Source organism: Aquila chrysaetos (assembly GCF_900496995.4).
Source record: "Aquila chrysaetos chrysaetos chromosome W unlocalized genomic scaffold, bAquChr1.4 W_unloc_1, whole genome shotgun sequence".
Taxonomy (NCBI): Eukaryota; Metazoa; Chordata; class Aves; order Accipitriformes; family Accipitridae; genus Aquila; species Aquila chrysaetos.
In genome coordinates, this window is record NW_024470321.1 from 192,285 (window position 1) to 251,523 (window position 59,239).

General features: G+C 43.9%; 1 protein-coding gene, 1 long non-coding RNA gene and 2 other non-coding genes across 4 annotated transcripts; 3 read left to right on the plus strand and 1 right to left on the minus strand.

The window, feature by feature from the left end:
* Positions 1 to 543: 543 nt before the first annotated feature.
* On the minus strand, positions 544 to 22,293 carry LOC121232884. Its single transcript, XR_005931740.1, has 2 exons — positions 22,244 to 22,293; positions 544 to 600 (listed from the first exon to the last, which is right to left on the minus strand). It is a non-coding gene; the product is annotated as an uncharacterized LOC121232884 (long non-coding RNA).
* On the plus strand, positions 19,474 to 19,557 carry LOC121232917. The gene has a single exon (XR_005931765.1). It is a non-coding gene; the product is annotated as a small nucleolar RNA SNORD121A (small nucleolar RNA).
* LOC121232872 (ubiquitin-associated protein 2-like) lies at positions 21,834 to 58,874 on the plus strand. The gene is given in 18 exon segments (XM_041121362.1): positions 21,834 to 21,872; positions 23,614 to 23,792; positions 24,890 to 25,097; positions 26,284 to 26,323; positions 29,095 to 29,278; positions 31,792 to 31,858; positions 33,193 to 33,388; positions 34,656 to 34,747; positions 35,646 to 35,693; positions 49,670 to 49,748; positions 51,226 to 51,440; positions 53,374 to 53,473; positions 53,554 to 53,661; positions 55,165 to 55,232; positions 55,997 to 56,092; positions 56,094 to 56,188; positions 57,736 to 57,757; positions 57,759 to 58,874. Coding segments are annotated over 17 exon segments (1,938 nt in total). The 5' UTR covers positions 21,834 to 21,872; positions 23,614 to 23,634; the 3' UTR covers positions 57,921 to 58,874.
* Positions 23,214 to 23,298, plus strand: LOC121232915. Its single transcript, XR_005931763.1, has one exon. It is a non-coding gene; the product is annotated as a small nucleolar RNA SNORD121A (small nucleolar RNA).
* Positions 58,875 to 59,239: the final 365 nt, after the last annotated feature.

The following is a 59,239-nucleotide window of genomic DNA, read 5'->3' on the forward strand; positions in this document are numbered from 1 at the left end:
TGATTGAGAGCTATCCTTACGTTCTATATTGGTGTTTTAATACCCATAGTTTCTCCAGGTGGTTTAATTGATTAGAGGCACTGTTGGCATCAAATGTGCAGTCATCCACTGCAAATTCTGTAAATATTAAGCAGTGGGCTCTGTGGCTTTTTGGAGTTGTCGAAATTTAATTGTTGAGGCACAGTATGACATCTTGTCAAAATCTAGTGACATCGAGTGTGAATGTTTTCTTTTACTCAAGAGGTAGGGTTGAACAGCAGTATCCAAGTGGCAGCCAGTAGGTGCATGCTGACAGGTTTTGGAGGTGCTCATAGTGGATATCTTTGCGTATGCATCTGGCAACAAATGCAGGTGAGCTGCAGGAGGGAGAGTGTATGAATTTTCTTCCTTACCTGGAATGGACTTGTGGTTTAAAAAAACCCTACCGCCAGCACCTAGCCCCGGGGCATCCGCTCACTTAAATCACCTTGGATCCCCACAACACTCGCTCCCCCTCCCACCCGTGGTATTGGGGAGACAATCGGGAAGAAGCAAAACGCCAGCGGTTGAGATAAGAACGTTTTAAATATAACAGAAAAGAAGAACTACTAATGATAATGACTAACACTAATAACAGGCTACAACATCTCATGTGAAAGTATTGAATGTTACAAATGAATGCGGGGCTGCATGGGGGGGGGGGGGAGAAACACCCACGACCACACCCATTTTATTCCCCTAGGACTATCCCCCGCCCCCACTAGCCCATTCCTATACAGATTGGGGACGTCACATGGTATGGAATCTCCGTTGGCCACTTTGGTTCATCATCGCCCTGGCTGTTGTCCTGTGCCAACTTCTTTGCCCCTCCTCTTTCTAATCCTCGCTGCTGGGCATGAGAACTGAAAAAAAATCCTTGACATTGTCTAAACACTACTTAGTCAACCACTGAAAATCATCCATTGTTATCACATCTTCACATACTGAACTCAAAACATATCACTCCCGTACCAGCTACTAGGAATACATTTAACTCTATCCCAGCTGAACTAGGACAATATCCACCCGCTTATTCATACTCATTGAACGTCACTGCTCATGTCCTAACCTTTAGTTACATCCTGGTCATCATCATCACGCTTTTCCCATCCCTTTGGACATATGACAATGATATGTAAGATATATGTATACACACACAGAAGATATCATTCCTTTAGTTTATGGGTTATGTCCATTAAATGATTGTTGATTCAAATGTTTTGAAATGAATTTGTTTCATCTTAGTTTCCCGACTCTGGGCTCCATCGTCATACCACAGCTTTTCTGGCAGGAGGAGGGTGCAAGTACCTCTCATTCTGGCAGAGCGAGGGGGGGTGATGGGCGTCATTGGGCGGTGTGACGATCAGGTGGACTTGGAAGCATGCAGGAGTCATGGTGTGCACCGTTGGACTGTTTGCAATGGTGGAGTCAGTTCTGGTTCCATCCACTACTGACTGCCTTCGCTCAGTTTTATCACAGTTCTTTCTTGCTTATCTAAGTGGTTCTTTGTAGTACCATGGATATGCATATAACAATTAGAGTAATGGAATACATCCGTAGGCAGGGTTACATAGCCACTAATATCATACAGTTTATTCTGGCTATTCTCACCTCAAATCAATCCCCTTGGGCACGCACTCGTACTTCCCTCCCCATCTTTTCGCATCACCCACCAAGTGGCCGAAAGCCCACGGCTCTTGAGCAAAAGCAATCCCTACAATGGGTTTATCCTTTGCCTAGTTCCGGAGTAACCCAGACTGTCTTCCCTAACATATTTTTTTAATGTGCGCTAGGCACAGGGACTTATTCCCCTTCTACGAGTACGTAAAAATTCTGACTGGCAGGGCCACCCCGATTGGGCAATCCTCTGGTGTTGACGAACCAGGTGCTTTGGGGCTAATGTTTATCCCAATGGTTGAAGGTTCCACCCCCCATGCTCTCATGTATCTTTACAGTCCATTGTATCGCTCATTTTCCGGTCAGAGGCTGGTGCATGATAGGGGATTTTGATACACTCCCCTCATGCCCTGCTCTTTGGCCCAGGTGTCTAATGTGAGGTTGTTTCGGAATGAGTCCCTTGTCTGACTCATTTGCTTTCTGGGGTGCCATGTTGAGGCCACACACGACCTGCTTTTCACAGGCCCAGATAGTGTTCCGGGCGGGGGCATGGGGTACAGAATATGTTTCCTGGGGGAGCCAGCCACCCGGTGTTGCTTCCCCCACTCATTGTAAAGCACATAGTGATTGCCTTGGCGAGTTTGTGGGGAGTGGGATATAGTCAATCATGGGGCAGGTCCTCCCCCTGTTTATATTTCAGTCCATTGTCCCTTCTCGTACGACAGGGGTTTTAGCCGCTTGGCTTGCTTAATTTGTCACGTTCCTTTCATATTCCATGGATAACCTGCGCGATAGTGCTCCATGTCAGTCGGCACCCCTCGGTCCACGACCCATCTATATGTTGCCATCGCTTCCATGATGGCCTGGAAAAGCATCATGGGCCCACAGAGGACCATAACTACTTCACCCTTATGTGCCAGTCCTGGTTCACCTGGAGCCGTCTTCATCTTGCACCGGATTCCAAACTGTTGGTTATTTTGAGTTCTTGCATTGGCCCAACTCTGTACGTGAACATCTACGTGACGTACTTTTATCAACCAGATTCTCTAGGCCGGGACGGCCTATGCTGCTGCCATCACACTGGTGCAGCCAGGTGGGTTTACCTCTGGCGCTGCCAGTTGCTCTGTCTTCCATTGCTGTACCACCCCCACACAGGGCATTTGTCCACCGCCTCTTAAAATTGTGATCATATTCTCCTGGTTAAAGAAAATAAGTTTAACTACAGAAACTATCAGAAGGGAGAAATAGAATACATACAATTGCTGGAAAGTGGATGAAGGCAAACATTTTCTGTACAATATTGGAAGTCTTAGTTTTTATTTGAAACAACAGCAACACTTAAAAGGAAAAAATGTATTTTAGGGGATGTTTCCTTTATCAGAAGCATCAGAGAACTTGTTTTAATTTCTTTAACTTCAGTCATCATATCAAAACTAATATTTGTTATTTCTGATTTGTTGATGTTGAGTTTTATGAGGATGCTGGAGTATATTTTCCTGTTCTCCTCACCTATCAACTGGCCATAGGAGCGTAGTTAGTTGTTAAATATATTGTCTCTTTGGTGATTGGAGAATGATTTTTATCATAGGAACAGGAGCTGAAAAGCACAGGCATTTCACTGCAGATGGAGGAAATCACTTGTGAGGTCGATGCTTGCAAATGGTTCACGACCGTTCATTCAGTTCTGGGAAAATGCCAGAGCCTCAGTGAAAGATTTGCAAGTGTAGTGTACAGTGAGCATAAATAACTTTGTTAGGAGCCGATAATACTACTTCTAAGAAATACTAAATACATCTGTGTAATAAAACTTTTCAGCTGCTGCTGCACGAAGTACGTGTTTTGACGAATGCCGTAATCCCAGCAGACTTCTGAATTAGGTGCTTGATTGGAGCTTGTGGCAGTGAGTTTGCCACAGGGTGTAGTGTAAATTCAATGTAGCTGAGCTGGTAGCTGGAGACTTGTGTTTTGCATGCTGGCTCACCTGAAGAGCATTTCGTCTCTTATATGTCAAGCATGCTTTTGTGTTGTCGCAAACATCCTCAGCCTCCTCAATTTGCTTAGTTTTCAGGGCTCATCAGTGTTTTGGCCACGGTTAGTCTTATTCTGGGTTATGTGAGCATAAGAAACTGTTGACATTACAAAGAATTTAATAGTTAACCAAGGGACTGCAGACCATAGGCTGCTGCTCGTGCCATTAGCTGGCCTCCTTTTGCCATATAATGCAGGAGTCTCATAACACTACAAAAAGTACAGTACACATTGTTCTAAAATGTATGGTGGGGAAAGGGCTGAACAGTAGAGAAACAGTCTTTTCAATTGCAAATATGCTTGAGCTGAATCTTCTTTCTTCGTTTTGGTCAGTGCATAGAGTTGTGGGCTGGCAGCATTATGCACAGGACAGAGTTGTGTTCCAGAAAGATGGAATTAAAATACGTTGTATTGTACCGAAAAAGCCGGTCAAAGAAACTCTCTAAGACTCGATTTTGGAGTTTTAGAAAGCAGGCATTCTTTATTGCAGCGCTGGGTGCACGGGGGATCGCTCCACCTATCGTGCACACCGTTACCTACAGCAAGCAAAATTTATATTGTTCTAGTCATATGCATATTCATATTATCATTTACATAGTGTCCACCCTTTGGTCACGCGCAGTGTGGGTCATCTCTTTTTCCTAGTTAGCTGGCCTTGGCAAGTTTTAATTACAAAAACTCAGCAGAACTCAAAGCTTATCATCAGGGCCCAAGGCACATCAGGCCCGAGGCCTCCTGTCTGTTGGTGCCTCCAGCAGCGCATACCATTGACAAAGCTCAAGGTTTTTCTTATCTAATTAGTACATACCAAAATTTCGAAGTTTTCAAGCAAGCAAAAGTTCGTTAGTACCGCATGACTGTGCCCAACTGTGCCCGTGAGCAAGGCTTTTGGCATCGACAAGGCATCGATTCCAAGAGATATAAAATACCCCTGGCCCAACCTAGTTCTACAATTGATTCTAGGTGCTGGCCAAGGCGGGGTTTTGAGTCAAAGCTACTCCCGCCCTTAATACGTATTTTGAGTTCCCTTCTTATGACTTAGGAAGTCATAGATATCTCTGCCATTTTTCCTTCTCATGCCTTTGTTCAAGGCATCAACCCCCCCCTTTTATTGAGACTTTGGACTTACAAATCCAAAGCCTCAATACCCAAACTTAATTTTCATGTACATTCGACTACAACAGCTACAGCATTGAATCATTACACAGGCTGAGATGCATACACAGATTACAATTATTGCAATAATGAATAGATTTTTTCAACCAAGTCCAATTAGGTAGCCATGAGGTAAGTTTGTGCCATAACTCCTCAAATCCCCAGGACGTATTGTCCTTCGTAACTTGATGTAAGATTTTTGTTTGTTTCCAAATCTCTGCTAGATCAGTAGAAATTCTGCCACTTTGATCTACATATGTACAGCAGCTCGTATTAACAATTGTACAAACACCTCCTCGTGAAGCTGGTAGTAAGTCAAGAGCCATTCGATTTTGCATCACTACATGAGACAAACTAGATATTTCAATTTGTAATGCCTGTATGGCATCAGTGGTTCTGTTTTCAATGTCCTCTGTTACAGCTGATATATTTACTATTGCCTTTTCCAATTCACTAACTCCAAGCCAAGGGATAAACCATCTGGCAAAACTGTGGAATGCTGTGGGACGATCTATAAGGGGGTTATGAACCCTCCTGGTTCATTTGAGAAAAGTTTTTACCCATCCGCTCTGTTCATGTAGCTTGTCAATTATTGTTATATTGGGGACTACGGCTCCTAATGTGCATGCTCCTTGCCAATTGGGAGGTAGTACTTTTTGAGCATGTATTCCGCATAACCAATACCAACTGCTTCCTTCTGGGACTTGGAGGCCAAAGTAATTTGATGTCTCTATATGACTTAGTGTGGGCCTCCAATATGATCCAGTCCTGTTACATCCTTGGAAACATCCTGCAAAAGTTTTGTCATTTCGTTTAGCAGTGTAATCTCACACCCATCATCTCCAGACTTAAGGGTGTAGAAGCTTAGAGAGTCATTACCTGGCCCATATAAGCATACAGTGGAATTTAGATTATCTTTTATCATGGTAACTTGTAACTTTCCTTCTTGTCTTTTTCCAGAGAGGCTTGGCCACCATGCATTGTCTGGATGTCCCTTACCATTTGTGGATTGTTAAATAATGATACATTTATTGGCAGTGGCACTCCTATCAAGGGTAGGACTCGGCTTTGTCCGGAGGTTGGCATTTGGGTACAAATCCAACAATCACTTTTGCAGAGTATTCGAGTTATATTTTGTGTTAAGATTAAGTGGAGGTTCAGATCCCAAGATGATATCTGGCACACTTGACTCATTGCTACCATAATTGTTACAGACAAAACATGAAAATCAGTCATAACTTTTTCAATTTCAGTTTAAGGGGAGACTTTTGTTCAACTGTCCATGAGGTTGGAGCCCTTTTAATCCTGGAATAATGAATCCATGGGCCTTTCCCTCGGACCTTGACAGCTGTATAAGTAGTCAGGAGTACCTGGAATGGTCCCTTCCACTTCTCAGTCAGCGGCTCCGAATTCCACGACTTGATGTAGACCCAGTCTCCAGGTTGAAATGGATGGGCTGGTGTATCCAGTTCTAAGGGCCTGCTTGTTGTCACGTACTTCTGCAATTCCTGTAAAGTCTTTCCCAAGGACATTAAGTAATTATTCAAGTCCGTTTGCCCTTTAATGTGGATTGTTCCTGGTATATGTGGGGCCTGGTAAGGCCTTCCATAAAGTAACTCGTAAGGGCTCAAACTGTTTTTACCACGAGGTTGTATTCTGATTCTTAACAGCGCTAAAGGTAGTGCTTGTATCCAAGTCATTGATGTTTCCTGACATATTTTTCCAATCTGCAATTTAAGTGTATAGTTTATTCTTTCTACCTTTCCACTTGACTGTGGCCTATAAGGAGTATGGAGATCCCATGTTATGGCTGAGTTTTTACTCAGTTGTTTTATAACTTCAGCAACAAAATGTGGTCCTCTGTCTGAGGACATTCCTAAAGGAACACCGAACCTTGGGATAATTTCTTTTAACAAGATCTTAGTTACTTCTCTGGCTTTATTGGTGTGACAGGGAAAAGCTTCTGGCCATCCAGTAAAAGTATCAACTAGAACAAGGATGTATCTATATCCCCCTTTTCTAGGTAGTTCTGTAAAATCAATTTGCCAATAGTCTCCTGGGGAATTTCCTCCTTTTGTAACCCCCAAAATCAATTTATTGCTAGTACTTGGGTTGTTTTTACAACAAATTTCACATTTTCCCATGATGGATCGGATAATTTCTGTCATTGCTCGGCTTATAACTATCTTTTGAAGATGTTTTACTAAATTTTCAGTTCCCCAATGTACTTTATTATGTTCTTGTTTAGCAATTTCTCTCATTAATGAGGGTGGGATCACTATTTGTCCTGTGGGTGTAACAGCCCACCCATCTGTTTGTTCCTGTGCCTGTAAGGCTTTTATTAATTTAACATCTTTACTATCATATTTAGGTGGTGTTTCTGGTAAAGTTATTTCTTTTTCTGGTAATAATGCCATGATGCCTGTTTCTGCAGCCTCTTTGGCAGCTTTATCTGCCAATCGATTACCTATTTCTGGTGGGGTTTTTCCTGTTTGGTGGGCTTTGCAATGCATTATTGCTACCGCCGTCGTTTTTGAATACTCTCTAATAGTTCTTGTATTTGTGCAGCATGCTTGATTTCAGTTCCTTGTGCTGATAGTAGTCCTCTTTCTTTCCAGATGGCTCCATGGGCGTGTACAACTCCAAAAGCATACTTAGAATCTGTCCAAATATTAACCTTTTTCCCTTCACTCAGTTCCAATGCTCGGGTTAAGGCTATTAGTTCTGCCTTCTGGGCTGATGTTTTGGGAGATAAGGCTCGTGCCTCTATTATGCCATCTAAGGTTGTCACAACGTATCCTGACAGTCTCTTCCCATCACGAACAAAACTGCTGCCATCAGTATATAACTCCCAGTCTGGATTTTCTAATGGAACATCTTTAAGATCTGGACGGCTAGCATATATTTCTCTACAGTTTGTAAGCAATCATGTTCTGGTGAACTCTCCACTCGATCAGTGGAGAGGAATACTGCAGGATTTACAACTGAAGTGGTCTTGAGATCGATGTCATCTTGTACTAGTAGTACCATTTGGTATTTCAGCATACGGCTGGGGGACAACCAATGCCCCCCTTTTTGTTCTAAAACTGTGGCTACCATATGTGGTACATGCACAGTAATTTCCCGAGTTTCTGTTGCAATTAAGATGTCATCTACATATTGTAATACAGTTCCTTGTCCATTTTCTTTTCTCCAAATCTCTAATTCCTTCGCCAGCTGATTTCCAAAAATAGTTGGGCTATTCTTGAAGCCTTGTGGTAGAACTGTCCAAGTATATTGTGTCTTTTGCCCTGTTTCAGGATTTTCCCACTCAAAAGCAAAAAGCTCCTGACTTTTAGAGTCCAAAGGGATGCAGAAAAAGGCATCTTTCAGATCTAAAACCATAAACCAGCTTTGTTCACTGGTGAGGGTAGTTAGTAATGTATACGGGTTTGCAACTACTGGATGTATATCTTGTACTATCTGATTTATTGCTCTAAGATTCTGGACTAAACAGTAATCTTTTCCATTAGCTTTCTTTACTGGTAAGATAGGTGTATTGTATTTTGGCTCACATTCTACCAGCAACTTACATTTGAAGAATTTTTGAACTATTGGTACCAAGCCAGTTCTCGCTTCTAATTTTAAAGGGTATTGTTTAATTCTTACCGGTGACGATCCTGGTTTTAGATCAATTCTTACTGGTTCTGCTCTCTTAGACCTTCCTGGAACTTCTCCTGCCCAAACGATGGGAATCACTGCATCTTCTGTTTCTCGAGGTATCTTGTCCCTTTTGGGATTTGTATCCTGTAACAACAAGGCTATGGCTTCGACATATTTAGATTCTGGGATTAAAATTTCAACTTCCCCATTCTTGAATCTGATTTCAGCTTCTACCTTTTCAAGTAAATCTCTACCCAATAAAGTTTTCGGAGAATTTGGCAAATAGAAAAACTGGTGAGTAACCCATTGTTTCCCCAATTTTAATTTTAAGGGTTTAAAGAAGGGTCTTGTTTCATGGGTGCCTGTTGCACCAATGACATTTACATTTTTATTACTCAATTCTCTCTCTAAAGTATTTAAAACAGAATAGGTGGCTCCAGTGTCTACCAAAAATTCAATTTCCTCATATCCCAGCTTAGCTATAACCAGAGGTTCCGCTGGGAGAGGTTCCTCCAGTCCCTATCAGTCCTCTCTCACTGCTTACTTCAAACGCTTCTCTCAGCACAGCCACAAACACACTTGATTCCTTTTTCTTTTAACATTCCTAATCCTTATCTCACTTGTAAATTCCTTGTAAAAGCGGCTGCCTAAATCAGCCTCTTGTTGCTTTGCTCCTCTTTTTTTTTTCTCTGCTCAGTTTTCTGCTTTTCTTCATGCTCATCGTATACAAACACAGCAACACTCAAATTATTTCTCTAAATCAGGGGCCGTTTGACCCACAAGGACACTAATTGTGAGTGCATCATTAAAATTTTGTTAGCAGAGCTTGTCTGAGTCCCCCAGAATCACTGGGACGCTCGTCAGGTCTCTGCCTGCATTCTTGCACTTTTAATCCAATTTACCAATTTACCCCTAGTTCTCCACATGCCCTAATGGTTTCTATTAAATTTCAGAGCCCTGTCTGACAAACGGCTCAGTCTCCTACATTGTTTTAGTCCCAGTTTTGATCTTTTTTTTTTCTTTTTTTTTTTTTTTTCTTTCCCTAGCCTGTTCTGCTAGTTCTGCTCAGGGAAATTTAACACTCACCCTTCTCCTTTTCTAAAGCTAAAACGAGGGGATCACTAGGTGCAAGATTTATACCGCATTCCTTTTGCCACTCCAGATGTCTCCTCAAAGTAAAGAACATATCCGCATACAACACTTCATCCCACTTTCCTTCTCTCCTCAAGAATAACATTAATTATAATAAGGTGTTATAATTTAACGTACCATTCATAGGCCACTTTCCCCATCATCCAATTTATACAGTGGCCAGCATTGATTACAATACTTAATCAAATTTTCCCTTGTCGGGACCCCACCCATATTAAATATGAATAACAGAACAATTAAATGATCCAAGCAAACAAAACAAATCTGTATTTCCAATAACCAAGTTCCAATAACCAGGCACAATTATATCATTCACAACCACAGCAGTACCGGTCCAACCGGCCGGGGACTCTAACCCTGTACAATCACAACAGTATTACTGGTTGGGGGGACTCTAACCCCAAGCAAGCTCATTACTGGTCCAGCCGGCCGGCCAGGGACTCTAACCCCATAGATACTCTAGAGCCGGGGACTCTAACCCCGTAGTCAGGGGACTCTAACCCCCGCAGGCACCTAGTCCAGCCTCTGTGGGCTTTACGAGCCCTCTCTCTGATGAGGCAGACAGTCCAGGGACTCTAACCCCAGACAGTCAGGGGACTCTAACCCCAAGGGAAAAGAATGCCTTCTCACCTTTCCAGGGGACTTGCCTTGAAATCTTCAGGTCTGGGGATCAGAGGTTCTCCCCGAGAAATCCTCGGTGCCGGCTGGAGGTCCAGAGATCCCACGGAGCCGTCGATGTTCAAAGGCAGGGTCCCATCTGGGGTGCCAAATTGTTACCAAAAAAGCTGGTCAAAGAAACTCTCTAAGACTCGATTTTGGAGTTTTAGAAAGCAGGCATTCTTTATTGCAGCGCTGGGCGCATGGGGGATCGCTCCACCTATCATGCACACCATTGCGGGAGCATAATCATGGACTCAACGACAGATCAATATGATCATAGTTGAAGACCCTTTACTAGAGCATCAGACATCATTTTATACATTGGTTACATCCGTACATGCGTTTAGCTATTTTACTATTGGTTGCACACATTATTCACGCGCTGTCCATGCGCCTAGTTACACTTAATGATTGGTTATATCAACACTGTACACGCGCATAAACATAAGACATAATTGGTTATACTAACTAGAACATGTGAAACTTGTCTCAGTCTAATTGGTCAAGATAAACTGCCGAATTGAGGTTCTTTGTGCCAAGTTCCCTTTATCGTGGAATGCGCACCTGTGTTCTTCCAATTGATATCTTTCTTATTTTTTGTCTTCTTGTTTATTCTGTTCAAGGCCTTCTAAAGGCGTCTGGAATGCTCTTGTGACCATTAGCTAAATATGTTCCCACACTTCCCCCTTTTTTGTTTTCCGACAATTAACACAGCCTTACTTGATCTATCAATTAATTTTTAAACACATTGCAATATACAAGGCACACAAATTAAAATACAAAAAAACCAAACCCACTACGAGATAAATCAAAACTATCTTAACTAATGATTTAAGAGCAGCTCTATTTTGTAAGGTTGTGTGTCTAATACTATCTACATCTAACAGTAAGTCAGATAATACTACACCAATCTGTATTCAGGGACCCCAGAATTTGTGATTCCTGGGGTGGCAACGAGGGTGAATGCCCGATCCGTGGAAACCAGGCATTCCCATCCATTGAGTCCATAACCTGCTGCACAGGGGTCTCCATCAATAAGTTCTTAAACTTCGTTGATGCCAGTGGAACCCCCTATTAAACCTGTGAAAAAGAGATTGCTTGGTGTTGCTGTACGGAGGCATCTGGTCACGTCAGCCAGGGTCATCCAGGTGTTTTCTTTGGATATTCTTGTGCCGTCTTGCTCCGCAAACTCAACCCAGCAATCGGTAGGTGCCAGCTTTACGTGGGCGTCCCCACGGAGGCAACGATGGCCTTGCCGTACACCAGCCCGATGCTCTTCGGAAAATCCCGGTATTTGTACATTTGCAGAGGAACGGATTTCAGCACACGTGGCCAGCGGGTGCTGAAATTAGCCTCAGTTGAAACATGGGGAGCCTATGACGCATGCGCTCACTGGCCAGGCGCGCTGCACGAGTCATAGCCATCCTGTCTATTGGTTCATGGGCTTTGTGATGCGGTTGCAATGCACAGAGAATCTTGACCTGTTATGTTGGCCAAGGTGACCTACAAGATCTATGAACACAATTAATTAGACACAGTAAAAGCAACATTATACCTAATAAAATACACAAGAATAAAAGAAACCCCGATTTTTAACAAAGATACAAACCAACTCCTAAGTCCCCATCCCGCAGCTGAATGCTCTAAGCTGAAATGACAGCTTTCTTAATTGCATTAAAGCTCTTGCAGCTCCTTCTTGCCTCTGCAGTTCTGTTATCTTGTTTATTAATTGCTCCACTGTCCAAGTTCCTCATGTCCGTTGTTTCTCTGGCGGTTCAAAAGTCCGTTCATACTGCAGCTGTCACGTACTCCGGCCCACTCATGCTAACTGCGGCCTACTTATGCTAACTCTAAATAATCAGGCTCAAAGAATGTTCCCCATTTTCCATGAAATCTCCCACAATTCCCCCTTTTTGTTTTTTTTTGGTTTGGTTTGGTTTGGTTTTTTTGTTTGTTTGGGGTTTTTTTGTTTGTTTGTTTTTTGCAAGCCAAGTTACACGAAATGCTTTTGCAATCATATGTTTAACTATTTTTATGATACGTTGGTACAATCATTACAAACTGCTAATATTACAATTAAAATAACTAGCCATGCATAAGCAAATCTTTCAACCATCCCGTAATTCTCAAACTTGTTAGCCATCCACTTAAACCTGTGTCAGTTATCGTGAGCCTTTTACTGTGAATCATATTGATATCGGGTGTTAGTAACGTAAGCTGTCTGAGGCTACATGGCCTCCTGTTAAGTTTCAATGGAATTCCTCTCCCATGCTCTATTCTCTCAAATAAATAAAAAATATCCCCGCAGGTAAAGCAGCTGGAATAGAAAAAAGAGTGTGATATTCTGGAATAGATATAGTTACACCAAGCTGTAGCATTTCTATATACAGGCAAAATAGCATTTACATTCTGACCCTTTCGAGTGGTGTTATAGGTTGTAATTAAACATCACACAGGGATTCATGATGACTGATCCTAACAACTCTAACTCTTGAGGTTCTTGCATTCTTGAGGCAGGTGTGGCATACAACAGGAAAAGTAAACATGGTATCTCCTTGCTGTCGAGCTTTTTCTCGACAGCGTTGCATCAAACTATGTGTATTTTTCCCAAATTATTAAGTGAATCGTCATGGATTAGACAGAGGTATAGACTTAGAGGGGTTAGTAGGAGAAGGAGACACAGGTAGTGCAGCAAAGCCAGGTTCTGTTTTAAGTTCTGCAGACCCTGGAGAGGGAGTACCAGGCGATTGGGGTGGGGGGGTGGGGGACGGCAGCGGCCGCAGCCACGCAGAGGCCGCGGGAGGCAGCGGTGGAGGTAATGAGGGATATAAATCTGGCTCTTTTTCAGAGTCCACCCTGCCTGATGCAAAAGAATTATTATCAGAATCAGAATCCTGCTCGTTAGCGGCCTGCTTACAGACTGCCTCCTCAAAAGCAGTATCAGGTTGTATTGATATGATTTTCTCTGCCGGCTGTAAATGCACCAGCGCAGTATAAATAAATTTCCATGTCGACAACAAGGTTTTAGCAAGCATTCGCGAGTCATGTGGAGCTAAGGTTGACCCAGAAAATGTATGGGACAAAACTGCCTGCGTAAAAGGAGATTTTAAACCATACTGAGCAATTGCAACCTTTGCTGCTTTTATGATTTTCCAATCAAATGGAACCCATTGATTAGGTCTACCCCCAGCCCCAGCAATAACCAGAAACACTGTGGGAGCTGCTATGATTTCTCCCTCAATTAAGGCATCGCGAATAATTCCTCGCCATCTATTCTGGGGGTCCGTTGTTTCTGGAAAGGTGGGGATCGGTTCCCTGGGAGGTGGAGGAGGTAGAGGTATAGGTAGGACAAGGAAGGGGCAGAGGTAAAAAAAGAGGGTTTGAAGCAGGAGGAGGAGGAGGAGGAGGAAGAGGGTGGGGGGGAAAGGGGTGCATCAAAGGATACGGCTGGCGGTTTTTCTCGCTTCACAGCAGCCTCCAGCTGTGCCAGCTTTTCTATTACTGACTGCAACTGCTGCGAAGTGAGCTCCGGCCCCTCTTCGTGCTCTTGAGGCGACCCGGGCGTAGACGAAGGCAACGGAGGGTATATGCTAGGTATAATTTGTTCATGTTGAGCGGCGATATCTGGGGGCTGTTTTTTCCTAGGCAGATTTTTACTCGCTTCCTGATTTTGTAGGGTTTCCTTTAAGCGTACGGTTAGGGAGGCTTGGGAACTGTCAGATGGCTGATTAATATCGGCAGTCCCAGGGAGTGGAGCAGAAGTCAAGGGCACAGGAGCAGGCGGACAAGCTCCAGGAAAGCCAAAAGTCTCTCTCGCTGCATTATGTTTTTCTCCCCGCGTTTCCCCTTCGCTTGCGGTTGGAGAGAGAGCAGCAAAAACAGACACAGATGCTTTACGATCTGCTTTCATTTCTTGCAGAGTTGTCTTAATTTATTTCCATAAAGTTGCAAGACCTTTAACTTCTTTAGACCCGTCACTAATTTCATCCCATAGGGAGGTTCCGATAGCTTCCCGGGTACTAAGCTCAAAAGCTGTACCCACACTAATTAAAAGGTTTCTGTCCTTGCTCCATTGTAAAAGCCGCTTTAAACAAGCTTCATCATATTTTATGTCTGTCTTTGAGAGTATATGGAGCTTAACTACTGCTTCTTCTTTGGAAAGCGTAGACCCCATCTCCTCCCCCGACCGCTCACCTCCTTTACGGGTGAGTTCTCACCTCGCCTCCTTTACGGGCGAATCTTCACCTCGATGGGCGAAAAAACGACAGCACTGTCTTCCTGCCTCTATGGGCACACCAGCCATGGCAGCCGGTCTATCGGTCGGGATCCTCCGATCCTCCTCTTATCCTGCTGTTCGTTCTCCAAACGTAGTGCAGAATTTGGGGGTCCCTGTTCGGGCGCCACTTGCGGGAGCATAATCATGGACTCAACGACAGATCAATATGATCATAGTTGAAGACCCTTTACTAGAGCATCAGACATCATTTTATACATTGGTTACATCCGTACATGCGTTTAGCTATTTTACTATTGGTTGCACACATTATTCACGCGCTGTCCATGCGCCTAGTTACACTTAATGATTGGTTATATCAACACTGTACACGCGCATAAACATAAGACATAATTGGTTATACTAACTAGAACATGTGAAACTTGTCTCAGTCTAATTGGTCAAGATAAACTGCCGAATTGAGGTTCTTTGTGCCAAGTTCCCTTTATCGTGGAATGCGCACCTGTGTTCTTCCAATTGATATCTTTCTTATTTTTGTCTTCTTGTTTATTCTGTTCAAGGCCTTCTAAAGGCGTCTGGAATGCTCTTGTGACTGTTAGCTAAATATGTTCCCACACACCATTACCTACAGCAAGCAAAATTTATATTGTTCTAGTCATATGCATATTCATATTATCATTTACATAGTGTCCACCCTTTAGTCACGCGCAGTGTGGGTCATCTCTTTTTCCTAGTTAGCTGGCCTTGGCAAGTTTTAATTACAAAAACTCAGCAGAACTCAAAGCTTATCATCAGGGCCCAAGGCACATCAGGCCCGAGGCCTCCTGTCTGTTGGTGCCGCCAGCAGCGCATACCATTGACAAAGCTCAAGGTTTTTCTTATCTAATTAGTACTTACCAAAATTTCGAAGTTTTCAAGCAAGCAAAAGTTCGTTAGTACAGCGATACAGTAAAAGTTTTCCTTCTCATGCCTTTGTTCAAGGCATCAGTATTGACAGAAAAGGAAGGGAAGGAAATGGAGGGAGGAACTGTGGTGGTATTCATTTTTTCATGACACAGTGTGTTACACATAAGTGGGTGCTAGGAGAGTACATGAAACATTTGAACTTTGCCTCAGAGTAGTAAAGTGATTTGCTCCCAGTCAGCCCTTCTGCATCCTGCTTATATCAACAGTGTTTCATAGGAGAATCCCAATCAGATGACTGCATTCAGGGATGTACGTGCTTTCAGTAGAGCTGCCCGTGGGATGGCAGATGAAATTGGCTCATGTCCGTGAGGTCCTTTAAACTGGGCTGCTAGCAATGTATGCAATTAAAAACGCATAATTTCCTGGAAGAGCCGTATTCAAATGTCACATTCTAAAGGGATTCTTTGTGAATGTTTGAATAGGTCAGTGTCATGGTTTAACCCCAGCCAGCAACTAAACACCACACACAGCCACTGTCCTGGTTTCAGCTGGGATAGAGTTAACTGTCTTCCTAGTAGCTGGTACAGTGCTATGTTTTGAGTTCAGTATGTGAAGAATGTTGATAACACTGATGTTTTCAGTTGTTGCTAAGTAGTGTTTAGACTAAAGTCAAGGATTTTTCAGCTTCTCATGCCCAGCCAGCGAGAAAGCTGGAGGGGCACAAGAAGTTGGCACAGGACACAGCCAGGGCAGCTGACCCAAAGTGGCCAATGGGGTATTCCATACCATGTGACGTCCCATCTAGTATAGGAACTGGGAAGTGGGGGCGGGGAATCGCCGCTCGGAGACTAGCTGGGTGTCGGTCGGCGGGGGTGAGCAATTGCACTGCGCATCATTTGTACATTCCAATCCTTTCATTATTGCTGTTGTCGTTTTATTAGTGTTATCATTATCATTATTAGTTTCTTCTTTTCTGTTCTATTAAACCGTTCTTATCTCAACCCGCGGGTTTTGCTTCTTTTTCCCGATTTTCTCCCCCATCCCACTGGGTGGGGGGGGAGCGAGTGAGCGGCTGCGTGGTGCTTAGTTGCTGGCTGGGGTTAAACCACGACAGCCACTTAGCTGTTATTGCCGCCCCTAGCAGAAATGCCAAGAAGGAAACACAAATGCTAGTTCACTGTATATGTCTGAATGCAAACCTGCCTCCACTGGTGATGTGAGCTGAAATGTAAAACACAGGGGTATGTGAAATGAGTGAGTGGGAATGGTGCAATGTGTTGGACTTCTGCAACAAGATTTATCAGAGCTACTCTATGGAGGCCTAAATTATGTCTGCACAAGGTATCTTTACACTGATGATATACCAACTGTCACGTTAATTACTTTCTACTGGTATATTTTTCAGTTAAACTATTGCCCAAACTGATGTAGTTACATTGGTATACCATTGTGTGTGTTCGGTAGATCAAATTTCCTGACACTTTAATTAAATTGGTACTTGATTCTGTGGAGGAGACTTTGCTGAAGTTTGACTACATGTTTTTGTCTTTTTAAGCAGAGCTGCAGCATAACTGGTTGTAATGGTAGTTTGACTTTACTTTTATCTGACCAAGATGGAATTTCTGCAGATGTCGCAGCAGTGAAGCGTGAGCATGTGTATGATTAAAATACCTTCCCCCCCCTCTTTTTCAGCTTTCTGAAACAAAAGTCTTCACCGCTTCTTCTGTTCCAGCTGAGAATCATGTGACTCCTGGGCAAAGGTAAGCTCTTCTTCCATGGTTTCCCTATACTTTAAAAACCTTCTGCTTGGTGAATCAATGTTAGCTTGCACATATAAAATGTTGACTAAAATACAGGGCAGCCCTGGTCAGAGATTGGTCAAGCTAATTTCAAAATTGTGAAAGCCTTGCTTGCAAATCGTTGGTTTTGTGGGTTCCTGCGTTACCTATTATTGACTACAGAAGCCGAGCCAAACTTACCAAATCCACGAACATAATACTGAGAAGACCCTGTCTTCTGCACAAAGACTGCTTACAGGCAGGAACAAAAATAGCTGGGAAGAAAAGTTTGCTGCTGTTGAAAAGGAAGCACTGGCTTTGCTGTCCAGAAAATGCCTGCCCCTTGTAGATGCAGAAATTGTTCAGAACGTAGTGCTTTGACAAATATGTTAACAGAAAAGCTTGTGTTGGCAAGAAGGTGAATTTCCTGGTAAGCATCACAATTACTTGCCTTAACTGATGATATAGAGTTCAGATAGAGAACCAAAAACATGGCAGTTGCTGCCTTCCTTTGCTTGCCTTTGTCTTCACCAAATGCCTGGCTGATGATGTTGTGGAATCAGTTGCCTCTGCATTAGCCTCAGGTCCCAGGAGAGCAGGTCAAAGTTGCGTGATGCAGACTTCGGTAGCTGGATAGCATGAGATCTGAAAACTAGATGGCCTAATGGTCCCAAGCGTCCTGATACAGCTGTACTGCTGTACTGCAGACTGCAACAAAATTTTCCTTATAACGTGGATATGACCTGGAGGAGGCATGGTGTCAGTTGGTCTACAGTTTATATTCCATTCCTTTCCTTCTTAAAGGTGATATGTTCACATGTTCATTGTTCTAATGCAAATAAATTCTTCCAGTGGATGTCCCTCAAATTATGTTAGAAAATATTTTAGTTCATCAACTCAAAATTCTGGTGTTTTGGTTTGGGGTTTTTTTTTGGGGGGGGTGTTGGCTGTTTTGGTTTTGCTTGCCATAAGAAAGGTTTGGGCATTAAGAAATCTATGCTAATGAAAGTGCTGGAAGCAGCTCTTCAGCCTAAGCCTGCAGTATATTTAGGATAAACTTAAGTCAGAATTTTTCGAGTAGATTTCTTTTATTGTCTGAATGCTTTGCTTTTCCTTGGATAAACCTGTGCTAAACATGTGGTTAGGGGTTAGTAAGCCATGCTAAATATAAGAAAATTCATGTTTCTCATCCCGCTCAGGTATGTGTGGTAGAGTAATTTTGGATATGTGCCTACTATCTGAGAAACTTAGCTTTTATTTCTGCTGCTCTTGTGACTTCCATGTCATCACACATTCACTCAATTGCTGCATGTGTGACTTTATTCTTTACTGTCCTCATACCCACCCTATACAGAGGTAGGACTTTGATCCCTTGCTCTTTTTAAAGGGATAGCGTGATATACAGAGAACGTGGACTATCAATATATAAATGGGCTTGCAGGCAGGATCCACTCAAACGTAATGTATCTTTTATGACTTATCTCCAGTCACTTGGTTATATTAATCATATAGGTTATTTATGTGATACATGATGTTATAAATTTGATAATGTTTGAAAAGAGAGCAAAGATAATTTATATTCTAACTGTAGTGGAAGGTTTCAGCTAGCAGATTTTTACTTTCTGGCAAAAACCTCTATTCTACCTCTTTTTGTATGGCAGACAAGCAATATTTGAAAAGACTGTTAATCAGAAATAATTCTGTTGCTGGTACGGCAGCTTTCTTCAGTTTCAACGCAGCCTAATCATCATGTTTATTCCAGCCAAACTTTGCTTTTTTTTACAGCATTGATTTGGTAACACTGCTTCAAAAACCCGTGACTTCCACCCAAGAGACAGAAGGCAACTCATTTGAGGCTCCCCAGCAGACCTTTGGCCAAGCCCTAGTCTTCACAAATTCTCAACACAAACACCCAGATGGCATCAGGAACTGGCAGCTCCAGTGCTGTAAACTCTTATTCTCCTCAAAGTCTGGTAAAATTATCTTATGCTTTCTAAATACTTTTTCATGAGTAAACATTCCAGGTTAAACAAACTTTTCCAGTAATGGTCATTTCATGAGATGTTTCAGTATTTGATAAAATTCAGGTTGCAAATGTTGAAAGAATGGAATTAAGAATTCCATTCCTTCCATTCACACACACACCACAAAAAAAGGATTACTTTTTTTCTGCTTTTGCTAAGTAGTTGTTTCTCGGTTTACATGAAGTATTTGTATTAATTTTTGAGTAGAGAGCAGATGCGTTTACTGCTGCTGGTTTAGGATGAAATCACTTGTTTATAGTACCAGAAAACTATGTTGTGTTATTTCCAAGCACATATCTGACTGCTTTTTGTGGAAACCTGATTATTTCTGAGTCGATTGTGAGGGCTTGAAATTGGGGCACTTGTATTTATTCTCTGAAAATCAGTTCAACTATTAGTAAATACATGCTATTTTGAGATGCATGGATTCAAGTAAATCAGTATTGTTGCAACAGTGGTGGAAGTTGTATCGTGTGATAACCCAGAGAGGATCTGGCCATATGCTACAAACTGCTGAATTTTTTATTGGTCATTTATTAGTAATCTAGGATTGAAGAGGTTTTGGTTGCTGCCAAATAGCAACTGTAGGCATTGAACCCTATGGTTTATGTTCAAATTATTTATTAAATACCTTCACTCCACTCCTTCCCCTCTTTTTTTGTCTTTGGTAGTCTGCAGTTCTTTGTTCTGGCTTTGGAGAACTTGGATCCTCTAAATTGGCAACACCTCTACTGGATCCCAAATCTTGGACCAATTGAAATCTCAGATTTGGGTCAGTTTACCTCTCAACAAAAACAATAGTCGCTCTACCACCACTTACCACAACTACCACATCAATCCTGGGATCTAAAACCGCCTGTTTACTCAGTCCCTCAGTCCCTTAGTCAGTTTGGGTAAGTGCTTGACGTAGTTTTCTCTCTCTTTCTCTCTCTGTTTAGCGTTGTAAGATTTCTTAATGCCATGACAGTTGTAAAATGGCCTTAACAAAAAGCTTTTTCTAAAAAAGTAATCCTAATAATATAATTGGTTACAACATTGTAAGGTGTTAGCAAACTTACTTGCTCGGCAATAGACATTATGAGTATATCACAACTAAGTTTTGATCGGCTTAAGCCTATCCATAAATGTCGTTGCATCTTCAGAAAGTTGTTGAGCCTTCATGTAATGAACATCTTTGTTTTAATGTGCGTGAATATTTAAGTGGAACTTTGATGTGACTTTGTTTCTCAACAAATCCTGGAAAATACTTATTTTCATTGTGCCTATGCTGCTTCTAGCTGAGTATAAGGTTGTACCATATTTTGTCTTTTTTTCCCCAAATTTTTTTCTCTTCTAACCATTACATGAATTTTGAATGAGTGCTATATAATTTCTTCATAATGTGCATCGCATCTCAGTGTTCTTTCCCTAGTGTGAAGTCTACGTGTGCTGAGAATGATGCAGGTTACCCATTTTGTCTATTCATAATTGTATGGATTTTTCATTTAATTGAGTAAAATTAGTAGAAACAGTGAAAATGACACAAACTTGTTTTTTGCAGTGTAGTTCCTAGCAGTATTCTCACTGTGAAGAGTGATAGCTCTTATATCTATCTTGTGTGTATGTGTATATGTTTCCAGATAGATAAGCAGTCAATTTGGTAGCCATTATAATCTTTGGACACACAGCAATTCTGAAAAAAATGTTTACGTATGTTTTACAAGTTGCTTTCTAATGCACTTTACCAACTGAATAAAAAAACTTCACATTGCAAATTGCTGTGGGATCTCTTATGGTTGTTGACCAGTGCTCTGATCCACTGCCTGGCTTTCAAGTGTCTGAAAAATATGAAAGGGGAAGACTTGGAAAAAAAACCTGTCAGTGTTCCAGTGTCTCTTGACTTTCAGCCAGATTGAGATGGTGGATGACTTCCTATTTGTGTTGAAAATCTTCTCCTTTGTAGGGGCAGGAAATCCTAACTCATAATACCTCTAAATTGCAACTTCAGACCCCTTGGACGTAATCACAATTTATCATCACAGTTAATTGCAGTGAAACTTGCAGTGTTTGATTAAAATAATCCGTAACAGTTTTTGAGGCCTAACGTGTGATAATACTATGTGGACTGCATAGGTAGGTTTGGTGTCAATATTTTTGAAGAAAGCTAAATAACGCTTGCCCACAGCTGTTTGTTTAAAGTAGAGAATATCAAATGTTGGCCTTATTAAGTTGCAGTGGTAATGGGTTCAATGTGAAACTTGTGTGATGTCTGAAAGACTCGCACACTTTATAAAATCATAGCTGTCGAGCGTGTCAAGTCACCCAGATTCTTTTCATAAAGAGTTAGAAGCATGAAGAGCAGTTTAATGCTTTAATTTTGATATTTCTTTTTCCCAACGCTGACCAGACTTTAAATCCCAGCCTGAACCATCCCCAGTTCTGAGCCAGCTGACCCAGCGACAGCAACAACAAACACAGGCAGTCCCTGTTCCTCCTCCTGGGCTGGAGTCCTTCTCCCAGATAAAACTCCATGAGCCATCACCAGTAGACACCTCTACAGCTGTTAGCAAATGTTACAGCTTCCCACTATATCTATGGATAACCAGGCAGTGACTGCCCATCAAACCCAGCAGAAAACAGATAAAACCACCAAAACGGAGGATAACTCCAGCATCTAAGGTGGGTAATTGAGTGGTGGCTTGTCCTTAGTAAACATATAAACATACAAAAGCTTGTATCAGAAATAGCGTGGCCAGCAGGACTAGGGAAGTGATCATCCCTTTGTACTCGGCACTGGTAAGGCTGCATCTCGAATACTGTGTTCAGTTTTTGGGCCCCTCACTACAAGAAAGACATTGAGGTGCTGGAGCATGTCTGTCGCGGTTTAACCCCAGCCAGCAACTAAGCACCACACAGCTGCTCGCTCACTTCCCCCCCCACCCAGTGGGACGGGGAGAGAATCAGGGAAAAAAAAGTAAAACTCGTGGGTTGAGATAAAGACAGTTTAATAGGACAGAAAGGAATAAAATAATAATAATAATAATAATAACAACAATAATAAAATGACAATAATAATAATAAAAGAATTGGAATATACAAAACAAGTGATGCACAATACAATTGCTCACCACCCACCGACTGATGCCCAGTTAGTTCCCAAGCAGCGATCTGCCCCCCCAGGCCAGCTCCCCCCAGTTTTATATACTGGACATGATGTCACATGGTATGGAATACCCCGTTAGCCAGTTGGGTCAGCTGCCCTGGCTGTGTCCCCTCCCAACTTCTAGTGCCCCTCCAGCCTTCTTGCTGGCTGGGCATGAGAAGCTGAAAAATCCTTGACTCTAGTCTAAACGCTACTTAGCAGCAACTGAAAACATCAGTGTGTTATCAACATTCTTCTCATACTGAATCCAAGACATCCTATATCAGGTATTAGAAAGAAAATTAACTCTATCCCAGCTGAAACCAGGACAGTGTCCAAAGAAGAGCGGTGAAGCTGGTGAAGGGTCTAGAGCACAAGTCTTATGAGGAGCGGCTGAGGGAACTGGGGTTGTTTAGTCTGGAGAAAAGGAGGCTGAGGGGAGGCCTTATCGCTCTCTACAGCTACCTGAAAGGAGGTTGTAGCGAAGTGGGTGTCAGTGTCTTTTCCCAAGTTACAGGTGATAGGATGAGAGGAAACGGCCTCAAGTTGCGCCAGGGGAGGTTTAGACTGGATATTAGGAAAAATTTCTTCACTGAAAGGGTTGTCAAGCATTGGAACAGGCTGCCCAGGGAAGTGGTTGAGTCACCATCCCTGGAGGTATTTAAAAGACGTGTAGACATGGTGCTTGGGGGCATGGTTTAGTGGTGGACTTGGTAGTCTTAGGTTTACAGTTGGATTCGATGATCTTAAAGGTCTTTTCCAACCTAAATGATTCTATGATTCTATTCTATGTATAAGTTGCTAGGGAGAAGGAGAGCAAAGACCATGGTCTATTTCTTGTTTATAAAGCAGGAAATTCTAAGCTGGATAGTTTTTAGGTCCAAAATACAGTAATGTTGTCTTTTCCAAGCACATATCTGATTGCTCTGTGTGGAAAATGACTGTTGCTGCGTGATTTTGGATTGACTTAGTAACCACAAGATGAATGTTGGCTGAAGGGGGATGGACACGGATGACACTTTGATATTGTAGAATAGTATGGCTTACTCTTTCAGCTCCAGATCAGGGCACAGAATCAATGAATTAATTCCAGGTTACAAGAATGTAGTTAATTTATGTGATGTAAAGTGGGGGGTAGTTGCAGATCTAGTTAACAGCAAAGGCTGAGGCAGTAACTGAAGAAGCCTGTAGTTAAGGGAGGAGAGGGTGTCAGTTACTGATATCTTTAATACAGATACTGCATGCAAAGGAATTATGGCACTTTTTCCCTCCTTTAAGATTCCTGCCTCTGCAGTTGAGATGCCTGGATCAGCAGATGTGACAGGGTTAAATGTTCAGTTTGGAGCTCTGGAGTTTGGATCAGAGCCTGCACTCCCAGAGTTTGGATCAACTTCAAGCAGTGAGAATACCAGCCAGGCGACCAACAATAGCTTGTACTCAAAGTCTGGAAAGTACGTGTGAGTTCCCCTTGTGCATTCTTACATGTCTTCTTTAAGGGGTCAAGTTTGTGCCAAAAACATCAAGGCACAGTTACCATGTAATGAATGGGAGGGGGAAATATGATGACTTGTAAGGCTAAGTGTTTTTCTGTGGATGGCATCTTAAGGAGAAATTTATTTTCTAATGACAATCAAAATCTCCCTGGATGGGTCGATGTGAAGCTGGAGATGACATGAATGTAAATAACCTTATAATAAGCTACCCTTTATAGAATTGCTTTCTCATGTTTAATTGTTTGAGGGTTTGTTCCTCACAACCCGAATTTTTCTGCTTCTGATCCAGGAGAGATGACCCTTGTACCATATATGTGTGTCAGTAGATTGGCGCCAGATTACAGATCTGATGCTCCTATGGGATGAGAAAAGCAGCCAGGCTTTTCAGTATGCTGAAGCTCTTACTGAAATGCTAAAATAGCCAATGATAAATGTCAACATACCAGTAACCCATTTTTTTCTTCCTTATTCATTCAAAAATTGGCTTCAGTAAAAAGCTTCCTGAAGTTAATTCAGAAATATTAGTAAAAATGAACTTTCACATTCATTTCTAGTTCTATAAATTATTTAAGCTGTTTAGAAAGTAAAACACTCCTGCATGTTTTAAAGTATTTTTTCCTCTTTGCATAGTTCATTCTGTTAGACTGCTACTATAATGTTAGAATTCTATTGTAAAAAGAGACTGGGTGTTTCTCATCATATACCAGACTTTATGGATCTAGTTGTTTAAAAAAGAGAGATTATGATCATTAATTTATCCTTTGAGAAGGTGGAAATAACATGACTGAAAAGTGCTTGTGTGTAAACTCTTGTTTTGGTTGGGCTGGCAGGAGGAAGGTGAATGGTGCTTAGTGCAGCTGATGGTTTTGAAGCAGCGATTACTGGGGACCAAAGCAAAATTATATATATTTTTTTTTATTATTAGATTTTCTAGTATAAATAATGTAGATTTGACTACATGTTTAAGGTAGTTCTAGATAACTGTATAGGAGCTGATACTTTCATGAAGGTGTTTGAGATGTCGTTTACCAAGATGATAAATAATTTTTTACTTTTTCCAGTGATCCTTTGAATACCTCTTTGCCAATATCCAGTACAGTACAGGAGTCCACCTACACAACCTCTGCCATCACCTCTTCCAGTCTGACCTGCTCATCCCAGAGCACTAGCCCAGTAACAACTTCCTCCTATGACCAGACTTCTGTGCATAGTAGGATAACGTACCAAAGCTCCATGGCTCCATCTGAATCAACCCCTGTTGCAGTTACGGTGAGTGAATTTCAGAAATAAGACCTTGAAAAAGGTGAAATATTCTTATCCATGTTAGACTTGTATTACCCTGCTATGTTAATATTTTAACCAAGCCAAGTGGTATTTTTGATTCCCAAGTTCACTCTGTTATTTGTTTTTTCTTTTCCTATTGTGTAGCCATTTTTTGTATTTGGGATATAAGAGCCTCTGATTGTATGGGTTTTGACATCTTAAATTGCTGTTTGACCTTTTTTCTTAGCAACACTTAACATTCTAGTTGAGTTTCCTTCCCTGAAGCTTAGCTTTTAAAAAAGGAACTATCTCCGTGTGTAAATATTAGTCGTGGTATTTTGCCATAACCTGACAGTTTCTATCCAAAGGTATATTATTTATTAAATTTATATGGCACCTAGCAAATGGATCCCAAACTGTTTGTGACCCCTCCAGCATTACTCTTTTGTTGGATTTAAACAGCAGTGGGAATTAGTTTCATGTTTTATTTTAAAAAGCATAGGGAGACGTCTAATCTAGGACAGAGAGGATCTCTCTTGGGAGATATTCAAAAGCACCTACTGTCTGTGTATGAAATGTAGGTTTGTTTTAAGAGAACTTAATTTATTAGATGTTTAAGGAACTTGTGAGAGTTTGTAAGTTTATTTACTTCTGGCCTTTGTTATGTAATGGCTCAGTCACACTTATCTTCTGCACTAGCTCATATGTACTGGTGAGGATCAAGCGTAGACTATCTACTTCTTTACTCCCGTGTTATCCAAAAAACAACTGGTGCTTTCTCAAGTCTTATCTTTCAATGGAAAAAAATTGCCATCTCTGTGTAACTTGGATAGTTAAAATTGAGAGTTGCATTAGATCAAAAGCACAACCATTTCCTATATGTTAATGCAATTCATTCTTTCCTATTGGTGTGAACCTGAAGTTTATGTTATATACAGTACATGGGAAGGTCTCCTGCTGATGGGTGTAGTATGGGCAGTACATGGGGTTCTGTATGTTCAGGGGACATTGCACTTGAGACAACTTTATTATGTGGTTTTGTTAAAGGCAGTAAAAAGTTAATTTCCTGCCTTTTTTGTCTTTCAGTTTAGAATGAATATAGAATTTTGCATGAAGCATGTTCAATGTGTGATTCAGTCTGAAAATTTAATATACCTCTAAGATGATTTATTCATTTCTCCTTTGTTTACAGAACGGGCACAGCGGTGTTAGAACACAGGCAACTCTTGACAGTAAGTTTACAAAGCTTGGTTGTGCACAGGACTTTCTGATCTTTCCTTACTACTTGCTGCGTGCGCACAACTGTTCCAGTGACATCTGGTTTAAGGTTTTATATTGTTTTCACTGGCTAATTTTTAGCTGACCCATTTGAGTTTATTTTGTACTTGCATAGGATATACTGCTTGCTTCTTGACTAAAACTGAAATATGAAAGCAGCCCTATTAAATCTACAAACCTAAGCAGTCTTAGAATTAGAGAAGCTGCTTTGCTGCTGCTTTTTCTTTTTAATTTATCTGCCAAAAATTAATATAAAATTAAAGTAAATTAATATAAAATTAAAAGTTATTATCAAATTTCTTAGCAATTCTTCCAATTCTCAGTTGGGAAGCTGCGAATAGCATTTAGCTGTAATGAAACAAAGTCACATTGTTTGAATGCACCTCTCACTGGGTATAGTGCTACTTATGCCCTGTTACAAGCCTATGGGGAATAAGGGTGACTAACATGCTCCCTCTGCCGGGTAGCTTGCTGCCTTGCAGCGGAGTAACAATAACAGTACTGGCTCTGATACAGGCGTTAACTGTTATCTTCATCTTAGACTATTTCTAACATGGTATTTTACTTGTAGCACCCCTACAGCTCTCTTCCTGGAGTTAAAATAATTATAGTATTCACTCTTCTGACTTTTATGTGCTGCTCTGTGGAAGTTTTCAAGGGCAGCAGTGTGAATTAACATCTTTTGGAATTCCAACACTTCAATTTTAGGTCTGTCCTCCTCTTAAACATCTCTTCAGGTAGGTCGTTAGTGGACAAGCCTTTTTTTTTTTTTTTTTTTTATACTTCTGAGTAGAAAGAAGTTGAGTATTGAGACCTGTAAACAGTGTTTTGTTAGTGCCAGGTTCAATTTAAATGAGCAGGAGGAGTGTATATGCCCAAAGAGTTACCACTTAAAAGATTGCTATATATAAAAAAAACTTTTCAAGTGGAAAACTTTATTACCCTTGTGTACAGAATTAATAAACAATTTATGAAATTCACTACAGGACTTGTCTTTTTGCTATGGAAAACAAAGATCTGAGAATTCCTAATATTTTTGTAATTATTCTGTAATGGCTTTATTAGTCCCTTTTTCAATGCCAGTTCTCTTTTGAGAACACTTTTGGTTTTTTCTGTATCTCAAGCACATAAACTGGAATCAGTTGTCTTCCATGTATCTATTTCATGCATCCAAACTATTTTGAAATTCTCTCTTCTTCTTAACATTTGAAAGTACTGACCTTTTCCCTTCTGTATGTGCCGATAATATTCTTAGTTGTTCATCTCTCATCTTTGCTGCTGTCCTTTAATATCCAGATCTCATGCTTCCTAAACCCTTAGTTCAAAGCATGGCTGGTGTGTTATAATTCTGACTATCCTATTTGTCTCCTGGTTTTCTTTGTCTTGCACATCATGTTCAAGGCATCCTATAAGGGGTCTTAATGAAGATGGTGATTCTGTCCCTTGTATTGAGGACATCTACTTTTACTTCAAGAAGGGAACCCTGTTCTAAATGTATTGAGAGTTGTCAATGTTATTTACTTATTTGTATATGTATCTTGCCAGGAAGTATCAGGTGATATAGTTGCCACCTTCATAACTATGTTTCTGTCTGTCACTTGAATTTCCTGCTCTGTTGTCAGTTACCCTCATACTTATTGCCAAGGCCAAAACCTCTTGATTTCTGTTTGCGTAGCACCCAATCCAGCAACCTGACTTGGGTCATTTAGTGAGGAAACCAAACCAATAACATGAACAAACTGTGATGCGTAACTTCCAAGCGTATATTTGACTTGTTTGGTGAACATTCTAAGACTGTCTTCACGTGCATTGCAAGTTAGTGATGATCCACTGGGTAGTGGTCTCTGGTGTGGTATAGAAGCATGGCCCAGCAGAAGGCAGGGCTCAACACTTTCTGAGTTTTATTGGTGGGTGAGTGCCTCTAATTCTGTGTATTATCTTCAGAGGACAAGAGATAAGTGTAGAAACAGCTGGGTATTATGTTGGGCAGTAGAGTTGTTCAATGTCTTATTACAGTATAGTGATCCTTTGGAAAGGCACATCCGTGGTAAACAAGTTCTACTCTGTATAGCCTAAAAAGTAATTTTAATGCTAAACGCTTATTGTTATCTAGGTCAAATAAAATAAGACAATATTTGACAACTCTTTAGCCATTAAAAGTGCTTAATGCTGTGCTCAATTGTGGCCTTTTATTGTAGCTTCTTTTATTCTACTGCATTACACATTTGACTCAGTTCTCCAAACTGGTAAGTTGTATGTGCCCTTGTACTCCAGCGATCCAAGTCTCAAATATCAAAGGTGCCATGTAGGTTGGAATGAAGCAGCAGAGCTGTAGGTAAAAGCAGATTTGTATAGTGCCTTGAAAAGCACAAATGACTTTTGTTTGCAGAACCAAATGCAAGGAATTTTAAAATGAGGATTGACTTGCGAGCAAAAGTTAGTAATCCAGATAGTGGGAGGTGAAGTGCAGAAGACTGTAGTTTACTACATGTGTAGCAGTGAAAATTATAAATCTATTATAGGTGAAGAACTTAAAGGGAAAAAATTATAGTTCTGTTGCTGTTTGAATTTTCATTAATAGCCAGATTGCTTGATACTGTTACTGGTCCTTAATGGTCAGGTTTTTGTAAACCAAGGGGAGAATACTGTTGTGTTCCTGGATCCAGGCTGGGATGTCAGGTATGCTGGAATTTGTCTTTGAATGCCTCTTTTTAACTCGTTGCAGCTACTTCATCAGTTCCAGCGCCCAAGGCAGAGCCTTCTCCCTCACTACCTTCTGCTGGTTCTCTGCCTAGCGTGGTATCCACCACTGCTTCACTTCTGCCTTCAGCATCGCAGCACACAGCAACGTTGCCCAGCTTGCCTCAGTCCAGTGATTTGGCCAGCAGCTCACTTTCCCAGTTAAGCAGGTACAGTAGGAGTTGTGATAAACTGAAAGGGGTTCAATTTTGGGGAAAGGGCAAACATGAGGGTGATTGTGTATGGGGCTGTCAGACACCAGGGTCCCCTTTTCTGACATTAACTGGAATTAGGGGAGAGATTCAGAAGAAACCAGAATGTTTCTGGTTGCAAAGTATGAGCTCTGGGCTGCCTCTTAATGATGGAGCAGTTGCTGTCCTCAAGTTTTCATGGTATATAAACAACTTTGTGTTTCAAGTGGCTCTTGCTTCAATCATGCCAGCTAAATTGATTCCCCCACTTTGTTTTCCCTACTTTGTCCACAGTGCCTGCTGTTTGTTTAGTGTCATATGTTTGAAATCATTCCTTAACAGTTTACTTCCTGGCTAATTTTGAAATATTGTAGTTTCATTTATATTTGTATTTCTTAAAATTAAAAACCAGAAATAATTCCACAGGGACAGTGCGTGTTTTTTCTTTTTCTAAGACATTTCCTTAAGACACTTTGAAATATCAGATTGGTGTTCCTGGAAGTGCATTTAGCACAGCTTAGCTCATTTGCACTATCTGTCTGATTTTTCAGTGCCTGTTACTTGAGCTTCATCCTCAGGCAGGTGACATCTGAGGCTATTACTGGTTGAGTTATATTTTAATACTCACCTTTGTACTGTATTTGTTAATATAAGAAACTAATTTGATGGGCTATCACAGGGGTTTTTTTCTGTTTCACAGCTAGGACACGGTTGATTCTCTTTTAATACACTAGTGTTTTCTGTTGAATAAAATGGTAAATGTGTCAAATAACAAGAATTACTCCATTCACATTAGAAACATCTTCTCCCCACATTTGTTTGTTGAAAAGCTGTGTACACTGGTAAAAATTTTAGTTGGAGGATTGATGCTGTTGGACAGATACCAAGCACCATGAAAAGATGATTCCTGAATTCTAGGCATGTCTGACTTGATTGTGCTGGTGGCTCTTGTCTGCGTCTCTACCGTAGGTCAGATGGTCAATTAAGGCTTATTAGAAGAGCCAGGGAGAGTAGGCGAGGGAGTGGTTTAAAACCATATGTTGGACTGAACCATTTCTTTCCTTGCTGCCTGAAGTGGTGTCATTGTAATTCCTGCAGACAGGGAACAGCTTTAAAGAGTCGAAGTAAAATTAATCTATGAAACTGCCAAGTTTTATTCTGGTCCCACACCTCGAAGAGCTGCCAGAAGTGTTTGCCCTTAAATTAGGGCATATAATTTAGCCTGCAGCTTTGTTATGAAAACTGCTGTATTTTCTTGTGGCTATTTCCATAGAGAACACTAAAATATTTGTTATGGTTAGGATCTCCCTTGCTTCTGATTTCACATGAGGAGGGGCTTTTTGAGCACCAAACCATACATATTTTTTTATGCTTTGTTTTGTTTGCCTTTGTTCAGTGTTCATTTTGTTTATTCCATGCTGTACTGTAAGTTATGTTCTTGACCTCGAATGTAAGGTATAACTTTAGTCAGTGTAAATGTTTAAGAACCAGTTTCAGTCACCTTTCAGGGAGACATTTAAAGATCTTTGGATTACAGATGAATGTCAGTGCTGCTGTTACTGCCAAAAGTTCACAGGCCTGGTCAGCTAGGGAAAAAAGGTGGTGCTAAAGCAGAGTTGCTTCCTAAAATGGAGTTATCTGCAGATGTTTCATCAAGGGATTCTTTATTTTCATATTTTACAGTGTATGTATAAAACTGAACTGATAGTTCTGATTCATCTTTTCAAAGAGGAAATTATTTTTGGTGGGGCGTAGCGGTATGAACCAGCCTTGATTAAATTGCCAGATTCTGTAGTAGTATGTCTAATTTTTGGGCTTTCACAGATGCTCTTCATTTGCTGTTTTTTTTGAGCCCTGTCTTTTGAGAGTGTGTTGGGGCTTTTGGCAGAGTTATGGGGCAAATACCCTGCAGTTCTAATTGGTTGAACTAATGTTATGCAGGTTATGCGAGAAATACCATAGTGAGTCAAACCAAAGCACTGCCTCACCTAATTAATATCTGTGCCCTGTGGCAGGCAGCAGCAGTTGCTCAGGGAAGGAATGAGAAGCGAACCATGTGTTGTGTGAACCTTCTGGTTTTGGACTTTATGTGTCTTGGAGTCATTGCTACGTAATTCCTGAAGCAACTATTGTTTTTCTAAAAATAGAGTAAATTGATAAATACAAATGAATGGTGTTTTAGATGTTTCTTGTTAGTAATAGTTGTCTCTGTACTTCAATTTTTTTTCATTAAACAGTAGTAGGATATTAGGTAAAGGAAAAAATGTCTGTAGGGGTGTGTGTGTATATACACACACATATATATGTGTATATATACGCCCCCCCGACAATTTTTTCTTCAGTATCCTACTGTGTATGTGTATACTCATACCTACAATTTTTATTCTTTAATATCCTACTGCTTACTCTGTGTTTGTGTATATACATATATATGTGTTAAAAAATGTTCTAGGAAAAATTAATTTTATTAATTCTTTGCAATTTTTTTCTAGCTCCCTTTCCAATCATCAGAGCAGCCTCTCCCCTGCCTCAGTGTTGTCTTCAAGCACATCACATGCAGTAAGTCCTATTTGCATTTCAACAGATGTTTGGCATATAGTCAGTTTATCTGATGATTAAGACCCTCTCTTAAAGTTCATTGTGTCCCAGTACACTAAGAACTGAAACAAGAGCCTTATCTCAGGGAAGAAGGACTGCCAGCCCCTCTAGTGGTAAAAAAAGTCTTTACCACTTGTGATTTGTACTAGATCAGGAACAGCTATTACAGAGACTTGCCAGTCACACAACCGTAGAGGAAATTTTCATGCCAGCAAGGGGGGATAGAATAAAGAAAGAACTTCTTGTAACAAATGTATTTAAAAAAAAAAAAATCTTTAGAAGTGGCTGTCTGAAACTTCTCCAAAATGTGGACTGTTAGCAGTCTCCACTGGAGAGGTTAGCTGGCAAAATGCAGGTGATGGAATGATACATGTCATGACAAATGCCTCATGACAGATGATTTTAGAGTTTACCATGTGGCATTGTTGTCACCTGTGTATTTAATGCATTTGAGAGAACAAGGCAAATGGTAGTGAACACAGTGCTCTAGATGAGGGTTGCACAAACAAAAGTCAGAGAGACACTGCCTTGTTCTGTGATGGGGTACTTCTGTACAATCCCAGTTGCGGTGTGCAGATAGGTTACTGCTTTGCTTTATGCCTGTATTTTGGTTTGAAATGCTCCATTCCTACTGAATATGTAACTTAAAAATTCACACTTATCCAAATGTCCTTCTTTTCTGTTGTCAGAGTTGTTTTGGCTTCTGTGTGTTGATGACACTGTTTTGCAAGTGTGATCGGCTTACAGCTAAGGCACTGTATTGTGCTGGATTCAAACCAGGAACTCCTTTATCCTCACGTGTTCCTGTAATACATCTGGTCTGTGTTTCAGTTTACCACATTGACTCTGTTGTGGGGCACTGCAGTTTTAATCTTTTAAATTCCACAAGTGCATTGAGGAAATCACGATAGCAGTGTTCTGTATTTTGAAAACAAATACCGTCTTTTGGAAGAATATAGGAGTTTATTTTAACATAACAAGTACTAGCTTAAAAGAGTATACAAGCAAAGGGCAAGAAATAATGCAATGGAGTGACATTTGAGTTACTGTGGTTTAATTTTGTGATGATATAGCGGTTTGAATTTAACTCTCATAATAATTTTCTTTGAATACTTAAAAATCACAAGCATGCAATTTAGTTGCTTGCTTGGTACATAGATAATGCGTATCTTTTTCTTTTGCATGTGCTGCTGTTACTTAAAAGATTGTCGGTTTTGGTTTGGTTCCCCCCCCCCAGCATCTTCCACTGTGGTTTATTTGCTCTGTGATCCTCATTGTTTTTGTCTCCTTTCTAGCACACTAGTGTTGAGAACACAACTTCACTCCAGCCCTCAACAACCTTTTCAACTGTTTCAAGCTCAGCTACTAGCACCACCTCTTCAGTTGTCAGCATGGCAAGCAGTATGAACACTACAAACAGCCTTGGCCTGGGCGTTACCAGTGTGTCTATACCAGCTGCTACCACACGGGCGGCTCCCTTAGTGTCTTCAGGTTTGCAATATTAACAGATCACATGGATAGACAGAGGACTTCAGTCAGCAGGGATGTCAGTTGAGCATCTCACCAGCCATAACTGTGCTAAGAAATCCACACTCTTGACTAGCCTTTTCGGCATGCTTTATTTGCTGGCTTATAAAATAAAGTTGTCTGGTTTTGTGTATTTGAAATATTTGTTAGGGTGTTATGTGGCATTTATATAGCACATTCCATCCCCAAAGAGCTTTATAAATAGACGCCAGAGCAGTTCTGACTTTGGAAGTTTTGGGCTAGGAGATTCGCCCAGTTTGTATTCCAGGTTGTGATCAGCTCTTGGCTGTGAGTTCACATTAGCTTTAATTTCAGTCTTGTCTGTGACTTGAATCCATTTGGCAGTATCAAAATATAGTGCAGTGTCCTCATTATCATATGCCACATCCCCACTGCCACATCTACAGAAAGGAAAAAAGTGTCTGATGTCTGGGTCATTCCACAGCAAATAGCACTTCAGAAAAAGGGTTCACAGAGAAGGTGGGGAGGCTTCTTGCACTGAAGTGGAAGCAATGCTAAATTCTCTCTTGCTTCTCTAATCAACCTGAACTGCTAAAAGGAAATCCTATGGAGGGAAGTGAATGATTTAAATATTAAGATCAAACTTACTTACAGAAGGATTTCTCATTTCTCGTTCCAATACCTTGTAAATGAAGTGTCTGATGACTGGCCAAAGTGCATTTTTTTGTTCTTCTGCTTCCTAGCACTGCTTCATGGAGGCAACTGAAACTGTTTCAATCTTCTTCTCTTTGCTATTCCCAGCTGCAATAAGTCACCCGCAAAAAGTATGCTGGCAACATTTCATGTTTTCCAGTCTATTGCTGGTGATAAAGGGGAATGTGTTGACAGAGCAGAAAATGAAAGGAGAGAATTTGCTCTCTTAGATTGAGAACAATGCCTGAATTTTGCCTTCAGGAGAGGACTGAGGAAAGGAGAAGTTCCTGTAATTCTTGTAATCCTCTTGGACAAAGTAAATGACAAAATCAGACTGTTCTCTGATGGGACTGTTTTCAGTCTTAAGCAGCCTGTGCTTTCCCTTCCTTGAGGCGTGGTTAAACTCTTCAGGCTATTTTGAGCATTTTCATCAACCAGTACAAAATTCTTCTGCGTAGATCTGCTCTTTACAAGCTATGACAGTGCAGCCGCCAGGGCTTGTGAGCTATCTTGTCTCAATGCTGAAGCCTTTTCTTTTCTAAAGGCTTGTTAAAGTGTCTGTATTTTGATTCTACAGGCAAAGCTCCCCCAAACCTGCCCCAAGGTGTACCGCCCTTGTTGCATAACCAGTATATTGTGGGACCTGGAGGACTTCTGCCTGCCTACCCAGTAAGCAATTTAATTGTTCCCGTCCTTGATTGCTTAACCCTTGGTGCAAGTGGGCCCTCCAGACCTGCTGCTGTCTATGCCAAGGCATTTCTGCTGGCACATGTTGCACCTGGAATTCTTGTTCCAAATGCTGAAGAATATGTGAAATGTATTCAGTGAGGGTTTACTGTTGATAGTAAACTGCAGAACTGTTGGTACAGACCTGATGTGGCTGCTGTTGAAGCTAAACGTGCGTGTTGCTATGGTTTTCAGTGGTATCAGGTTTTAGGCCCTTTGAGTAAAATTAGACTCATTCAGGTTTGTGTTACTGGAATAGATTTACTATAGTAATGGTTGAAATGTGCCATGTGTCCTGTCTGTCATACTTTGAAAGATTGCACATAGCTTTTTGATGTCTGACCAGGATCAACATATTTTTGGTTATCTGTTTTTTGAATCAGAAACTTTATTCTAATCATTTTTCTGTATCACACTGAATGTGAGGGGATACCATAGCTTGCTTTGTGGTCTAGTCATTGAATCTTAAATCCTGCTATTCTCAGAAGTAATGATTAAAGCAAAGGCGACTGTTGTTCTTACTCTCAAATCTGAATGCCCTGTAGATTTTTCACAAGTTGATGAATGATGCATCTGTGAAAACAGTATTGAAGATGGGACAGTAATACTCTCCTCAGAGGACTGCTGTCACCATGAAACAACATCGGAGTGACAAGCCATTTTAAGCTTAGCTCTACTAGTCTTAAAATGCTACAGTGTGCCATGATAGCACAATGCGACGTGTAGCTGTACACCTTTAAAATAGACTGGACCTAGGTCAAACTCTGTTTAAAGCCCCAAATTGGTCAGCGTCAGAGAAAAGTGTTATCATGATGTTTTATTTTTATCTGTCTTCAAGCAGATTTATGGTTATGAAGATCTCCAGATGCTTCAATCCAGGCTGCCAATGGTAAGTAAATGGCTTGGTTTATTTAATTTTAAACAAGTTATCCTCAGTGTTGATCATTTGTGCAACACAAATTAGTTCATTTGATGGTGATTGAGAGCTTATCCTTACGTTCTATATTGTGTTTTAAATACCCATAGTTTCTCCAGGTGGTGTAAATTGATATAGAGCAACTGTTGCATCATGCATTCATCCATCTGCAAATTCTGTAAATAGAAGCAAGTGTGCTCTGTGCTTTTGAGTGGAGAAATTTTTAATTGTTGTAGCAACAGTATGACATCTTGTCAAATCTAGTTGACATCTGAGTGTGAATGTTTTCTTTTACCAAGAGGTAGGGTTGAACAGCAAGTATGCAAATTGGCAGCCAGTAGGTGCATCTGACAGGTTTTGGAGGTGCTCATAGGTGGAGATCTTTGCGTATGCATCATGGCAACAAATGCAGGTGAGCTGCAGGAGGGAGAGTGTATGAAGTTTTCTTCCTTACCTGGAATGGACTGTCGTGGTTTAACCCCAGCCAGCAACTAAGCACCACGCAGCCGCTCACTCGCTCCCCCCCCCACCCAGTGGGATGGGGGAGAAAATCGGGAAAAAGAAGCAAAACCCGCGGGTTGAGATAAGAACGGTTTAATAGAACAGAAAAGAAGAAACTAATAATGATAATGATAACACTAATAAAACGACAACAGCAATAATGAAAGGATTGGAATGTACAAATGATGCGCAGTGCAATTGCTCACCACCCGACGACCAACACCCAGTTTAGTCCCCCGAGCGGCGATCCCCCGCCCCCACTGCCCAGTTCCTATACTAGATGGGACGTCACATGGTATGGAATACTCCGTTGGCCACTTTGGGTCAGCTGCCCTGGCTGTGTCCTGTGCCAACTTCTTGTGCCCCTCCAGCTTTCTCGCTGGCTGGGCATGAGAAGCTGAAAAATCCTTGACATTAGTCTAAACACTACTTAGCAACAACTGAAAACATCAGTGTTATCAACATTCTTCACATACTGAACTCAAAACATAGCACCGTACCAGCTACTAGGAAGACAGTTAACTCTATCCCAGCTGAAACTAGGACAGTATCCACCCCTTATTCTATACCATTGACGTCATGCTCAGTTCCCATACCTTTAGTTACATCCTGGTCAATCATCATCACCTTTTCCATCCCTTTGAGACATATGAACAATGATATGTATATATATGTATACACACACAGAGATATCATTCCTTTAGTTTATGGGTTATGTCCATTAAATGATTGTTGATTTCAATGTTTGAAATGATTGTTCATTTAGTTCCCGACTCTGGGCTCCATCTGTCATACCAGCTTTTCTGGGCAGGAGGGATGGTGCAAAGTCCTCTCAGTCTGCAGAGCAGGATAGGGCTTCAGTGCGGTGTGACGAGCAGGTGACATTGGAAGCAGCAGGAGCATGGTGTGCACCGTTGGACTGTTGCATGCTGGAGTCAGTTCTGGTTCCATCACTACTGCACTTCGCTCAGTTTTATCACAGTTCTTTCTTGCTTGATCTAAGTGGTTCTTACTGTAGTACCATGGATATAGCATATAACAATTATAGTAATGATAACATACAGTAGCAGGGTTACATAGCAACTAATATCATACAGTTTAATTCTGGCTATTCTCACCTAAAATCAAATCCCCTTGAGGCACGCATCGGACTTCCCCATCTTTTCGCATCACCCACCAAGTGCACCCAGGCCCTTGAGCAAAAGCAATCCCACAAATGGGTTTACCTTTGCCTGAGGCAGGAGTAACCCAGACTGTCTTCCCTAACATATTTTTTATGTGCGCTACAGGGACTTTATCCCCTTCTACAGTACGTAAAAATTCTGACTGGGCAGGGCCACCCCGATTGGCAGATCCTCTGGTGTTGACTAACCAGGTGGCTTTTGCTAAATGTGTATCCCAATGGTTGAAGGTTCCACCCCCCATTGCTCTCAATGTAGTCTTTAACAGTCCATTGTATCGCTCAATTTTCCCAGAGGCTGGTGCATGATAGGGGATGTGATACACCCACTCAATGCCATGCTCTTTGGCCCAGGTGTCTATGAGGTTGTTTCGGAAATGAGTCCCGTTGTCTGACTCATTTCTTTCTGGGGTGCCATGTTGCCACACGACCTGCTTTTCAAGGCCCAGGATAGTGTTCCGGGCAGTGGCATGGGGTACAGAATATGTTTCCAGCCACCCGGTGGTTGCTTCCACCATTGTGAGCACATAGTGCTTGCCTTGGCGAGTTTGTGGGAGTGTGATATAGTCAATCTGCCAGGCCTCCCCCTGTTTATATTTCAGCCATTGCCCTTCGTACGACAGGGGTTTTAGCCGCTTGGCTTGCTTAATTGTAGCACGTTTCATATTCATGGATAACCTGTGCGATAGTGTCCATGGTCAAGTCCACCCCTCGGTCACGAGCCCATCTATATGTTGCATCTCTTCCCTGATGGCCTGGAAGCATCATGGGCCCACAGAGCCATAACTAGCTCACCCTTATGTTGCCAGTCCAGGTCCACCTGAGCCGCTTCAATCTTGGCAGCCTGATCCACCTGTTGGTTATTTTGATGTTCTTCAGTGGCCCAACTCTTGGGTACGTGAGCATCTACGTGACGTACTTTTACAACCAGATTCTCTAGCCGGGACGCAATATCTTGCCACAGTGCGGCAGCCCAGGTGGGTTTACCTCTGCGCTGCCAGTTGCTCTGCTTCCATTGCTGTAACCACCCCCACAGGGCATTTGCCACCATCCGTGAGTCAGTATAGAGATAGAGCACTGGCCACTTTTCTCTTTCAGCAATGTCTAACGCTAGCTGGATGCCTTTCACCTCTGCAAACTGACTTGATTCACCTTCTTCTTCAGCAGTTTCTGCAACTTGTCGTGTAGGACTCCATACAGCAGCATTCCACCTCCGATGCTTTCCCACAATGCGACAGGATCCGTCAGCGAACAGGGCATAGTGCCTCATTTTCTGGCAGTTAATTATACAGCGGGGCTTCTTCAGCACGTGCCACCTCCTCCTCTGGCGACATTCCAAAATCTTTGCCTTCTGGCCAGTCCGTGATCACTTCTAAAATTCCTGGGGGACTGGGGTTTCCTATGCGAGCCCCTTGTGTGATCAGTGCAATCCACTTACTCCACGTGGCATCAGTCGCGTGATGTGTAGAGGAGACCCTCCCTTTGAACATCCAGCCCAGCACTGGCAGTCGGGGTGCTAAGAGGAGCTGTGTTTCAGTACCAACCACTTCTGAGGCAGCTCGAACTCCTTCATATGCTGCCAGTATCTCTTTTTCAGTTGGAGTATAGCGAGCCTCGGATCCTCGATATCCTCGACTCCAAAACCCCAGGGGTCGGCCTCGGGTCTCCCTGGGTGCTTTCTGCCAGAGGCTCCAGGTAGGGCCATTCTCCCCGGCTGCAGCATAGAGCACATTTATAACATCTTGTCCTGCCCGGACTGGCCCAAGGGCTACTGCATGAACAATCTCCCATTTCATTTGTTCAAAGGCTTGCTGTTGCTCAGGGCCCCATTTAAAATCTTTCTTCTTCCACGTCACTTGATAGAGCGGGCTTACAATCAGACTGTAATTTGGAATATGCATTCTCCAAAAACCCATGACACCTAAGAAGGCCTGTGTTTCCTTTTTATTAGTCGGTGGGGACATAGCTGCTATTTTGTTGATCACGTCCATTGGGATCTGATGACGTCCATCTTGCCATTTTATTCCTAAAAACTGGATCTCCTGTGCAGGTCCCTTGACCTTACTTTCTTTTATGGCAAAACCGGCTTTCAGAAGGATTTGGATTATTTTCTTCCCTTTCTCAAAGACTTCTTCTGCCGTGTTGCCCCATACGATGATGTCATCAATGTGTTGCAGGTGTTCCGGAGCTTCACCTTTTTCCGGTGCAGTCTGGATTAGTCCATGGCAAATGGTGGGGCTGTGTTTCCACCCCTGGGGCAATCGATTTCAAGTGTACTGGACACCCCTCCAAGTAAAGGCAAATTGTGGACGACACTCCGCTGCCAGAGGGGTTGAGAAAAACGCATTAGCAATGTCAATTGTGGCATACCACTTGGCTGCCTTTGACTCTAGTCCGTATTGAAGTTCTAGCATATCTGGAACGGCAGCACTCAGCGGTGGCACGACTTCATTCAGGCCACGATAGTCAACTGTCAGTCTCCACTCCCCATTAGGCTTTCACACTGGCCATATGGGACTATTAAAGGGTGAGCGAGTTTTGCTGATCACTCCTTGGCTCTCCAGTCGGCGAATCAATGTGCGGATGGGAATCAGAGAGTCTCGGTTGGTGCGATATTGTCGCCGGTGCACCGTCGTGGTAGCAATTGGCACTTGTTGTTCTTCAACCCTCAGCAACCCCACAATCGAAGGGTCTGGAGAGAGACAAGGCAGGGTGGACAGGGGTTCAGTGCCCTCCGTCTCCAAGGCAGCTGTACCAAGAGCCCATCGATACCCCTTTGGGTCCTGAAAATACCCTCTCCTGAGATAGTCTATGCCAAGGATGCACGGAGCCTCTGGGCCAGTCACAATGGGGTGTTTCTGCCCTTCATTCCCAGTTAGGCTTACTTCAGCCTCCAATACAGTTAACTCTTGGGATCCCCCTGTCACACCAGAAATACAGATGGGTTCTGCCCCTTTATAACTTGATGGCATTAGAGTGCACTGTGCACTGGTGTCTACTAGAGCCTTGTACTCCTGTGGGTCTAATGTGCCAGGCCATCAAATCCACACAGTCCAATAGACCCGGTTATCCCTTTCCTCCACCTGGCTGGAGGCAGGGCCCCTCTAATTCTGGCCAGAGTATCCAGTATTCACTTCTCGTAAAATTGGCTCAGAAGTCCCTTCAAGAGGATCAGAAATAAGATCAGCCCTTCTACTCTGTTTGGAAACTGGAGTGGCATTTTTCCTGGTAGAATCCCCTTTTGTGGTGGTTTTTCCTCGCAACTCACGTACCCGTGCATTTAGGACCGAGGTAGGTTTTCCATCCCATTTCCTCATGTCCTCTCCATGATCACGTAGGTAAAACCACAGGGCACCTCGCGGTGTGTACCTTCTATATTCTCTCTCTTGGGCAGAGGAGCTCTCACTCCTAATAGCTGAGACATTGGTCCTTACAGGTGGGCAATAGGACATATCCTCTTTGAATTGCTGGAAATCCTCGGACAGCTTCTCCACAGCCAAAATGCAGGCTTGTAGGGAGGAGGAGAGATTTTCTTTGTATTGCCGGAGTTGGTGAGCCACTTCATCCACTGTCGGTGCCTCTTCGTCTTTCCAGGTCATTATTGCCAGTGAGTTGGCATAGGATGATGGTGCGCTCCGTACAAATTTTCGCCACATGGGTCGTGTGCATTGGACTTCGTCTGGATCTTTGGGTAATTGTGGGTTGTCCGGGTCATGATAAATCGTCTCTAGCACAGCTAATTCCCTCAGATATTGGATACGTCTTTCCATGGTGGTCCACTTGTTTGATTGACATATAACATCTTCCTTGAAGGGCTACCTTTCCTTCGTGCTTGACAGGAGTTGCCTCCAGAGGCTGAGGGCTTGTGTCCCTTTTCCAATTGCCTTGTCAATGCCACCTTCCCTGGCAAGCGATCCCAGCTGCTTGGCTTCCCTGCCTTCTAATTCCAAGCTATTAGCCCCATTGTCCCAGCATCGGAGGAGCCAGGTAATAATATGCTCACCTGTACGGCGGCCAAAATCTTTTCGCATATCCCGCAGCTCACTCAAGGATAGGGACCGGGTGATTACCTCTGGTTCTGCCTCTTCCTCCTGTTCCCGTGATGACCCTGGTTCACCTTCATCCTTCGCTAAGCGAACTGATTTTTTTGTATATTTCTTTTTCTGTACAGGGGCAACTGATAATGGTGCAGGTTGGTCCGCTGGTTCAGTTGCAGTATCGTTCGCCGGGTTTTGGATAACCGCAGCGTCTGTCGCCAAGGTTTGGGTAGCAGCAGTGCTCGTCGCTGGGGCTGGAGGGACCGCAGTGCCCGTTGCCAAGGTTTGGGTAGCTGCTGTGCTCGTTGCCGTGGCTCGAGGGGCTGCAGTGCCTGTTGCTGAGGTTTGGGTAGCCACAGTGCTCGTCGCCAGGGCTGGAGGGGTCGCGGTGCCTGTCACCAAGGTCTGGGTGGCCGCAATGCTCGTCGCCAGGGCTGGAGGGGCCGCAGCACCCATTGCCGGGGTTTGGGTGACCGCAGTGCTCATCGTTTTGTTGTTAGGTCCAGAGACCTTCTCTTCCCCTTGAGGGTGCTGAGTTGTGTTGAACAGGGCTCGATAGGCATGGGCCAGGCCCCAGCACGTTGCAGTGATTTGTATCTCTCTGGAGCTGCCGGGGTGACAGCATACCTTTTCCAAATATTTTACTAGTTCTTCTGGATTCTGCACTTGTTCAGGGGTGAATTTCCAAAACATTGGAGGTGCCCACTTTTCTAGGTACTTGCCTGTACTACCCCACACACCCTGCCACTCATAATTATCCAGCCTCATGGCAGACCTCTGGGTGATCTTCTTAAATAGTTGTTTAACCTTAAACAAGAGCTGAACCACATTCAGGAACATGCTAATTCCTAGCAGTAGGGCTAGGACCGTGCTGGTCTCAACGTCCCAAGAGTATTCAAATTTTTCAAAATTCTCAAACACCATTGTAACTGGACTGAAGGAGAAAGGAGAGGGGAAGAAGGGTACCCCACTCATAGACTGGTTTTCCAAGGAGGAAAGGTAAATGGTATAATTATTAATAGTTTCCCACAGATGGCTCCCGCAGTATAAAGGTGACAGTGCTGAGTGCAAATACCGGATTAATCCCACAACCGATGACTTTATCATACCATAAACCTGCGTTATACAATACATCAAAGCGAAAACCTTAATCCACCTCCCACGGATGATAAGCAGCAGAAGAGGGACTACAGACAGCAAGCGAGGTGATACATAACAGAACTTTAAAAACCAGAGCAACAACTCTAAGAACACATAAATCAACATAATGACCAGCAACTATTAGACCAACATAATGAATGCTTCTAATAAATTTGTTTTAACAAGCTCTGGTCAGGTTTGTCGTTATCTCAACCCTTCGGGCCCCACGTTGGGCGTCAAAAAGGACTGTCGTGGTTTCACCCCAGCCAGCACCTAAGCACCACGCAGCCGCTCACTCACTTCCCCCCACCCCGCGGGATGGGGGAGAAAATCGGGAAAAGAAGTAAAACTCGTGGGTTGAGATAAGAACGGCTTAATAGGACAGAAAAGAAGAAACTAATAATGATAATGATAGCATTAATAAAAAGACAGCAGTAATAATAAAAGGATTGGAATGTACAAATGATGCGCAGTGCAATTGCTCACCACCTGCCAGTCGACGCCCATTTAATCCCCAAGCGGCGATTCCCCCCACCCCCACTCCCCCCAGTTCTTATACTAGATGGGACGTCACATGGTATGGAATACCCCGTTGGCCACTTTGGGTCAGCTGCGCTGGCTGTGTCCTGTGCCAACTTCTTGTGCCCCTCCAGCTTTCTCGCTGGCTGGGCATGAGAAGCTGAAAAATCCTTGACATTAGTCTAAACACTACTTAGCAACAACTGAAAACATGAGTGTTATCAACATTCTTCTCATACTGAACTCAAAACATAGCACCGTACCAGCTACTAGGAAGACAGTTAACTCTATCCCAGCTGAAACCAGGACACAGTGGCTCTTGCCATTGGTCAGGGGAGGTGGGAGGACAGAGGTGGGGAATGGGGCAATGGTCCAGATGTGGTGGTGGTGGCATGGGTGGGGCTGGGTGGGTTGGTCTGGGTCATTGGGCTAATTGCTCGTGATGCAGGTGAGGTTGTGGAGGCGTTGGAAGCAGATGCGAGCTTTGAGGTGGACGTGGTCCCAGGCGCAGGGGCTGTGGTTGTGGATGAGGACGAAGTCCTGAGGAGGACTGAGGACATCTGAGGAGGGTTTGCTTTCTTCAGTCACCTCAGAGAAGACAGAGCCAATGAGGTTGCCTCTGCCTGGCATCACAGGGTATTTCTCGTTAGAAGAATATCGGGAGGACTGTAGTACAACCTGGAAGTTGCATCTTGAAGGTCCTGCTGTGTACCTGAATATATTTGGTCCCACTTGTTTTCTTGCTCTCCAGCTGCATGGGAAGTCCCCATTTGTGTTTGCACAGAGGAGTATCCTTGCAGTGATGTGGTGGTGGAGGTGGTGTGACTGAGCATGGGGAAGCACCTCTTTGTCCTGTGTGGGAGGAGGCCAAAGCTGCTGAACTTTTGTGTTGTCTTGCTCGGGCTTACCTGGGGAGGGCAAAGCACCTGGGGCAGATATTTTTGGGGTGGTGGTTCGAGGGCGAAGGAACAGCTGGTAGTGAGTGGGCAGTTTCCTTCATGGGGAATGCTGTGCTGGTCTGTGCTGGTTGGTTTGGACCATGTTGGGTGGTGGTGTTTGGGGGATGTATCTTTTTGTTTCCTAAGGATGTGTTGGGGTGAAGAAGGCCTAGGCCGATGCACTCTATGTAGTGAGGCAGGTCCCCATGGTCACTGGTGTGTGAGCACAGGCAGGAGCATCCTGGGCCAGTTGTGGTGGTTGTAGGAGAGCAATGAGCAGTCCTGGGCATCTCCTGTGTTTTTTGTGGCTTTTTGGTGTTTCTTGGGTGGGGTTGGTAGCACTGAGGTGCTGTTCCTTCTCCAAATCTCTGCAGGCCTTGGTGGGTGAGAGGGGTTGACCCTGGCTGGTTGCCAGGTGCCCGCCAAAGCCGTTCTATCACTCCCCCTCCTCAGCTGGACAGGGGAGAGAAAATATAACAAAGAGCTTGTGGGTCGAGATAAGGACAGGAGAGAGATCACTCACCAATTACCATCACGGGCAAAACAGACTCAACTTGGGGAAAATTAACTCACTTTATTACAAATCAACCAGAGTAGGGTAATGAGAAATAAAACCAAATCTCAGAACACCTTCCCTCCACCCCTCCCTTCTTCCCGGGCACAACTTCACTCCCGGATTCTCTACCAACCCCCCCAGCAGCACAGGGGGACGGGGAATGGGGTTTACGGTCAGTTCATCACACGTTATTTTCTGCCGCTTCATCCTCCTCAGGGGGAGGACTCATCACACTCTTCCCCTGCTCCAGCATGGGGTCCCTCCCACGGGAGACAGTCCTCCACGAACTTCTCCAAGGTGGGTCCTTCCCACGGGCTGCAGTTCTTCACAAACTGCTCCAGCATGGGTCCTTTCCACGGTGTGCAGTCCTTCAGGAGCACACTGCTCCAGCATGGGTCCCCCACGGGGTCACAAGTCCTGCCAGAAAACCTGCTCCAATGTGGGCTCCTCTCTCCACAGATCCGCAGGTCCTGCCAGGAGCCTGCTCCAGCGCAGGCTTCCCACGGGGTCACAGCCTCCTTCGGGACCCCACCTGCTCTGGCGTGGGGTCCTCCACGGGCTTCAGGTGGATATCTGCTCCACCGTGGACCTCCATGGGCTGCAGGGGGACAGCCTGCCTCACCATGGTCATCACCACGGGCTGCAGGGGAATCTCTGCTCCGGCGCCTGGAGCACCTCCTCCCCCTCCTTCTTCACTGACCTTGGTGTCCGCAGGGTTGTTTCTCTTACATGTTCTCACTCCTCTGGCTGCCATTTACTGTCTGTCCCAACTTTTTTTTCCTTCTTAAAAATGTTATCACAGAGGCGCTACCACTATCGCTGATTGGCTCGGCCTTGGCCGGCGGCGGGTCCGTCTTAGAGCCGGCTGGTATTGGCTCTCTCTCGAACACAGGGGAAGCTTCCAGCAGCTTCTTACAGAAGCCACCCCTGTAACCCCCCCCCCGCTACCAAAACCTTGCTACACAAAGCCAATACAGTGGGTCCCCTCCTTACCTCTTTGAGGTGCACCTTGTCCATGCCACCCTGCTTGGCCCCAAGCAGTGCTGTGGCATTGCTGAATGGTTGTTTGTGATGGGGTGGTGGTTTGGAGGTGACTTTCATGTCTTGGCAGTGGGAGAGGGTTGGGAAGGGAGAGGGTGGGTGGTGGGAGAGGAGGATCATGCAGGGCAGGCATCATGTCATCTGGGCAAGTGTGTGCTCCAAGGGTCCAGCATCAGCAGGAGATGCCTGTGGGCTTGGAGGACCATGGTGGGTCCCTGAGAGTGGCCTGCTGTCCAAACCCTTCGACCAGGGCAGGAGGCATCGGTGGGATGGGCTGCAGGAGGGGAGGCTCATCCCTGCCTGCCTGCAGAGACCACCTCTTTTCTTTTTTTTCTTTTTTTTTTTTTTTGAAAAAAGTCTTTATTTCCAACAAGTGAATAAATAAATAAAATATATAAATATATAAATTAATGGCCAGATAAATAGAGTTCTGTGATAAATAGTCATTGGTATGAGAGTCCCGCAGTGTCCATGGGGACTTTCCCCTCCATCAGGGGAGGTTGCAGTCCGGATGGGCTAGATAAGGCTGTGGGTAATAAATACCACCCCTCTCCCCATCGCCTTGTGGCTGTCCATGAGCGTGCAGCACAGCAATTTCCTCCTCCTTCCTTTCCAGCAAAGATGTCGTCGTGGTGCGGGTGTGTGGGCTGTGCCGCAGCCTGGCCCTGGCCTCGACACGGTGCTGCTGGCCTCGCTGTGGTCATGCCTGTTTTCCCGTTGGCATGGGCTCCTGGCTGGAAGAGGTGTGAGCGGTGCTGAGCAATCCCAGCCCGGGCTGCTGCTGCTGCTGCCTCTACTCATCAGACGGGGCTGTGGGATTGCGGTCACAGCCATGGTGGGGCTGTGGGTGCTGCGTGGGTGGTGCTGGGCAGGAGCCTGGTCAGGCTTTGTGGTGGTGCGGGCGGATGCTGTGCTCGGGGTGCTGCTGGGTGGCCAGCTTTATGTGGTGCCGCGGCTTTCCTTTCATCATCATCATCTAGACAGAATTTCCGTTTCCATTTTCAGTTTTGCTTTCCATTTGCTTTCTCCTGAGGGCTTTTGTTGTGCTTGTCAAAGTGTGAGCAGGAGGTGGCTGTAGGGAAGGGGAGCTGGTTCTTTCCCAGGGCTGCTGTCAGGGTGCGGGGGGAACCTGGCTCCTGTGCTGTTATGGTTCAGCAGGGGATGAAAGTGGCGGCAGAGGCTTTTGGGGTAGCTCTGTTGGGGATGTTTCAGGGTTTCCTTTTCATCTGTTTTTTGAGTGGTCTTGCTTGGTTTTTATTTTCAAGTTTCTCTGCCTACCAACATCTATTTTTCTTATTTCATGCTCTGATATATCATATATATGTTAATGCATGTTTTCCTTTATTGACAAATATTTTTAGTTTGTCAGTCTTTTTTTTTTTTTTTTCCTCTGTGTCATCTGCAGCTTTGCTGATGGAAGAGTTTTTCCTCTCTCTGCAAATATCTTGCAGAATGTTTTTGGGGTCATCTGTCATCCCCCCTGCCCCCCCCCCCCCCGAGTTATTTGTCCTCAGTGTGTTGATATTTATAAATAAATGCATAAATGTTGCAAAGGATTTTTCATCAACTATTCATGCAATGATTGTGATTTCTAGATTTTGGGTTGTTTTTTTTTATTGTGTTTTGAATTTGTTGTAGAAATTAGGCAACATTAGGTGTATGGGAGGCAGGAGCTGGTGGGAATATTTGTCTTTGACATGCTGGTCCATTTACATCTAGAAAGTGAAAGTGGGCAGAATCCCAAGTGCAAGTCATCACTGCTTCCTGGGAAGCGTCCAGCAGCGAGAGGTACTGGTGGCTGCTGATACAGCGAGAACAGGGGTTTTCCCTGAGGGTTGTGGGGGTTTTTTTTTTGGGGGTGGGGGGGTGGGGGGGGTGTGTGTCTTTTTTAATTTAACTCAATTTCTTAATGTGTATGTTGATGCTGTAAGTTCTCACTGTGTTGGGTTTTTTTTTGGGGGGTGGGGGGGTGTGTTTGTTTTTTTTTAATTTTTGTGTGTATTATTACATTGGGATATGCTATCTTTTCTGTTAGTCTGTTGCAGGCTGCCTGTGTAGTAGAGATCTTACAAATGTCTTAGCTGGTGTGTGTGGTACCTAGCGAGCTGCTTGGTGGAGCTTAAATCTATTACGTCAGATCACTTACCATTTTTCAGTCCTTTTCTGTCTCACCTTTTGAGTCTATTCCTGATATTTCAGTTTTGACTTTAGGCACCTTCTACTGTGTGCCTTCTGTAGGTCAGGAAATACCCATGGTGTTTGAAGAGCAGAGTATCTCTTCCAATGTTTTCCTATGGGAGGGCATGAAGTGCAAAGATAACTGGCTTGCACTTGTATTTTCTAATGATTTTTGTTTTGAATGTGTGTATGCACAGGTGTGTGGGATAGGGATATGCAGTGCTGATGTGGTTTTCTCCCACCTGAGGGGCAGTGGGAATAATTGCAATCCTTAGACCCTGTTCTCATGTGGATTTGGTTTATATTTTGTCTGGTTTATATGGGGGAAAATGCTAGTGTGTCAGTTCCAGTTCATATCCACCGAATCCTGTTCAGATCTTATCTCCAAATCTGCTTTTTGTGTCATTTTCCTCAGAAGGAGATGGGAGCGCTGCTTTTGAGTAACCTGCAAAGACTTTTAATAGTAATTTGGTTGTGTTTTGTTAAGTGATTCATGCCAGAGTTGATGAGGTGGAATTACCTGGGAAGGAAAGGATGATGAAATATGGCACTGTTTCAAGTTACAGAAAGCACCTGCAATAATAAATCTTTGCCAGATTATTTCATGTTCAGTGATGGAGGATTGGGTGTAGGAGACAGGGGGGTGATGCACAGAAATGCAGCAAGGTGGAAGGTGCTGTCAACTCTGAGAAAGCATTTGAGGTGCTGGGGGATTTGCGGAGGCAAGTATGAGGAAGGAGGATGCTTTTCCAGTGTTGAAGACTGGAAATGGATACGTTAGTGGTTAAAGCATTAACTCTTGATGGATTGGAGGTGGTGAGGAGTAAACCATGAGAATTAGGAGGAAAACCACTTAGCAGAGTACCAGCCCCACATGTGGAGTTCACCCAGAGAGGGAAGGGCAAACTTTTCTCTTTTTCTCCCAAACTGAAGACAAAATGCTGCTTTGGTTTTGCTGGTATGTCCTGTCATCTTGAAGTGCGAGCTTTCTAGGATGAGGACTGTCTTACCTTCCTGTAGAGGACCTAGAAGAATGATCTAAGACAGTGGTCTCCCACCTTTTTTGATTGCACACCCCATCAGTAAAAAATTTGTGAGCACTCCCAATATGTTTTTATTTTATAAATTATATACATATACTACTGTACTAATATGTATGTTATAAAACATACACAAAAATAAAAATTAAAAAAGGATGAGAGAAAGGTTAAGCAAACACTTTTAAATTTTATTTAATTTTATTTATTAATGGTACCAAAAACATTTTCTTCATGCACCCCAATGGATTGTCTTGTGCACCCCACTTTGGAGACTACTGATCTGAGGTCTCCTGTAACATAGTTTAAATAAATATTCCAGTCATCAGGTGGTAACTCTTTCTCCAGTTTTTTTTAATGTTTGTGCTGTTTTCCTAGCTGATGTTTTTACTTTTAGAAAACAGGGCATGGTACAAGGGTAAAACCTTTAGACTACATCCATGTTGTGATTACAGTCCTGGCCTGACCCCAGGTCTTTGGCCCCTGATGGTCTGTTGCTCTTCCAGGCACAGTCTTGCTGGAATATGACAGCTCAGAGCTGAGAGTTGGGGGGGGAAGTGTTTAGTTGTTGCCTTTAACTTACCATTAAGAGATTAAGTATTTGTATATGATGTTAAAAATGTCTATAAAATAGGGTTGTTTTGAAGTTGAGGATCCAGGTAAATCTCCAGCTCTGCTGTAAGTGATAAGGTCAGCTTCTGCCCAAGCATCCTTTAGTTCTTGCTTTTTAAATTTTCTTATGCGTATAATACAGGGTTCATAAGATCTGTCCAGCTCTGTTATGGTTTCAACTATTAATAAACGATGTTGTCTCTTTCTAAGGATTACTACGGAATTACATTCCCTGCTCCTGCAACCTTGACAGGCAGAGATGGGAGCCTTGCTAACAACCCGTACTCAGGTGAGTGCTATTTAAAGATGAGGATGATAAGTGAGATGTGCTGGTTTCTAAATGCAGGTCATCCTGCCATTGCTGAAAGAGCACTCGTTTTTCCCTTCTGTAAGCAGTTAAACCCATCAGTCCAAACTAGTCAAACAAAAGCGAGCATCTCCCTTTCAACCCTGACATTGGTTTTTTGGGTTTTTTTTTCCTTCATGGTTTTGATCAGTAATTCATATGTGACTTCTTCTGGGAGTATGTTGGATAGCCTTTGAGAATAAGTGCAAAATTGTTATGAATGTAAATGGCAGTGTCATCTAGTGCCCTTCCCAAGCACATACAGGTGCTTGAAAAATATTCCATAGCTTAATCATTCTTCTTGAAATTCAACTGGCTTGCTTTCCTTTTTTGGCACTGGAATAGACCCCCCTCAGCAGCTCCTCATACTTTGTTACTGCTATTTTAGCACTTGTATGTTCCCAGCAGGAGCTGCATCTAGCAGACTCTCCCTCACCCTCCCCAAATCTAATGGACTTCATTCCCAAAAGCATGTGGTCTAAGAAGCCCTTCCTCATTCCTGCACTTGCTCTTCAGTTATCAGTGTGCAAAGATGACATTAATGCCATCCAGGATTTTCAGCCAGTGGTTTTCTTTCACTGCCATCTGATTACACCTTAAAACTGTAGCCATAGGTGTTATAATTCCTGTAATGCTGGTATTAAGTGTTGTCATACTTTTTGGTAACCAACATAAAGGAATACTAGTTGGGAATGAGACAGATGTGATTGACATATGTCACCTCCCTAAAAACATGTGAACATGCTGCTCTGTAGGCTGCCAGAAAATGCAAGTGTTCGGGGTTTTTCTGCTGCATAATCAGTTCTCTTGGGAGGCTGCTTCTGGGTTAATAACCAAATTTCCCTTCCTACTTCTTCAATAAGGTGGCCCGCAATGCAAGCCTTGCTTTCCTGGCCTTCAGCTACTGTCTCCAGAACTTTGGTGGTGTGAGGAACCGGACATCTTGCTTGACAAATAAACAGACATTGACAAAAATATGCCCATCACTGCCTGTAAATCCTAACTTGCTTTCAGCCCACGAAGCTTAGCTAATCAGTTTAACCTCCAGGAGAGTCACACTTTAACCCAACAACCATTTGCTCTTTGGCTATTTACCATACTTCTGCTTTTAGCATGTTTTATTGCAATGATCTGATAGTAATGAATCTGCTCAGACCATGTGAGATAGGTAAGTATTGGTATCTCCATTTTATCAATGGATTAGCCATGGCACAGAGTTCTGTGCCATAAACAGGCAATGTCCCTGTGGTCATCAGGAAGAGACCGGGAGAGTTCTTCCCATGAACAACTGCAGCCTTTCAAGTGTAGGATGTGCTCTCTTCTGTAGTTGTCTACTTGTATTCAGAGGATTTGAATCCTTTGAATCCTCTGCTTTTGGAGTGGCTTTGATAGCTTTTCTGATCAGTTCTTTCTTTTGCAGGTGACGTAACAAAATTTGGACGTGGGGATTCTGCCTCCCCTGCTCCTGCTACCACACTTGCCCAGCCGCAGCAGAACCAGACGCAGACTCACCATACAACTCAGCAGCCCTTCCTCAACCCAACCCTGCCCCCGGGGTACAGCTACACTGGGTTACCTTATTACGCTGGTGTGCCTGGCGTACCCAGTGCGTTCCAGTATGGGCCAACCATGTTTGTAAGTGTGACAGCCTAAACTGTAACCCTCCCTTCATGCCTCACTAGTTTTGCTCTCTTCAGCCCAAACCTTCTACATATTTGAATCACAGGATGGTTTGGGTTGGAGGGGACCTTTAAAGATCATCTAGTCCAACCCCCCTGTCATGGGCAGGGACATCTTTCACTAGATCAGGCTGCTCAAAGACCCATCCAACCTGGCCTTGGACAGTTGCAATGATGGGGCACCCACAGCTTCTCTGGACAACCTGTTCCAGTGTCTTACCACCCTCATTGTAAAAAAATTTCTTCCTTGTGTCCAATCTAAATCTACCCTCTTTCAGTTTAAAACTCGTCCCTTGTCCTGTCACTACAGGCCCTGGTAAAAAGTCTCTCTTTGTCTTTCTTATAAGCCCCCTTTAAGTACTGAAAGGCTGCAATAAGGCCTCCCTGGAGCCTTCTCTTCTCCAGGTCAAACAGCCCCAACTCTCTCAGCCTTTCTTCATAGGAGAGGTGTTCCAGCCCTCTGATCATTTTCATGGCCCTCCTCTGGACCGGCTCTAACAGGTTGTCCTGATTTTGGCTGGGATAGAGTTAATTTTCTTCTTAGTAGCTGGTACAGTGTGCTTTGGATTTAATGTGAGAATAATGTTGATAACACACTGATGTTTTAGTTGTTGCTAAGTAACGCTTATCCTAAGTCAAGGATTTTTCAGTTTCCCATGCTCTGCAAGCGAGATGTACAAGCAGCTGGGAGGGAGCATAGTCAGGACAGCTGACCCAAACTAGCCAAAGGGATATTCCATACCATAGAACATCATACTCGGTATATAAACTGGGGGGAGTTGGCCGGGAGGCACGGATCGCTGCTCGGGCATCGGTCAATGGGTGGTGAGCAATTGCATTGCACATCACTCGGGGTTTTGTTTTTTTATTATATTCCTTTTCATTAGAATTATTATTATATTTTGTTATTGTTAGTATTACATTTTATTTTACTTTAGTTATTAAATCATTCTTATCTCAACCCACGAGTTTTACTTTTTTTTTTCCTGATTCTCCTCCCCATCCCACTGGGAGGAGTGAGCAAGCGGCTTAAACCACAACACAGGTCCATGTCTTTCTTGTGCTGGGGGCCCCAGAACTGGTTATGGTACTCCAGGTGGGGTCTCATGACAGCGGAGTAGAGTCATGTTCCCCAGTCTGCAAGGGATCTCCAAAAAACGTGCAAGCATGAGAAAATAGCTGCAGTCTCTTCCCCAAGAAAACAGGAAATTTAAAAGGCCAGAACTCATGGACTCCTATGCAGGTTACTGTAAATAGCAGACAGCTACAGCTCGTGGACTCAGTATTCCTGAAAGCCTGTAGCAGCCTCTGGAGAGTCAAAGGGAGACCCAAAGCTGAGTCAGCAAGCTAAGAGTGCCTAGGAAATCCTTTCAAGGATGGAAGAGACCCCATTAAGTCAGAGAGCAGGGCTGGTAGTCTCAGGAGGGAGAATGTTATTTGGGAAGAGGTGATGCTCCAGGCAGAAGGGTAGATGAGTCTATTTTAGGGCCCTGTAGGACTGTGTTTTATGAAACAGCCTCAGGCAGGGGTTGGTGTTTCATTTGATTCTGGAGGGAGAGCACTGTGGTTGTTCCTTCTTGGGTTTGTGAGTGAGAATTTGCTGTTTACAGTCAGTGTATGAAAGAAATACGCAGCCTGTTCTGAGACAGGGTTGCACTGCAATCAGAGGGGTGGCTCTAGCAGAAAACTTGGGGCTTGCATAAATCCACTACAGCAAGTTAATGCTGGAAGTGTGAGTGCCATGTCCCATGCCATCCCAGTGCTCCCAACTCCACATTAAATTTCCCATGTGAGGTGGAGGTGCCTTCCCCACTAGATGGCAGAGGGAGCTTGTGTTTTGCGTGCCATTCCCCAGTTAACAGCGCCTTTTGTTCCCTTCCTTTGTCCAGGTACCTCCAGCATCTGCTAAACAGCATGGAGTCAACCTGAACACCGCGTCAACTCCTTTCCAGCAAGCGAGTGGCTATGGGCAGCACAGCTATGGAGCAGGTATGCTTACCACTGTGCTTTTCACGTGAGCGTCTGCAGAGCTGCTTGCACACTGTAACACCTTGTCTTGTACACACCAGCAGGCTATGATGACTTAACGCAGGGAACGGCAGCTGGAGATTACAGCAAAGGAGGCTACAGTGGGTCATCTCAAGCACAAAAATCTGCTGGCACTGGACCTGGGAAAGGTAACACATGAGACTTGAGGTTGCTCGAGTGGGATTTGGTAGGGCAAACACAGTCAACCCAGCAGCCAGCTCTAAACAGGGTCACGATCCAAGCTGTTTCTCCATCTCCCATATACAAAATGCTTTTTTAATGGCCCAAGTGTTCCTTCTAAGCCTCTTGGCTGAACTTTGCATAAGGATTTGTGTGGCTGATGCGCAGCTTTGTCCACAATTATACATGGGAGAAATGGTGAGCTGTTTCCTCTGCCAAAGTTTTCTTTGCTGAAGAATATAGTGGTCCTGCAGCAGTGCTGTTTTTGAAGCCTAAGCAGTTGGATGCTGCTGCTGAAATGGTCCTCTGCCAAATGAAGACTAGATTTTTTAGTTTCTTGGTAGGCACCTGAGATAGCCGTGTGTTGGGGCGAGCAGGGCAGTTCACACATCTCTGGGCTGTTGTTTCAGCTGCTGTCCGTACACCTTGTAACTCATCACATTGTTTCATGCCTGGAAATGTTTCCTTTGTGACTGTAAAGGCTGAAGAATTTATACAGCTTATATGAAAGCTTTATTCTGCACATGCTGGTTAGACCTGAGAAATGTATACTGATTTGCTTAGCACTAACTAGTTCATCCTTGGGCTTAAGCAAATACCAGGCATTTGCTGTGCATTTGAAACACCAACTGGACTGTCTTCAGCCAAGAGCTGATCAAGCTCTCCTCTGTGGAGGAGCAATACAAAAAAGAGCAATGTCCTAGGAAGGGTACAACCTTAGAGCAGTGCACACCCTCTGAGTCTAGTCCTCTGATTCACTGGCCAGAGGAACCGCTGGTTTTATTCTGATCCAAATGAAATGATTATAGCCAGTCTTATTTTATAAGACTCTGAATAAGTGGCTGGTTTGAGAGTCACCTCACTGGTGAGTGTTTCTGAGCCTGTTGTGGCACCAGCTGATCCTGGTGGAAGCCAGCCTGAATCAGTCATATTAATTCTCTCAGGGCAGAGGAGCATTGCAGACCTCACCCTTCTGCAGGATGTAAAAGGACAAGGGCTCAAATGTGTAGCAGATGCTGAGTCTCATCACTCAGTGCACTACTAGAAAGTTCTTGAATGCTGCAGTAGAGCCAAATGCATCCCTAATCCTAGGGGAAAGCTGGCTTTTCGTGAGCTTAAATGAGCGTTCGGTGCAGCTAGCTGCTGCCTGGTGAAGTGCATTTGAATCCAAGTGGTAACCCCTGGGTTGTGGATGTGGGTGATTTATGCCAGTAGGCTGGTTTCCTGCTTTGCAGCCAGAGTGAGGAACCGAGCCCTTCTGTTCCCATGTGGGATGCTGTGGGTCTGACAGCATGGAGAACCCTGCCAGGCTGGCTGGCAGCAGCAGCAGCAGGGCATGTGGTGCAGCAGCTGTGGACAAAGGTGCATCCACTGAGGTCACCGGACGTGCTGGGAGCAAAGCACAGGGCTCATGCTGGGTGGTGGTTGACTTTCTCATTTTTGGTGGCTTTTTCTTTTTGTTTGTTTTCCAGGTGTTTCTGTGACCTCAAGTAACACAGGTGTGCCTGATATCAGTGGCTCAGTCTATAACAAGACTCAGGTGAGCAATGCTGGACCCTCCTCCCCCATGGCCTGAGGCCAGGCTGATGGCTCTCCCTGCAGAGCACTGGTGGCTAGGGCCATTCCCAGGCCAGCTGGTCTCAGGGTCAGCATGCTGTGGCATTTCTTACGTTGGCTCTGTTTGCTGTTGGAGAGGAGTCTTGCTCTCTGTCCCACTGCTTCTGCCATGTCAGCTCCTGACAGCAGCTGCTGGCATAGGTGCAGTGCTCTACACTGCCACATGCTGCCTCACGTATGCTGTGTCCTGAGTGCAAATGAAGTGTGATGGCGCTAATGTTTTTAGTCAAAATAGCCCCCAAAGCAGGTGAGTCGAGAGGCCGGGTTGAGCTTTGGCCAGGGGGAGGAAAATCTTATTGCAAGTTCTTCTTGTGTTTTTGTTGGGCCTCCCTGGGTAGGTTGAGTAATTCCAGGCTGAGCCCCCGCAATGTGTGAAGGACTGATTTCAGGCAGCTGTTGCCATCCCATGTCTCACTGAGTAAAAAAGAGGTCAGGGAAAAAAGGAGCACAGTAGCTGTAGAAATAAAAATAAAATAAAATGTTGGAGGCATTAGTGCAGAAGTATGGGTGAGAACAGGAGCTGAAACTCATCTGCTGAAGTGCTTGCAGGTATTTGATGTGATTTGGCTTGCTTATGGGGTTGGTGAAAGGTTCAGGTGATGTGTGTCTGGGCCACTCTTGTTCTTGTCTGGTCACTGTGGGGCTGCTCACAACAGTCTGACGCTGTCCCCTTCACCTCCTGTGCAGACGTTTGACAAGCAGGGATTCCATGCTGGCACACCGCCTCCTTTCAGCCTGCCCTCTGCTCTCGGATCGACTGGGCCCCTGAACCCTGGTGCTGCCCCGGGTTATGCTCCGGCCCCATTTCTCCATATCTTGCCTGCCCATCAGCAGCCTCATTCCCAGATGCTGCATCACCATCTTCAGCAAGATGGGCAGGTAAGTAAGTCGGCCCCTTTCACATCTACAGAGTGCCTGAGGGCAGATTGCTCCCACCCGCATCCCAGCAGGGTCTTGGGGGCTTTTGCTTTGCTCATTGGGAAAGGGCCTTGACAGTGATTGCAGACTGACAGACTTGATGCTGTTGACCAGCTGGGGAGGGAACCTCATGAAGTTCAGCAAGGGGAAGTGCAAAGTCCTGCCCCTGGGGAGGAACAACCTCATGCACTAGTATATGCTGGGGGCCAAAGCAGCTTTTCAGAAAAGGCCCTGGGGGTCCTGGTAGACACTAAGTTGACCACGAGCCAACAATGTGCCCTTGCCACAAAGGCAGCCAACAGGATCCTGGGCTGCATTATGCAAAGTACCACCAGCAGGTCAAGGGAGATCCTTCCCCTCTGCTCAGCACTGGTAAGGCCACACCTGGAGTCCTGTGTCCAATTCTGGGCTCCCCAGTACAAGAGAGACATGGATGTATTGGAGAGTCCAACGAAGGGCCACAAGGATGATGAAGGGACCAGGACATCTCTCCTATGAGGAAAGGCTGAGAGAGCTGGGACTATTCAGCCTGGAGAAGAGAAGGCTCAGGGGGATCTTATCAATGTATATAAATACCTGAAGGGAGAGCATAAAGGGGATGGAGCCAGGCTCTTTTCAGTGGTGCCCAGTGACAGGACCAGAGGCAATGGGCACAAACTGAAACAGGAGATTCCGTCTGAACATCAGGAAACACTTTTTTACTGGGATGGTGACCAAGCACTGGCAGAGGTTGCCCAGGGAAGTTGTAGAGTCTCCATCCTTGGAGCTGTCTGGACATGGTCCTGGGCAACCAGCTCTAGGTGACCCTACTTGAGCAGAGGGATTGGACAAGATACCTCAAGAGGTCCCTGCCAGCCTATGATTCTGTGAAGAGGCCATCCTGATGTGGGGTGTGGAGAGATGGGCTGTGAGGTATGAAGCCAAGGCAGATGCTGCTGTCCCCTGACTGCAGCAGGAGAGCAGGATGTGAGCACTTGTACTGTAACTCTGGGTGAAAAAATCAAGCATTCCCCTTGCAGGTTGCATGTCAGCTCCGATTTCTGATTTGGTTTCACCAGCCCATGCGTTTCCTTTCCTCGCTATAAATGTTCCCTGAAAAAACAGTGTTCTGCCTTAGAGTCCAGAAATAGGAAATTACTTCTCTCTCTGTGTGACATCCTTGGCTGGTGCACTGCCTCCATTCACCTTGAGAGAGCTCCTTTGCTGTCCCCAGTCCTGCTCCTCTCCTTCCTTGTGCTTGAACCTGTCTTGGGTGGGGGGCAGTGGGATGGTGCATCCCCATGCTTCTGCTTGGTGTCTCTGTGGCTGTTTGTCCTGGATTGCGAGATGCAGAGATGTTGCAGAGCAGAAACGGATCCATTCAGGGGGGAGCATTGCTGCATTGGCAGGTGTCAGGGCTGTCCCTGGGGGTGGCAGCTCTTCTGCTGATGCATGGACAGGCTTGTCTTCCTGGGAGCACAGGTGCTAGGGCAGCTGATGCCCATGTCTCCTTCCTTTCCAATTTCTAGGGTGGATCCGGCCAACGCAACCAACCCAGCACCATGCAGCAAAAGTCTCAGGCTACCAAAACCACCTATGGCACTTCTCCATACTGGACAAACTAAATCTGAAACCGGGGAGGGGGGAGAGAATGAAAGGAGAGGAGGAGAAAAAAACAAAAGAAAAGAGAAAAAAAGCCGAAGCCCATTCCTGAAATTATTAGGAGAAGTAACTGCTCAGCCAAACATCTGTGCCGGGAGAACTGCAGCCAGCCAGCCATCCTCTGTGTGACTCGCCCGCTTCCTCTTTGAGTTGCTGTTGTATGTAATATATTTATGTATGTATTTGTAAATGTAATAGAGCCTAAATGTGGTTTTCTGCATCTTGGAGCCTGTTTTATTTTCTTTGTAGGAAAACTAATTATTTCCCATCTGCACCAGGGCATCCTTCCTTGGTTTTTTAAGCTTTAACTCTGTCAAAGACAAACTGTGCCATTTTTTTGGAGCTGCAGCCCATTTATTTAATGCAGTTCTAAATTCAGGCAAATAAGGAGGCATTGCCCCCCCCCCCAAAGAATCAAGATGTGTCCTGTTGGTTTGATTTCTGCCCCCAGCCCCCAATATAGCTGTTGCTTTAAGGGGGGGGGGAAGGGAAAAAAAATGCTTTGTGGGCTTTCCCCTTTCTTTTGTCTCCTCTCTCCCTCCTGCTGTGGAAGATGAACTCTTGTGGGCAGTTTAGTCACTGTGGCCTTGAGCTGCAGCCTCACCTTTTTATTTTTCAATTTTTGAATAATTTAAAAAAAAAAAAAAAGGTTTTCTTCTTTGTTTGGTTTGGGGGGGGGGGGGGGGGGGTGTTTCTCTAGCAAGAGACTTCAGATGGCTCACTGGGTTCTGGAACCTCCTTTGCATCATTAGAGGCAAAAAAACTATCTATCTAGTGATTTCTTAAATAAAAGTATAAGCTGTGTCTTGTACCTCTTTTTGCCCTGAGCCACCCTGCCCAGGAAAGCCACAGCTACTAGATGGAAACTTCACCTGTCCATCCCTACTTTTTTTAAAACAAGACTCTGGAGGCAACTCCTGGTCCTTCTTGTCCTGCACCAGTGTGGTGAATGTTTTAGGAGTTTCATTTCTTTTTAGCCCTTCCTCCACCTAATAAAGATCTAAGCGTATCTCTGGTGTTTGTCTGCATTTTCAAAGGCTCCAGGAGCAGTTTTGCTTTTACAGCTTGTCCCTTTCCACCTGCTCCTGCTGGGATAGTAAGAGCAGCAGCTGGGTCTACAGGAGATACTGAATACCATGACAAAGGTGAGTGCACCTCTGTGCTGAGACCTCACAGGCAGCTGCAGGGATGAGATCCTGGACAGCACCCTGACTCCTACCATAAGCATCATGTCTCTGCCTTTGGTGTGCTCCGAGTCCCTGTAGAGCAGCTGGGATAGGTAAGGAGGGAGCACAGCTGCAGCACTGCCCTTCCTCGCTTTGCCCATGAGGTCCATGGCCTCCACCAGGAGGAAGGTCAGTGGTAAGGGCT